This window comes from Eucalyptus grandis, chromosome 6 (assembly GCF_016545825.1).
Source record: "Eucalyptus grandis isolate ANBG69807.140 chromosome 6, ASM1654582v1, whole genome shotgun sequence".
NCBI lineage: Eukaryota > Viridiplantae > Streptophyta > Magnoliopsida > Myrtales > Myrtaceae > Eucalyptus > Eucalyptus grandis.
The window spans coordinates 17,153,052-17,219,527 of record NC_052617.1 but is presented as its reverse complement, the minus strand read 5'-3'; the positions used below and the strand labels follow the sequence as shown (position 1 = coordinate 17,219,527).

The following is a 66,476-nucleotide window of genomic DNA, read 5'->3' as shown; positions in this document are numbered from 1 at the left end:
CGTCGTCTTTAATTTGGTCATTTTCTGCATCGCAACGCTCGTCCAGTGAGGAGGATTTGCAGCGAAACGGGTCGAAGTTGGTGGTTGCCATCACCTTACGTGCCCCTGAATTCTTCCCTAGAGAAAACCCACCTTCGCCTCCACCCCCCCAGGTCAACCCGCGACGACGACTTCTTCCTTTCCTTTCCTTTTTTGGGTCTAACCCGAATAGCCCAAATCAGGCCCTTCCTTAGATCCGAAGATCTCGCTCCCGCGTAATCCCTGATTAGTCATAATCTATGTATGATTCCGAGCGTTTTCCTTGCAATAAACAAAGCCCATAACTATCCCCATCCATCTGCGTAAGCAAATAATGCAAGAAAAATTCTCATCCGTCATCGCCATTGACGATGTCAGTGCCGTTTCTCCCATCGACTAGGCCATCGACTAGGCCTCCTAGCAATAATGATTGCAAACATTATAATACAAGTGATGATGTACTAAAGCCTCCCACCTCCAGCCGTAGCCAACACTACATCGCATGTATTGAGGGAGAACATCTGGAACCCAGCAGCCTAGTCCTCTGGGAAGAGCGAGACACGCCACCGTACCTTGATTATTCTCGAGAATTCTTTGTCAACATGCGTACACAGATCATTTACTGAGCAATCAATTGGATATCGAGTTAGACAAAATAATTAAATATCTCATAACCCAACGCGAGATCATTAATCTCGGGTGGCATTAATAATTGAATTCATGTCATGTGCGTAATTCATCTGTATATAATTAAAACTTTTATTATGCTCTAGAAGCCAAGTTCAATTCTAAAAGATATTTCGACCGCATGCATTAAAAATTGGGAGAACATCTCTTTAAATTAGTCAATGACAAAGCATGTCGATTACCCAAGCAGTTAAATTTCTGTAACCAGGACAGTCTTGCGCATAACTCCATCGTAAACAAGTCAAAAAAATATCGAGTCCGAACCAAAAAAAAGAGAGAAGAAAAACGGAGGGAGGAGAGAGACAGCGGGGGTGTGCGGAGGTGGGGGGGGGACCCAGTCCAAATTTCGCCCTAATCCACAAACAAAAAAGCCATTGGAGCAAGCAAAGCAGCAAGAAAGCAGCAACACCAACGCTAAAAAACAAATATTAATGTCAAAGAATGGCTGATTCTCTTCTGCTGCTCCTGCAACTCCTCCTCCTCCTCCTCCTGTCGAGTCCGCCCCCTTTTCCAAGCTTTTTCCAACCTCCCGCTTTTGTCTCTCACGGGCATCCCCTGAACCCCGTCGACCCCCGCCACACCACCACTAGCTAGCCACAAGGGTTTCCCTCTCTCTCTCTCTCCGAGCCGAGCCGGGGGTGGGGGGAGACCGCATTGGCTTTCTCTCCACTCTAGGGTTCCGCTCGAAGGGGGAAGACCCCACCTCGGCCTCTGCTCGGGTTTCCGGCTGCGGGTGGGGGGGACTTTTGCAGTCAAAAGAATGGAGAGGAATATTTGGTTGATTCCCCGCCTGCTTTCATGACTCCCCCATCCCCCGTCTCTCGTTCTTTTTCGTCTCTTCTTTTCCGCTTTTTTTGGTTTCCCGTCCTGGATGACGTACGTGGGAAGCAATCCGTGTTGAACGCCCCCCCACTTCCTCTCCCCGAACGTGATCGAATTCATTGGTTTCATGTGACGCGGCTCCGCGGCTCCTCAGCTCAGTCCCGGCCGAAGTCGGAGCTTCGATTGCGTCGAGATGGAGGCGGCCCCCTTGGATCTTAAATAGCTGCGCTGAGCTGAGCTCGCCTCGAGCTTTCGGAGATCGGTTTCCTCCCCCTCCCTCCCTCGTACGATGCTGCGATAGTCTGGTTTGCTCCGACGTCGACCGGTGGCTGAGTGTATACTTCGTGGTGCTGGATCGGAGGGGGGTCTTTGGGTATGGAGGACATAGGGCTGTTCAAGCAGGGGTGGGAATGGGTGCTGTCGCAGAAGCACGCCTTCTCGCGTGCCAAGAACGCGATGTGGCGCGCCCGCGACGGAATCTGCGTGTTCGTGGAGAGGCATTGGCCGATGGTGTGGGGCTGGTGCTCCCAGTTTCTGAAGGCGTTGCTGCTGTCGTTGATTTACTGGAGGGACTGCTGCTTCCGGGGTTGTCAGTCGGTCGTCGGGTTCGGTTCCGCCTCGCTGCTCGTCATCATGTGGAGCTGCTTCCTCAGCCTTACTTCGATGTCTTGCTTGATTTATGTCCTTTTAAGCATGGTACGTTCGCCTCGTGTTAGCGTCTGCCGATATGGAATTTATTGTGCGTCTGTATGTATTTATTGCAATTCATTTTTTACATTCAGTGACTGCTTTCTTGGTGACGATTCTTGACTGATCGATGATACGCTTTCTTTCTTTTGTTTCCGAATCTGATCTGAATTGTTCTTTCTACACAACCACGTGATGCAGAATTAGCAATTTCCTCGTCTGATCTCGAGGCTTAGTTATTGAAATCTGGTAAAGGAATCGAGGGAACAATCTAGACTTGTCTATGCATGATGTGTATGTACCAACAGTAAAAACTATACCTAGAAGATCTTGATGGAATGTATGAGCTTTTCCTTTGTCATCTGAAGGGGAGAGATACGTGAATAGACTTAGTGTATATTCACCTGATCTTATCAAGTTACTTGAGCTACATTATCCTTTTCTGGGTATTGCAGAGAAATTCCACTGACTATCCTGTTCAATTCTTCAACTTTTCAGGGAGCTGCTGGAGCTGCGGTTAAGTACTTGGGATTTACTCCTGGGCTGTTTATTGTAGGACTCTTTGCTATTTTAATTTTATGGATGTTTGCTAACTTCTGGATAACGGGGACGTTGTTTTTAATAGGAGGTATAAGTTGGCTTCTTCCCTTATGTACTTAAAAATCAGTCTATTTGATTTTTTAACTTCCTTGATGCCATTCTTGTTGATCTTCATCTATTTAGGGATGCATTATACATTCTTAGTGGATGCTTGCTAAGACTCCATGCCATCTTAGTTAATCCTTGCAGCTGCTCTTTTCATGCAACTTTCATGTCGATAGTCCTTAGCAGTTTCTAGACATTGATTTCTTTCTGTACTTGGCCCAAATAGCAGCCTCTATTTGATGCTGCTGCTGCATTGTTCAGGAGAGAAAAATAAAAAAAAAATTAAGACAGAGGGAATCTCGAGTAAGTTGTGGATTGAGGTTAAAATAAGACGTGTGCTGTGAATGTGGCATGGATTGTACTTGCAGGAAATTATGCTAGCCTAGTACGCACGAGCTAATAGATTACCTTCTTATCTTTTTCAAGAGAGGAACTTAATCACTTAATGGGACAAATTCCTTAATGGAAGATGCTTTGTTTTTATGTTGATTAGCATCTTAGTTGTTACCTGTAGTAGCAAGAACCTTGGCTGAAAGTAGGCAGCTCATGACTTTTCTACTGTAACTTAAGTAGCTATTTCATTGATGAAGAATCTCTCATTGGAACTTCTTTTACTCGCTTTGATTGTCTCCGTCCTTCTTTTCTGTTCTGATTGTTACTGTTGTCACTATAGATGTACTGTATATGTACATTGATATCTTGTAGGTGGACTAAGCATATTCCAATTTTGAGTAGGTTATAGACATGATCTGAGTTGTAGTTATTTCCTCTCTCTCTCTCTTTCTCTCTCTTTTAAAAAAAAAATTAAATCATCACCCTATAGGCAATCTGAATTCCCTTGAAGTTTGTGTTAGGGTCTTAAGAGCGTTATGGAGATAACAGTTCATATTTCGTTGGAGCCTAATATCATGTTATATTAATGGTGAATCGTTTGTGCACATTGTGCTGCTGCTGCTGCAATTGTTACTAGTTAATGTATTTAGGGGAAGAGAATGATGTTTACCTGACTGCAAAGAGAAGTGCAGTTACCTAGAAGTAGATCATGTTATGCTATATGTTGTACCGCCATAATGGGATTGAGTAGTGGAACCTTAGCAAATAGATATTCGAGCTGTCCACTGTAATGAGTAAATCAGTTTGAAAGTTGCTTATGTTTCAACATTTAAAAGTAAAGACCAACTTTGACTATAATGCTGATTTTTGGATTCTTGAACATGCAAATGCAGGTTACTTGTTCTCCCGCAGTCATGCTCGTCTGGTAATATTGATGGCTACCATTTATGCCATCTATTGTGTCAAAGTTCGAGTTGGATGGCATGGTGTTTTCCTCTCTATCAACCTTGCGTTCTTCTCAAATGACATGCTGACATATTTGGTTCAGTGTTGTGACAATTTATCTGAGAAAAGGCACTATGAAGAGCAGAAAGAATCGGAAACGCTGACTGAAGATGATTTCTCTGAAGAATGTGAATTCTCAACTTTGAATGAAGAGCCTGAAAAGTTGCACTCGTGTAAATCATCCATCAAACAGCCTGCTTCCTCATCGTTTATTTGTAAGCAGAGAGACTTATCTGAAAATAAGGTGGTAAAAGAAGAAACTAGTTCATTAGATGAGATGAAAAGGATATTAAATAGTGCAGACCATTATGAAGCACTTGGGTTACCTCGGCACAAGAAAATTGATCCTGCAATGTTGAAAAAGGAATATCGAAAAATGGTAGGTACTCTAAATGCATGGTTGATGGAATTGTAAGTCTTTCTTTCGGCGTTATGCATGAATTGGTAATTTATTCTTTTTATCTTTGGCTGCTGCTTGGCAGTATGAGGTCCTTAAACTCTCATTCATGAGGATGTAATAGTTCTGGAGCTTCTGATATGTTGTTACTTAGTATGCACAGAAAGCAATTTTAAGGAATCTAAATAGATGTAAACTTAGGCTTTAGAAATGTTATTGGAGAAAAAATGATAGATAAGTCTTTTGGTGTTGTCCTCTGCTCTTCCATCAAGATGGTAAACAAATAAGTCAAGTGTTTCATTAAAATGATGTGGCATTAATATGCAGCTTCTGGAGATGTGTGTTGTTGATTTATTATCTAGTAGTGGTGCTGCCATACTTCTTTTTGCTTAATGTAATAATTTGTCTATATGTCATGTTTACCTGCAGGCCATGCTTGTACATCCCGATAAAAACATGGGAAGTTCACTAGCTAGCGAATCATTTAAGAAACTTCAATGTGCATACGAGGTGAGCATTTCCCTTTGGTGATGCATTTCTTGTTAATGCACTGGTCAGCTAGTTTCAATTTTATTCCCGATGTTGTGGAAAAACGAGAAAGATGAAGAACATTAGGTTTCGGATTTTCTCAAAGTGGATGTTTCTTGACAGATCCTCTCGGATTCCACAAAGAAGGGAGACTATGATGAGCAACTGAAGAAGGAAGAAAACAGAAGTAGGAGTGTCTGTCAAAGTTCCCACTCGCATCAGGTGAAACTTCTGCCATAGTGCTTCTATAAGATTTTCAGCACCTTCCATGATAGAGTTTATCCCCATGTGTTTGTTTTGCATTTAATGGGGGAAAATTCAGCAGAGATTTCCAAAATGATGTAAGTTCTACTAATTGATTGGACCTTTGTCTGGCCTATCAGTTGTGATTTAAATCCGGATGCCCTCCCTTGATTTCACATCTCCTTTAGTTCCTTATTTTACATCAATATCCGTGTCTCCACCTTTTCTCTTCCCTGTGATAGAGTGTCCAATGGAGTTTGTTTGGGGAACAAATAACAAGTGAAATTTGCTGCGATTCTAGGAGCACTATCTTGTATTGCCCATGCAAGCGCACCCTTGCCTTTTATATGCTGCTTGTTGTTAGTTCCACTGTCGTGGACTAAATATTTGTCTCTCTGATCTGATTTTGCACTTCGCTTCTGCATTTTCTGTGTCTTTCATTTTGTAAATTTCCTTACTTTGCACTATACCATCATCATTTAATAAGAAGGAGAATCAGGATTATCGTGTTGAGGAGTCAAGATGTATACAATGCACAAAGTGTGGAAATTCTCATGTGTGGGTGTGTACCAATCGGAGTAAGACCAATGCTAGATGGTGTCAGGTAGGTCTTCTTCTCATTTGCTCTACCTCCGTTGCTTCTTTTCTCTCAATTTCTCTTGAAGCAAATTCTGTCAACTTAGAAAATGCAAAGAGGAGAAAACATATGAAGTATCTCATTTCTTAATTCATGCGAATTCCTTTTCCTCTATCAGGATTGTCGCCAATATCATCCAGCCAAAGATGGGGATGGATGGGTTGAATACAAGGGCTCATTGGTCTTTAATAGGCCTCAAAAGGTAACCCACTTGCAATCAGCCTGAAATGCTTGATGTGCTATTCCTTATCCATTGGTCATTGGTGAATATATGGTGAGGCATCACTTTTGTACTGTTCTTCTGGCATTGGTTATGTGTGAAGTGTTCTACATTATAGCCCAATCTCCAAGATAGAATTCCCAATGAGCCTTTCTTCCGTCCTATCTTTGCTTTCTAGCTTCTATTCGTCATATCATAAATTGTCCCTCCTTTCTCATATATACAATTAAAATTAGAATGTATCCAATATTCTTTTTCCTGAATGTTTGAACAAAGCAATGGAACAAAATTCGTTTCATCTATGAACTGGAAATACTTATCTTTAAGCGCGTTTTTGGTTTTCTTAGCTAGTGGAAGTTTAGAGTTTGGTTGGAACAACTCACAAGGGTGACCTCTATCCCCATTATATCCCCTTTTCCCTAAAACATGCATGCTTCTTGAGTCAGACTGCATTTGGACAATGTGTATGGTCTCTGTGTGTACTATATTCATAATCATTACCACAGAAAAGTTTACTTCTTCACCTATTGATTCATCAAGCATTCTTTCTCACTGATACCAGGGGCACTGCAAGTTCATTCGATCATTGCAAAATGAAATCAGAGTCGTTGTTCCTTTCTTTTCTTTTTTAACAGATGTGCTAGCTATTTTACTTAGGCAGTTTTCTTCTGTCCGTCAGATGGAAATTCCACGGGCTTTTGTGTGTGCCGAAAGCAAGATCTTTGATGTATCAGAATGGGCCATCTGCCAGGTCAGTACTTCCTTGCTGTTTAGTTCATTCGTCCATTGGCAGACTAGTGTCAGAGAAAATTCTTAAACATTATATCCTTTAGGAGTATGAACCACTAAAGGACAAGGCTTTTCCCTGATAGGAGAAAGAACTAGGTGAAAAAGAAACATCAGTAGACATTTCTCAAATGGTTGGATATAGTGTTACTGTTCCAGTGATATGTATCCATCATAACGCTTATTAACTCAAATTTCTGTACATTTATGAACTCTTAAAGTGCGACTACTGTCATGGGTCAAGGATATGCCTATTCCATTTTTGTTCACTGCCATTTTTAACTCCAGTAACATGCTCGATACATACTTTTATGGTTTGTTCAATAGGGAAGCTATATTGGCCGTTGCTTTAGAGTCTTCATGTCATTAAACTTGCCAAGGGAGTGTTGAGAAATGCAGCTGGATGTGATATTTTTAGCTTGCTATACCTCTACTTTGAGTGGTTCTGGAGCGAGTTATGTTGACTTCTACCTCATCATCCGAGCAAACATCTCTTTACATCACAAGTTGTATTAGATGATGCAGTTTTGTTCTTAGTATGGCATTTACAGGGAAAATAATGATTTGTTAAGGATTTACTGAATTTGATAAATTGCCTGTGGAAGATCTGGACAAGTCCTGTGCTTCTTGGGTGAACTTGATTATTTGTTGGAGTTTCGGTTCTTCTACATTTTTTATCAGTCATTCTTGTAGCAAAGTAAGGGGACAAAGATCAAATTAGTTATCTTTGCACTCCCGGACACTTTCTAGTTCTAATCCTCACAATAAGCTCCTTGCCAGATCAAAACAATTGGGATTCTCCATTTTCAGCATTGCCTTCATAAAATCTATTTCTATAATTTGCCATGTAGCAAGAAACACCTCGGTTCTTCTCGGTCGAAATTTTTTCTTCTTTTTTGCTTTTGATGGGTTTCGAACGTCCTTGTGATTGGACTCGAATGTACTTTAATGTCTAACGATGTTGTATCAGTCTTTTGGAAGGGCATTTCACAGTGGTCCTCATCATGGCTGTATCCATGCAGGGCATGGCTTGTCGGCCCAACACTCATCGTCCAAGCTTCCATGTGAATATGGTTGGCTTGGAAAGGAAGACACAGAGATCTAACTCAAGTACGTACCCATGGGATCTGGATGCAGAGATGATGGATGAAGAGGATGAATTCGAGTTATGGCTTCAGCAAGCCCTAGCCTCTGGCCTCTTCTGTGAGACTTCCAAACGCAGAAAGAGCTGGAGTCCATTCAAGTTGCACCAGTTGAAGTGTAAGAAGCAATGGAGAAGAGCTTCATCATGAATGGCGGACCAAGCATAGAATTGGCCAAGTTCTTTCTATGCTCCTTGGAGCTGAGATTTCGAGGACCAGGATAACATTGGCAGAGAATATGGTGATGTGTCTGATGTACCCTAAGCATGTTACGTTTGACCAGCCAACCTGTCCAAACTCATCAAGGATGAGGTGAATGAAATTGAGGTCCTGGAGTCAAGCAATTGCTTTCTTCTGTTACTGTGTAAATAGATTTAGGTCAACTCTATGGCATTCCCTCGCTTCTCAGTGTCAGTTTTGTCGAGGCCTTTTTGGGGAAGGGAATATTTCGAAGACAAGTTAGTGGGCAAAACGGATTTGTGTCTGTTGTACATTATTCAAGCAATCTTTGCTCAGTGAAGTTGTATCACAGGGTCTCCTAAGAATATTTGTTCTCTCTGTAGATTTACCGTGGCTGCTACTTCTCTCTGAATATCCAGGTACTTATGCTAGAAGGGCAGATGTACCCAAGTGTTTGTAGAAGGTATCGGGTAGCTTTGTCACACCTACTTTAGGTTCAGTCATGGTCTTGGATGTAATAGCTTTACAATGTTGGGAAAGAGCTAGAAATTGAAACATCCATTGATTGATGTGACTGATTTGAGCCTTTAATTGGTCCAACTAGGTTTAGTTGGTGAGCTTTCCATCACCGGTTTGGTGATTTGCCCGTGATTTGCCCGGTGCAGCCATCCTGCGCTATGGGCAAGCTTGACCTGTCTATATCGGATGTTGGGTACTGCAATTTCCTCAAGCTTTCTGATGTGAACAAGTCTATGTTTACTTCTACATCCATGGTGCTGTTTTGGTTGAAGCAGCAACTGGGTGGGTGGTGGGTTTCTGGAGAAAAGTTTTGATGGAGGGATGCCGAGTTTTTCACATTTTGATAACTGGTTTCATATCGTTTGACTAGAGCTCATAAATTCTTAGGGCTGGAGAAGAGTTCATGAGGCCCGTCGATGCTTGTCACCCTCCCGATTTTTCTCCTTCTGTAAGGTGGAGATGGATTCTTGTGAAGCTTACTATGTCCGAGTCTAATCAAGGAGGCGTCGTTAGAATCTTATGATAATAATAGGTAAAATGGTGGAAAATGAGAGGAATGAAGCCAATTAATGGAAATGAATTTGCTCTCTCTCTCTCTCACCCGGCCGGCCGTTGGGTCAAGGATTACAGGAATTTCTCTTTTAGCTCATTTTGGTCATTGGGCCCCCATGGGCCCAACCCAAAATATGGCATGGGCCGATACCATGGGCTGAACGACCCAAGATAAAACGGGCCAAGGCCCATGCGCCGGTAGCCACGTGTAGTCCCAATACTGGAGAAAAGAAATAAAAATCCAACGTCTAATCAGTGGTATTATGGTAAATTAAGGAAAAGCCAAGCGTTCTTTATCAAAGTCGAATTCCTTTCCTTTTTTCCAATGTCCATCAGGCATCACGTAAGGGAGAGCAATAGTGACAATGCCCTTCTTCAGAAGCCCGTGTCTAGTCCAAAAGGCACACAGGAGGAGTGAGGGCGACAAACGTTTTTTGCCACGATGGCGAAGGAAAGCGAAAGGACAGGATTTGGGAGTGAAAATGACGAGGAGGGAGAAGGAGAAATAAAGGGTTGGAGGAGGAAGAAATGGCTGGAACGCTACTCGCCACATCATCAGATCCTGCTGGTGGGGGAAGGAGACTTCTCTTTCTCGTCAAGTTTGGCCACGGCTTTTGGCTCTGCCTCCAACATGACCGCCACTTCGCTTGATCATTATGGTAAACGTGGTGCTTTACTATAATGCTGACGATCCTGCCTTTTGTATCCACAGGGTTTATGCATGCGTGAGTGTAAACAACCCTTGGTTTTCTAGGGCATGTGTTGTGGGGGCGATCGAACTGATCAAGGCACGTTTTCTTATGCACTGCTCACTTTGTTTGAGCATAGATGGTGTGTTTAGGCGTTAGGTGGTTATGAAATGCGCGAGTCATTTTTTGTGGAGGGGATGAGAGGGGGTTCTGTCGCAGGAAAAATTCTTGCTTTCGTGACCTTCTTGTCTGGGATGAACTCGGGACTGAGACTAACAAATGCCGTGAAGTCTTATGTTATGTGAAACACTAACAATAGTATCACTCACCAACTTATTTTGAATGGAAGTAGTAGTCTGAATGATGCCATGTCAAGTGCCCTGACGATTCACAATACAAAATAGTTTCTAACCCTTTCTTATACTGGCTAGGCCTGCTTCAAGCCTTCGCAATGTCTTTTTTTTAAGAATTTTTCTTGTTTTTACTAAGTGAGTCTCGCTTCGTCATCCTAGCCTTATGTGACAGGAACATGTGATACATAAAAAGAAAAAAAAAAGAGACTAATTGGATTGGCCGTGTGGTTTTAACTTATAAGCTTGTGTCATACGCGGCAGATGCCTTGATCAGGAAGTATGAGAAAGCAAAATCAAATTTGGGGAAGTTAAAGAAGCTGGGAGCTTCCCTATTGCATGGAGTGGATGCCACCAAACTGAAATACCATCCAGATTTGAGAGTGCGGAAGTTTGATCGAATCATCTTCAACTTCCCTCATGCAGGGTTCCTTGGAAAGGAAAACAACGTGCAGTTGATTGAGTAAAGTGCCTCATGTTACTCCGTGTTTATCTATAGTCTATTAGACTATTACCATACTATATCTTTTCATCCACACTGTGGTAATGCATCATCGTATTCTTACTTTATTGCAGCACCAACTTTTCTCTTATTTTTTCGTTTTTCAAAGAACAGCAAGTAGAATATTTTTTTTTTCTGATATTAGTATCAGCAGTGCGCTCTCTACTGCAATATTATTCCAAATTTTGAAATGGTAAGTATCCCTCTAGAGCATTGTGGATGGAAGTCTAGAAGAAGAAAAGGAATTCATGTGAGTTGGATAATTTACAGAGTCCTCGTGGCAGAGTTTTTCCCTTCCATGCCTTAAAATTCGATGGTGGAGTTTTGGCTTTTATAGTAGATGGAAATCAACTTACATTTCTGAGGCTCGCATGTGCCCAATCCTGAAAATATGCTCCTCGGGAAATAAAGCGTGGACCGGTATTGATGTGTTTAATTGTGATTGTTCATATACAGCATGCATAGGATACTCATGAATGGCTTCTTTCGCAATGCAAGCCAAATGCTTCGTGCTGATGGGGAAGTACATGTAAACCACAAGACCAAAGCTCCATATTGCCATTGGAAGCTGGAGGAACTTGCATCTTGGAATTCTCTAAAATTGATTGATCAGACAGCTTTTGAAAGCAAGAATTATCCAGGATATCACCACAAGCGCGGAGATGGCCATAGAAGTGATGAGCTCTTTCATCTGGGGCCTTGCAGTACCTTCAAGTTCAGGTTCTACCCTGGAGCTAGGGAAGTGTCGAGAGAGTTGAAGACGCACAACGATGCTATTCATGGAGAATATTGGCAAATTAATGCGAGTCCTGTTCAGATGCCTGTGGAGTTTCCACTAATTTATGAGAGATCAGTTCAGTCGCATGGAGGCTCTGAGCGAATTTACGAGAACTTAATCCAGAAACAGGAGCAGTCGCTGCCACTCTCATTCGATCCCTTCCCTTCGATGACCCATGTTCCTTTGTCCAGGAATACACACATAGAGTTGGGAATGAATCCCAGGAACGAATCTGGAGGGACTTGTGCTTATCACCGAAGCATTATGCAGGAGGTACTCCAAAGGACATGTTACGATGATGTAGGGTTTCCCTCGGTCCCTCTGCCTGGTCTTGCCTCTGAACAACATTATACAGATGTGGAAAGAAGAACATATGTTGGTGACCCGCATCTTTTCCAAGGGACCCAACAGCGGGAGAACTTGAGGAGGCTCATATATTCGTTTGGAAGGCAGGGACTGGATGGCACTTTCCTTCTGAATGAAGGCTATGCAGAGGAATCTCGACGCTGGCAAGGGGTAGAATATTTTGGAATTGGTGCTGGTAAATGGTAGAATCCTTCGAAATCCGTTTTTGTGTGGGCTTGAAAGTTCTGAATTTCTTTGGTGCCTCCGAATTCGCATGTTAAGCTGAGGTCAAGGCCTGGACAGATTTCCGTGTTTAAATATTTGTCCGAGCACTTTCAAGCCCTGTTCTCCAACTAGAGCAAAGGATATCCATGGGTGTTAAAAACTGCCCCCTTTTTTAAGGTTGGGGACAAATGGGTGACTTTGGACTCCTGTATCTTAACGTTTGTACACCAATCATTATCTTACTATGATTGGCCCCTCTTTTGATTTATCTTACTTGCAAACAGGCTACTTGTGAATGTCAAAAGGTTAAGGATTCAACATTTTAATCCAGGGCGTTTGATGCCACTTCAAAGTTGTAGCAAGCCGTGTTCTCATATGCTCTCCAAAACAAGTGAAATGGGTCGTAGGGCTAAGTAAAATCATCAATTTAAAGATATTGTGCCATTTAAATAATCAAGGCACCAAGCAACCCTGTGATCTTTCATAAACATAACAAAGGCAAAAGTACACTTCAAGTGTTAAAAGTTGGTAGGGACATTTAAAGTGTCAAAATTGGAGAGAAATTGATTAGTTAAGTGCCAATTCGATCAAAATGCTACGTGCGCAATTTTTGACGAAGTAAGTGCAAAGCGGTATCAGTTTTGCATGTTGACGTGCCCAGATAATGCAAAAATGTCGTTTTGGTGCTGATGTTTTAAATAAATTTAAATTTAATTTAAATTTAATTAATTTTTATATTAATTTTTTACCGTGTCAACACCAAAACACCTTACTTTGCTGGAAAATTGACACGCCAGTGTTTTGACCGGATTAATACTTAAATGATCAATTTTGCTTCGATTTTGGCACTTAAGTATCACTTTTGTAACTTTTGACACTTTAAATATCATTTTATGCCAACTTTTGACACTCCAAGGGTCCGAGTCACATAACAAAGTACTTTACACAATTTGTAGTGCTCGTTTGTCATCCACGAATGACTAGGACATGGCAGAAGTCCATTTTCTTAAGGACAAGGAGAGCATGTTGTCGTATATCTTTTCATCATCAAATTTAATTAGCTGCAGTTGTGTTGCTCTAAAGGCACACCTCCGGTCAGTTGTTACCCAACATTTAGAAAACACAATGCCATTTGCCATCCCCCTTGTTTCCATCTTTTACCAGATAGGGTTGTTACTTTGCACAAGCACGCTGAAACAAACATCTATAGTAATTGAAGGACAGGAGCAGGACCAAGCTTTTATATGTAGTTTAAAAAGTGGCAGAAGACCCTAGCTGGATGAAGCAGCGGCACACGTAGTCTCAGAGACTGCTTTGGCAGCTGACGAATCATTTAGCTGTTGGAGGCATCTCAAGAAATTGAAACCACCATGAGAACAGCAACACATGCACGATGGATGAAGAACATGGATGAAGTTTGGTACAAAGAGGTGGGAGTAAGCATAGGTATTCTGTTGTTCTTCAGCAATGCTACACAGATCAACAGTACTGGCTTGTCACCTGAAAACCTTAATGGGAGTTTCTAATCAATGATCATGTAAACAGGTTAAAATGATTTCGAATGGCTGATTTAGTGCTGCTAATTACCCTAAATGGAGTGATCTAACACTGAAGGGCATAATTGGCAATGTTTATAACAAGCTGTCGGAGAGAATCCTACATAATGAGACAATAGGGGTCAGACACTTGAGCCCCCCCAATGCTGTGCTTCTCATGAGCAAGTAGCTTCTCGTACACGCACATGCGTGACTTCCAGAGCAAATATTAATACATGTTTTATAGCTGTAGGTATAAATTGATGATTGCCAAAATAATAAACAGTCGAATTATGCATGTTAATCCACCAAGCTAAGGAATTAATGATCAAACGAGCAAGATTGACACGCTATACTTGCAAAAGCAAATTCACACAGCGAACAAGTGTCATGAAGTGGAGCTAGGAAAACAAGAAAACAATGACCAGAGAGTAAGCAAGTTCATAGCACATACTCATGTAGTTGCTTTCTTTACTGAATGATGGATGGAAATACAGTCGGAAAATCGCTGATCATCGATTTCGGAACCCAATAACAAATCTCTGAATACCAGCAAAATCAGATACTGTATTGACATTGCAAAAGCTTCCTGGTAATTGATTTTGCATGTAATCTACAAGAAACTTGCACTGTTTTTCTCCGTTTGTCTGCACAACACGATGATTAAGTCGGATTGGATAACGAGGATAATGACAACAACATGGAGCTAATAACTGAAAATAGCAGCTCTTTTTCCTAGACCTGAACACTTATGTATTGGCTTCTCAGATATGATCAAGCCTATGGCTACATTCACATAGATTAGCCACTATAACAGCATGATAACCATGGCAACTTCTGATCTGCCCAAACGAACAGCTAGATTTAACTCGTCATGCATGTCCCCAGAGATGAAGAAGTCAGTATAACTTCAAATGTACCAGGTTTAGCGCATTAAGAGGACGGTGGAGATTCAATGAAAAGGAGTACCTCAAAAGCAAAGAAACCACCAGGTTTCAACATTGAAGCAGCCCCATTACACAGATGGAGAAGATCATCCATGCCCTCGGCGCCACCATCCAGGGCAAGCCTCGGTTAATGTCTCCCAACTTCGGCCTGTAAGCCACTTATGCCATCACTTGGGATATAAGGCGGATTGCTCACGAGACCTGCAACTTTTCCTTCAACGCCCTTCAGAGGTTCCAGCCAAGAACCTTCCCTCACCTCAATTTTATCCTGCTTTCAAATAAGTCAAACAAAATTAAAACATAACCTGTTTCATGCCATCCCCACAGCTAAATATATACATGTCAATCGCACAGACCTCCAAGCTATATATTTCTACATTAAAGGAGGCAACTTGAATAGCGACAGGGCTCAAATCCGTCGCGATAACGCTTCCATAATTACCCAAGATCTTGGCAATTCCAATAGCAATAGCGCCACTACCGGTTCCCAAATCAACCCACAAACCCTCTCTCAATCCTTCATCTTTCGAAATCGCATCACCCACCAAATCCACAATGATTGCGGTCTCCGGCCTCGGGATCAAGACACCCTCTCGAACGCACAGAATCAAGTCCCGCCAATGCTCGCACCCGACTATGTACTGAAAGGGCCTTCTCTCCTCCATCCTCTGCTTCCATAAGCTGTAAAGCTCCTGGACATCAGCTCTCGAGCTAATGATGACATCTGGGTCGTCGCGAGCGACGGCTTTGCGCATCAATGAAGGGTCGAACCCGTGGAGGACGTCTTCCATCAGCCAGTTGAGCTCCCTGCAGAGGAGACTGGAGTCCGGGCCGTTGTCGGAGTCCTCGAAGGAGGACCCGACAGAGGCGGCGAGAGATTTGGCCCAGGAGTGCCATTCTAGGAGGTCCGAGACGGTGGTCGTGTGCTTGGGTGGCCTCAGAAAGAGTGGCAGCGGCTGCGAAGGCGGAGAAGAAGCCAGTAGCGGCGGCGGCGGCGGAGGAGACAGAGAAGAGTGAATGCGACGGTCGCGAATTTGATGAGCAATGTTGCGAGCATGAGCGAGAGGAGGAGGAGGAGGAGGGAGTTGAAAGAAGAAGGTAGAGAAATTGGAGGCCATGCATGGCCAGGGTAGTAGGCTTCATCTGCTTCGGGCGAGATCGGACAGGTCGTTCCGGGGTCCGGGAATTTGGCATGTACGATGATGATCTAATAGATTTACCAACCCAAATGATCATTATCCGGTTCTCCAATTCGTGAATTTGCAATTCGCCCTAGTTTTTGTCAATTGCCATTATAAAATGTTATTCATTGTTAGTTTAGCAACGCACGCTTCAAATGAATGTGCAAAACTAAATTCACCATTCGGCTTGTATAGCTAGAGCCACGTTGAAGGGTATACGTAACATGTCTTTTTAAGGCGATCTTTTAATGTATTGTCGCAAGGGTGAAGTGTTTACCAAACCCTTGCAACTCGATCTAAAGTAATTTGGCCATAAACTTTCTTTTTTGAAATCATAAATACATACGGTTGTACTTATCAGTAATCGGGATAAAATTTAATATGGGATAAGATTTATCTTATTTTATATTTAGTACATTCAGATATGATAAGGTTTGATATAAAAATGATACAGCATGAATAAAATTCTCCAATGAGAGAAGTGGCATAAATGTAGATAAGATTTCTAACATTCATAATATAAAAATTATTTTTTCGAAAACAAACTTCTTAAATTAACAAAATTAAAATAATATTTTAATTCGATATAAAAATTCGAAATAACAAAAAATATAATTAATTTCATTTTTATTTAATCTTATTTTTATATATTCAAATTTATTGCTATCTTATAATATAAGTTTGATATATATATTATTATAGTTAACTATTTAATAAAATTTTATTATAATGATGGAGGGGGAAAAGAATTAACGAAGAGAGTAAAAATAAAAATAAAAATTGGTAAATAAAAATGATGTAGGCAAAAGTGTTATGAGAGATTCTACCATATCTCCATTTGTGCAATCCATTTATTTACACCGATATGTTGTTTATGTCAAACAATATATAAGATATGATGTTAATGTATCCGGCTTTATTACTACAATTCACCAAATAATAGATATGATATAGCAAAATCCAAGCATTTTATATCTTATCATGATTAGAAATTTAGATGACCTAATGTAACCTATATAAAATAGGGTTTATTGAGTTTGACATATACAAAAGACCTAAATTTCATCGAAGTATATTGGTCCATAAAGAAGGAACCAAACAATTGATAGAATCATTGAGGTAAGACAATTAAAAGAATCAATGAGGAAAGTACCTTCATCAGTCCATGTTCACAAATCAATTTTAATCAATCTTAATTACTAGTATTGAGTAATGTTCGTCACACACGATTGGTGATATTAAGGTTTTAATATAAATGACAACATTGCTCTTTACTCTGTCCTCATCACTTTCAAAGTGAGTGCAATCCAAATGATAACAAATGTAATTACTCAATCCCTATTAAGAAAAGGATTTATGAAGTTTCGATGTCAATGCGATTGATCATCAAAAAAAATTATTGCCGTTATAGAGAAAGTCCCGTCAATACTTTTATACTAGTACACTAATCAATTGTCACGTATGATCCAACTCAGCAATTTGATAGTAAAATTTAACAAAAACTAACAAATGATTAATTTATCACAAGTGTATCAGATTGAGGTAAACTTGTCAAAGGTATATCAGTTTATGATTTTTCTTGATATTAATCCTAAGTAGATAGCTTGGGGTCACATCGACCTAACCAAGTATTCGATTCAGTTTTTTGTCTCTCAACAATAACATGCTCAATTCATACTTTTATAGTTTGTTGAATAGAAAAGTGATATCGGCCATTGCTTTAGAGTCTTCATGTCATTAAACTGACGTATCTCCAATGCTTGGATACAATATTAGTGTTCCAGTTATATGTATCCATCGCTTGACACTTAGGCGCATTTGGTAACATTTATGTTTAAAAATTGTTCCGAAACAGAAATAGAAAAAATTGTTTCTGTTGGGAAACAATTTTGAACAAAAAAACATATTTGGTAAACTTGTTCCGGGAATAAAAAATGAACAAAAACATGTTTGGTAAATTTGTATAATTTTTTATTTCTTTTATTTTTATATTTTCTTTCTTATTTTTCTTATTTTTTTTCTTTTTTTCTTCTTTTGGCCGGCGACCGGCCGGCCATGGTCGGCGGCGGCTCGCCGAGGGTTGGCGGCGAAGCTCCGGCGAGGTCGCTGGCCGGCGACCGCCCAAAGAAAAAGAAAGAAAAAAAAAGAAAAAGAAGAAGAAAAAGAAAAGAAGAAGAAAAGATAGAAGAAAATAAAGTGTTTCTAAATTTTGTTCCGGAAACAAGAAACAATTTTTTTTTTTTTGTTTTTGTTTCTATTTCAGATGTGTTTCTGGGAACAAAATAGTAATTTTGGAACAAAAACGCACACAAACGCGTTTCTGTTCCTTTTTTGTTCCCAAGAACAAAAAAACAAAAAAGCTGTTTAAAAAAAAAAATGCAAACAAACGCAGCCTTACTAGCTCAATTTCTATGCATTTATGAACTCTAACGTGTGACTGATGTCATGGTTCAAGGATATGCCTATTCCATTTTTGTTTACTAACATTTTTAACTCTAGTGAAATGCTCAATTCATACTTTTATAGTTTGTTCAATAGAAAAGTGATATTAGCCGTTGCTTTAGAATCTTCATGTCATCAAATTTGCCAAGTGAGTATTGAGAAATGCAGCAGGATTTGCTATACTTCAACTTGAGTGGTTTTGTAGTGACTTGTGTTGACTTCTAGCTGGTCATCCGAGCAAACATCTCTTTACATTACAAATTGCATTAGATGGTGCAATTTTGTTCTGGGTATGGCATTTACAGGGAAAAGAATGATTTATTAAGGATTTTGCTGACTTTGAAAATCACTTGCCAAAGATCTTGACAAGTCTTGTGCTTGGAGTTTTGGTTCTTTTCATTTTTTTTTCAGTCATTCATGTAGCAAGTAGGGGGACAAAGATCAAATTAGTTATCTTTGCACTCCTGGACACTTGCTAGTTCTAATCCTCACAATAAGCTCCTTGCCAGATCATAACAACTAGGATTCTCCATTTTCAGCATTTACTTAGCATAAAATCTATTTCTATAATTTGCCAAGTAGCAAGAGACACCTCAGTTGTTCTCAGTTCAAATTTTTTCTTCTTCTTTTTTGCTTTTGATGGGTTTGAACATCCTTGTAATTGGACTTGAATGTACTTGAACGCCTATTGATGTTGTATTAGTCTTTTGGAAGGGCATTTCACAATAGTCCTCATCATTGTTGTATCTATGCAAGGTTTGGCTTGTCGGCCCAACACTCATCGTCCAAGCTTCCATGTGAATATGGTTGGTTTGGAAAGGAAGACATAGCGATCTACTCAAGTAGGTACCCCTGGGATCTGGATGTAGAGATGATGGATGAAGGTGAAGAATTCGAGTTATTGCTTCAGCAAGCCCTGGCCTCAGGCCTCTTCTGTGAGACTTCCAAATGCAGAAAGAGCTAGAGTCCATTTCGGTTGCACTAGTTGAAGTGTAAGAAGCAGTGGAGAAGAGCTTCATCATGAATGGCGGACCAAGCATAGAATTGCTCCAATTCTTTCTATGCTCCTTGGAGCTGAGATATCACAGGACTAGGATTACATTGGCAGAGAATATAATGATGTGTCTGATGTACCTAAAGCATGTTATGTTTGACCAGCCAACCTGTCCAAACTCGTCAAGGACTAGGTGAATGAAATTGAGGTCCTGGAGTTGAGCAACTGCTTTATTCTATTATCATGTAAATAGATTTAGGTCATATGTACGCATTCCCTTGTTTTACAGTGTCTATCTTGTCAAGGCCCTTTTGCGAAAGGGGAATATTTTGAAGTCAAGTCAGAGGGCAAAACTGATTTGCGTTTGTTGTACATTATTCAAGTAATCTTTGTTTATTGAAGTTGTAACACAGGGTCTCATAAAATTATTTGCTCTCCCTATAGATCTATTGTGGCTGCTGCTACTCTTTGAATATCCAGATACTTATGCTGGAAGGGCAGATGTACCCAAGCATTTGTAGAAAACATCATGTAGCTTTGTCATGCCTACTTCAAGTTCAATCATGGTCTTGGACGTAACGGCTTTATAATGTTTGGAAAGAGCTAGAAATTGAAACATTCATTGATTGAACATGATGAATTGAGCTTTCATTCAGTCCAATTAGATTTAGTTGGTGAGCTTTTCATCACAAGCTTGGTGATTTGCCAGGTGCAACTATCCCGTATTTTGTGCAAGCTAGACTTGTCTATACCGGATGCCGGGTACCGCAATTTCTTCAAGTTTCGAGCTTTTTGATGTGAACAAGTCAGTCTATGTTTATTTCTGTATTGAAGTAGCAACCGGTGGGTTTTTGGAGAAAAGTTTTGATTCAGGGATACCTAATTTTTCACATTTTAATCCTTGGTTTCATATCATTAAACTAGAACTCATGACTTTTTAGGGCTGGAGAAGAGTTCAAGACGCTTGTGATTGCTTGTGAGGTGGAGATGAATTCTTGTGAAGCTTGCTTGTCTTAGTCTGATCAAGGAGCAGGCATAGGGATCTTATGATAATAATATGTAGGATGGTGGAAAATGAGAGGAATGAGGCCAATTAATGGAAGTGAATCGGTTCTCCCTCTCCAGGCCGGCCGTTGGGTCAAGGATTACTAAAATCTCTCTTTGGTCAGCCCAACCCAAAAGTATGGTATGAGCCGAGTCATGGGCCTTACCGTCCCAAGATCAAGCGGGCCAAGGCCCAGGCGCGGGTAAGGACTCCGAGTTCCAATAGTAAAAAAAAAAACAAAAAGCCAACGTCCAATCAGTGGCATTGTCGTGAATTAAGGAACAAGCAAGCGTTCTCTATCAAAGTCACTTCCTTTTCTTTACAATGCTCCTCGTCGTCATCCGGCATCATTTATGTACGGAAAGGGAGAGCAAAAAGACCAAAAAAGAAACGCTTTTACGTCGGTCGTGAATATTTTCTCCCTGCGTACAGAAGAAGCCCGTGTCCAGTGGAAAAGCGCACACTGCGAGGGCGCCGGGAGTTTACACACGATGGTGGAGGAGAGCGAAAGGACACGACTTGGAAGAGAGGGTTGGAGGCAGAAATGGCTGAAACACTATTCACCGCATCATCAGATACTGCTGGTGGGTGAAGGAGACTTCTCTTTCTCGTCCAGTTTGGCCTCGGCTTTCGGCTCCGCCTCCAATGTCACCGCCACTTCCCGTGATCTTTTTGGTAACGTAGCAGTGCTTACTACAATGCTGACGATCTTGCCTTGTGTCGACACGGTTTATGCATGTGCGAACGTAATCTACTGTTGGTTTTCTAGGGCTCCTGTTATGGGAGCGATAGAACTGATCAAGCACGTTTTCTTATGCACTGCTCAAGTTATTTTGAGTATAGATAGTCTGTTTGGGCGTTAGGCGGTTATGAAATGCGCAAGTCATTCTTTTAGGGATGAGAGGTGGGTTTTGTGGCAGAAAAATTCTTGCTTCCGTGACCTTCTTGTCTGGGATAAAGTCGGGACTGAGACTATAACGAATGCTGTGATATCCACCCTGCTTGGTCTAGTTGGTAGGAGTGGCCTTTCTCTAACCAATCATATTGCCACAAGGAAGTCTTATGTTATGCGAAACACTGACATAGTATCACTGACCAATTTATTTTTTGAATGGAAGTAGTAGTCTGAATGATGCCATGTCAAGTGCACTGATGATTCAGGTTGCCGCGTGATATAAGCATTGCAAAATAGTTTTCTTTCCCTTTCTTACACTGCTAGACCCGGTTCAGGTCTCGCCATGTTTTTTATTTTTATTTTTCTTGTTTTACTGAGTGAGTCTCGCTTTGTCATCCTGGGCTAGCCTTATGTGACAGGAACATGTGATTCATTTAAAAAAAAGTAAAAACTAATTGGATTGGCCATGTGGTTTCAACTTTAAGCTTGTGTCATACGCGGCAGATGCCTTGATCAGGAAGTATAAGAAAGCAAAATCAAATCTTTGGAAGTTAGAGAAGCTGGGAGCTTCCCTGTTGTATGAGGTGGATGCCACCAAAATGAAACATGTTGCAGATTTGAGTATGCGGAAGTTTGATCGAATCATCTTCAACTTCCCTCATGCGGGGTTCCATGGAAAGGAAGACAACGTGCAGTTGATCAAGTAAAGTGCCTAATATTTGTCCATGCTTATCTATAGTCTGTTAGGCTATTACCATACTATATCTTTTCATCCACTCTGTGGGTAATGCATTATCATATTCTAACTCTGTTGCAGCATCACCTTTCCTCTTCTTCTTCTTATTCATTTCAAAGAACAACATGTATAATATGTTTTCTGATATTAGTATCAGCAGTGGGCTCTCTATTGCAATATTATTCCAAATTTTGAAATGTATGTATCCCTCTTTAGCATTGTGGATGGAAGTCTAGAATAAGAAAGGGAATTCGTGAGTTGGATAATCTACAGAGTCCTTATGGTAGAGTTTTCCCCTTCCATGTCTTTGAATTTGATGGTGGAGCTTTGGCTTTTCTAGTAGATGGAGATCAACTTACATTTCTGAGGCTTGTATGTGCCCAATCCTGAAAATTATGTTCCTGGGGAAATAATGGGTGGACCGGTATTGATGTGTTTAATTGTGATTGTTCATATACAGAATGCATAGGATGCTTATGAATGGCTTCTTTCGCAACGCGAGCCAAATGCTTCGTGCTGATGGGGAAGTACACGTAAGCCACAAGACCGATGCTCCATATTGCCATTGGAATCTGGAGGAACTTGCATCTTCGAATAATCTGGGATTGATCGATCAGACAGCTTTTGAAAGCAAGAATTATCCAGGATATCACCACAAGCGCGGAAATGGTGGGAGATGTGATGAACTCTTTCCTCTGGGGCCTTGCAGTACCTTCAAGTTCAGGCTCTACCCTGGAGCTAGGAAAGTGTTGAGAGAGTTGAGGACGCACAACAGTGTAATTCATGGAGAATATCGGCAAATTAATGTAAGTCCAGTTCAGATGCCTGTAGAGTTCCCACCAATTTATGAGAGATCAGTTCAGGTGCATGGTGGATCTGAGCGAATTTATGAGAACTTGGTCCAGACACAGGAGCTGTCGCTGCCACTCTCATCTGGTCCCTTTCTGTCAATGACCCATGTCCTTTACCCAGGAATAGACATATAGAGTTGGAAATGAATCCCAGGAACAAATATGGAGGGATTAGTGCTTATCACCGAAACATCATGGAGGAGATACCACAAAGAACATGTTATGATAATGTGGGGTTTCCCTTCGTCCCTCTGCCTGGTCTTGCCTCTGAACAACATTATGCAGATGCAGAAAGAACATCTGTTGGTGACCTGCAATGGCGGGAGAACTTGAGGAGGCTCATACATTCTTTTGGAAAGCAGTGAATGGATGGCACTTCCCTTCTGAATGCAGGCTACGCAGAAGAATCTCGACGCTGGCAAGGGGTAGAATATTTTGGAATCTGTTTTCATACGGAGGTTATGCAGATGTATCTCAGTGCTGGTAAATGGTAGAATCCTTTGAACTCTGTTTTTGTATGGGCTTGAAAGTTCCGAATTTCTTATGATGCCTCCAAGTTCGCATGTTTAAGCTGAGGTCAAGGCCTGGACAGATTTCTGTGTTTAAATAATTATCAGAGCAATTTCAAGCCCTGTTCTCCAACTAGAGCAAAGAATGTCCATGGGTGTTAAACTGCCCCCTTTTTTTTAAGGTTTGGGACAAATGGGTGACTTTGAACTCCGGTATCTTGACTTTTGCGAACCAATCTTTATTTTACTATGATTGGCCTTTCTTTTGATTTATCCTACTTCTGAACAGGCTACTTTTGTATGTCAAAAGGTTAAGGATTCAACATTTTAATCCAGGGTGTTTGATGCCACTTCAAAGTTAAGCTAACTAATTTTACGGTAGCAAGCCTTTTGGGGAAGGGGAATATTTCGAAATCAAGTCAAAGGGCAAAATCAATTTGTGTCTGTTGTACATTATTCAAGCAATCTTTGCTTATTGAAGTTGTAACAGGGTCTCCTAAAAAGATTTGCTCTCCCTATAGATCTAATGTGGCTGCTGCTACTCTTTGAATATACATGTACTTATGCTGGAAGGGCAGATGTAGCCAAGCGTTTGTAGAAGGCATTGTGTAGCTTTGTCACACCTACTTCAGGTTTAGTCATGATCTTGGACGTAACCGTTTTACAATGTTTGGAAAGAGCTAGAAATTTAAGCATTCATTGATTGGATGTGGTCGATTTGAGCTTTTATTCGGTCCAGCCAAATTTGGTTGGTGACCTTTTCATCACAAGCTTTGTGATTTGTCTAGTATAGCTATTTTGTATATTATATGGATGATCCGATCTGCAAGGCTATGTGCAAGCTAGACTTGTTCATATAAGATGTTGGGTACTACAATTTCTTCGAGTTTCAAACTTTATAATGTGGACGAGTCAGTCTATATTTACTTCTGCATCCATGGAACTGTTTTCAGTCGAAGTAGCAATTGGGTTTTTGGAGAAAAGTTTTGATTCAAGGATACCTAATTTTTCACATTTTAATCCCTGGTTTCATGTCATTAAACTAGAACTCAAGAATGCTTAGGGCTGGAGAAGAGTTCATGAGGCCCGTGATTGCTTGTGAGGTGGAGACGGATTCTTGTGAAGCTTACTATGTCTGAGTCTGATCAAGGAGGAGGCGTAGGAATCTTGTGATAATAATATGTAGGATGGTGGAAAATGAGAGGAACGAGGCCAATTAACGGAAGTGAATCTGTTCTCCCTCACCAGGCCGGCCGTTGGGTCAAGGATTACTAAAATCTCTCTTTGGTCAGCCCAACCCAAAAGTATGGTATGAGCCGAGTCATGGGCCTTGCCGTCCCGAGATCGAGCGGGCCAAGGCCCAGGCACGGGTAAGGACTCCTAGTTCCAATAGTTAAAAAAAAAAAAAAAACAGAAAGCCAACGTCCAATCAGTGGCATTGTCTCTTGTCCAAAAAAAAAAAAAAAAAAATCAGTGGCATTGTCGTGAATTAAGGAAAAAGCAAGCGTTCTTTATCAAAGTCACTTCCTTTCGTTCCCAGTGCTGGTCCGGCATCATCACGTACGGAAAGGGAGAGCAAAGACAAAATAGAAACGCGCTTTTACGTCAGTGGTGACTGTGAACAGTGTCCTGCGTACAGACGAAGAAGAAGAAGCCCGTGTCTAGTTGAAAAGCACACAGTAGGAGCGAGGGCGCCGGGAGTTTTCCCACGATGGTGGAGGAGAGCGAAAGGACACGACTTGGAAGCGAAAATGGCGAGGAGGGAGAAGGAGACATAGAGGGTCGGAGGCAGAAATGGCTGAAACACTATTCACCGCATCATCAGATTCTGCTGGTGGGCGAAGGAGACTTCTCTTTCTCGTCCAGTTTGGCCTCTGCTTTCGGCTCTGCCTCCAACGTTACCGCCACTTCCCTTGATCTTTATGGTAACGTAGTAGTGCTTACTATTATGCTGACGATCCTGCCTCGTGTCGGCACGGTTTATGCATGTGCGAGTGTAATCTACTGTTGGTTTTCTAGGGCTTGTGTTATTGGAGCGATCGAACTGATCAAGCACGTTTTCTTATGCACGGCTCAAGTTATTTTGAGTATAGATGGTCTGTTTGGGCGTTAGGTGGTCATGAAATACGCAGGTCATTCTTTTAGGGATGAGAGGTGGGTTTTGTCGTAGGAAAAATTCTTGCTTTCGTGACCTTCTTGTCTGCGATAAAGTCGGGACTGAGACTATAACGAATGCTGTGATATCCACTCTGCTCGGTCTAGTTGGTAGGAGTCGCCTTTCTCTAACCAATCATATTGCCACAAGGAAGACTTATGTCATGTGAAACACTGACATAGTATCACTCACCAGTTTATTTTGAATGGAAGTAGTAGTCTGAATGATGCCATGTCAAGTGCACTGATGATTCAGGTTGTTGCGTGATATAAGCATTGCAAAATAGTTTTCTTTCCCTTTCTTACACTGCTAGGCCTGGTTCAAGTCTTGCTATGTCTTTTTTTTATTTTTCTTGTTTTTACTGAGTGAGACTCGCTTCGTCATCCTGGGCTAGCCTTATGTGACAGGAACATGTGATTCATTAAAAAAAGAAAAAGAAAAAACTAATTGGACTGGCCATGTGGTTTTAACTTATAAGCTTGTGTCATACGCGGCAGATGCCTTGATCAGGAAGTATAAGAAAGCAAAATCAAATTTGGGGAATTTAAAGAAGCTGGGAGCTTTCCTGTTGCATGGAGTGGATGCCACCATAATGAATTATCATGTAGATTTGAGAGTGCGGAAGTTCGATCGAATCATCTTCAACTTCCCTCATGCGGGGTTCCTTGGAAGGGAAGACGACGTGCACTTGATGTGGTAAAGTGCCTCATATTTCTCCATGCTTATCTATAGTCTGTTAGGCTATTACCATACTATATCTTTTCATCCACACTGTGGGTAATGAATTATCATATTCTAACTTTGTTGCGGCACCACCTTTCCTCTTCTTCTTCTTTTTCATTTCAAAGAACATGTATAATATTTTTTCCGATATTAGTATCAGCAGTGGGCTCTCTATTGCAATATTATTCCAAATTTTGAAATGCTAAAGTATCCCTCTAGAGCATTGTGGATGGAAGTCTAGAAGAAGAAAAAGAATTCACGTGAGTTGGATAATTTACAGAGTCCTCATGGTAGAGTTTTCCCCTTCCATGTCTTAGAATTTGATGGTGGAGTTTTGGCTTTTATAGTAAATGGAGATCAACTTACATTTCTGAGGCTCGTGTGTGCCGAATCCTGAAAATGTGCTCCTGGGGAAACAAAGCATGGACTGGTATTGATGTGTTTAATTGTGATTGTTCATATACAGCATGCATAGGACACTTATGTTTGGCTTCTTTTGCAACGCGAGCCAAATGCTTCGTGCCGATGGGGAAGTACACGTAAGACACAAGACCAATGCTCCATATTGCTTTTGGAAGCTGGAGGAACTTGCATCTTGGAATTCTCTGAACTTGATCGATCGGACAGCTTTTGAAAGCAAGAATTATCCAGGATATCACCACAAGCGCGGAGATGGCTCGAGATGTGATGAACTCTTTCATTTGGGGCCTTGCAGTACCTTCAAGTTCAGGTTCTACCCTAGATCTTGGGAAGTGTTGAGAGAGTCAAAGATGCACATCAATGCAATTCATGGAGAATATTGGCCAATTTATGGGAGTCCAGTTCAGATGCCTGTAGAGTTCCCACCGATTTATGAGAGATCAGTTCAGTTGCATGGTGGATCTGAGCAAATTTATGAGAACTTAGTCCAGACACAGGAGCAGTTGCTGCCACTCTCATTTGGTCCCTTTCCTTCAATGACCCATGTTCCGTTGCCCAGGAATACACTTGTAGAGTTGGGAATGAATTCTAGGAACGAATATGGAGGGATTAGTGCTTATCACCGAAACATTATGCAGGAGATACCACAAAGGCCATGTTATGATGATGTGGGGTTTTGCTCGGTCCCGCTGCCTGGTTTTGCCTTCGAACCACATTATGCAGATGTAGAAAGAAGAACATCTATTGGTGACCTGCATCTTTTCCAAGGGCCCCAACATCAAGAGAACTTGAGGAGGCTTGCACATTCTTTTGCTCGGTCAATTTATATGAGTCCAGTTCAGATGCCTGTAGAGTTCCCGCCAATTTATGAGAGATCAGTTCAGGTGCATGGTGGATCTGAGCGAATTTATGAGAACTTGGTCCAGACACAGGAGCGGTTGCTGCCACTCTCATTTGGTCCCTTTCCTTCAATGACCCATGTTCCGTTGCCTAGGAATACACTTATAGAGTTGGGAATGAATTCTAGGAACGAATATGGAGGGATTAGTGCTTATCACCGAAACATTATGCAGGAGATACCACAAAGACCATGTTATGATGATGCGGGGTTTTGCTCGGTCCCACTGCCTGGTCTTGCCTCTGAACCACATTATGCAGATGTAGAAAGAAGAACGTCTGTTGGTGACCTGCATCTTTTCCAAGGGCCCCAACATCAGGAGAACTTGAGGAGGCTCATAGATTCTTTTGCTCAGTCAATTTATGTGAGTCCAGTTCAGATGCCTGTAGAGTTCCCACCAATTTATGAGAGATCAGTTCAGGTGCATGGTGGATCTGAGCGAATTTATGAGAACTTGGTCCAGACACAGGAGCGGTCGCTGCCACTCTCATTTGGTCCCTTTCCTTCGATGACCCATGTTTCCACGAACGAATATGGAGGGATTAGTGCTTATCATCGAAACATTATGCAGGAGATACCACAAAGACCATGTTATGATGATGCGAGGTTTTGCTCGGTCCCGCTGCCTGGTCTTGCCTCCGAACCACATTATGCAGATGTAGAAAGAAGACCGTCTGTTGGTGACCTGCATCTTTTCCAGGGCCCCAACATCAGGAGAACTTGAGGAGGCTCGAATGTTCTTTTGCTCGGTCAATTTATGTGAGTCCAGTTCAGATGCCTGTAGAGTTCCCATCAATTTATGAGAGATCAGTTCAGGTGCATTGAGGATCTGAGCGAATTCATGAGAACTTGGTCCAGACACAAGAGCGGTCGCTGCCACTCTCATTTGGTCCCTTTCCTTCAATGATCCATGTTCCATTGCCCAGGAATACACTTATAGAGTTGGAAATGAATTCCAGGAACGAATATGGAGGGATTAGTGCTTATCACCGAAACATTATGCAGGAGATATAACAAAGACCATGTTATGATGATGCAGGGTTTTGCTCGGTCCCGCTGCCTGGTCTTGCCTCCAAACCACATTGTGCAGATTAGAAAGAAGACCGTCTGTTGGTGACCTGCATCTTTTCCAGGGCCGCAACATCTGGAGAACTCGAGGGGGCTTGTATATTCTTTTGCTCGGTCAATTTATGTGAGTCCAGTTCAGATGCCTGTAGAGTTCCCACCAATATATGAAGATCAGCTCAGGTGCATGGTGGATCTGAGCGAATTTATGAGAACTTGGTCCAGACACAGGAGCAGTCGCTGCCACTCTCATTTGGTCCATTTTCTTCAATGACCCATGTTCCTTGCCCAGGAATACACTTACAGAGTTGGGAATGAATTCCAGGAACGAATATGGAGGGATCAGTGCTTATCACGGAAAGATTATGCAGGAGATACCACAAAGACCATGTTATGATGATGCGGGGTTTTGCTCAGTCCCTCTGCCTGGTCTTGCTTCCGAACCACATTATGCAGATGTAGAAAAACGTCTGTTGGTGACCTACATCTTTTCCAAGGGCCCCAACATCAGGAGAACTTGAGGAGGCTCGTATATTCTTTTGGAAGGCCACGACTGGATTGCACTCCCCTTCTGAATTCAAGCGATGCAGAGGAATCTTGACGCTGGCAAGGGGTGGAATATTTTGGAATCTGTTTTTGTACAGAGGTTATGCAGATGTATCTCAGCGCTGGTAGATGGTAGAATCCTTTGAAATCTGTTTTTGTATGGGCTTGAAAGTTCTGAATTTCTTATGATGCCTTCAAGTTCGCATGTATAAGCTGAGGTCAAGGCCTGGACAGGTTTCAGTGTTTAAATATTTATCAGAGCAATTTCGAGCCCGGTTCTCCAACTAGAGCAAAGAATATCCATGGGCGTTAAAACTCTCCCCTTTTTAAGGTTGGGGACAAATGGGTGGCTTTGGACACCCATATCTTGTCGTTCGTGAATTAATCTTTATTTTACCATGATTGGCCCTTCTTTTGATTTATGATAGCTGCGAACAGGCTACCTGTAAATGTCAAGAGGTTAAGGATTCAACATTTAAATCCAGGGCGTTTGATGCCACTTCAAAGTTGAGCTAACTAATTTTATGGTAGCAAGCCAAGCCGTGTTCTCATATGCTCTCCAAAACAAGTGAAATGGGTGGTAGGACTAGGCAAAATCATCATTTCAAAGATATTGTGCCATTTAAGTAATCAACTCACCAAGCAACCCAATGATCTTTCATAAATATAACAAGATACCTTACACAATTCGTAGTGCTACTCTGTCATCCTCGAATCACTAGGACATGGCAGAGTCCATTTTCTAAAGCTAAAAGAGAGTATGCTGTCATTCATCTCTTCATCAACAATTTTTTTTACTTCATCATCAAATTCAAATAGCTGCAATTCTGTTGCTCCAAAGATGCACCTCCTGTTGGTTATTACCCAACATTTAGAAAACACGATGCCATTTGCTGTCCTCCTTGTTTTCATCTTTTACCAGATAGGGTTGTTAGTTTCGATAATCCCGCTGCAACAAACCTCTAGTAATTGAAGGATAGGAGTAGGACCAAGCTTTTCTGTAAGGCTGTGTATGTAGTTTATTTAAGTGGCATAAGAGACAAGCTCGATGAAGCAGCAGCACACGTTGTCTCAGAGACTGCTTTGAGAGCTGATGAATCAACTGCTGGAGGCATCTCAAGAAATTGAAACCACCCTCAGAGCAGCAACACGCGCGCGATGGATGAAGAACATGGATCAGTTTTGCTTCAAAGAGGTGGTAGTAAGCATGGGCATTCTGTTGTGCACTTCAGCAATGCTACACAGATCAACAGTATCAGCTTGTCACCTGAAAATCTTAAAAGGGAGATTCTAATAAATGATCATGTAAACAAGTTAAAATGATTTTGAATGGCTGAGTTAGTGCTGCTGATGACCCTAGATGGAGTGATCTGACACTGAAGGGCACAACTGGCAATGTTTATAACAAGCTGTCGGAGAGAATCTTACTTCATGAGACACTTTTGAGCCCCCTCGATGCTGTGTTTCTAATGAGCAAGCAGCTTCTCATACACGCACGTGCGTGATTTCCAGAGTAGAAATTATGACATGGTTTATAGCTGTAGGTATAAATGTGATGATTGCTGAAATAATACACAATTGAACTAATTCCGTATGTTAAACCACAAAGCTAACTAAGGGATTAATGATCATGCGAGCAATATCGACATGCTACTCTTGCAAATGCAAATTCACAACAGCAACAAGTGTCGCAAAATGGGGGCTAGGAAAACAAGAAAACAATGACCAGAAAGTAAGCAAGTTCATAGCACATACTCATGTATTTACTTTCTTTCCAGAATGATGGATGAAATACAGTCGGGCAATCGCTGATCATCGATTTCGGAACCCAGTAACAAATCTCTGAATACCAGCAAAATCAGATAGCGTATTGACATTGCAAAAGCTTCCTGGTAATTGATTTTGCATGTAATCTACAAGAAACTCACACTGTTTTTCTCCGTTCGTCTGCACAACACGATTATTAAGTCAGATTAGATGATGAGGACAATGACAACATCATGGAGCTAACAACTGAAAATAACAGCTCTTTTTCGCTTCAATGAGGCATAAATATGTGCAATGTTACTCAGCTTTTCAGACTCCACAGACTAAGTTTAAAGTACTATCCTAGACTTGAACGCTTATGTATTGGCTACTCAAATATGATCAAGCCTATGGCTACATTCACATAGATTAGCAACTACATTTGCATGGTAATCACGGCAACTTCTGATCTGCCCAAACGAACAGCTAAATTTGACTCATCATGCGAGTCCCCAGAGATGGAGAAGTCAGTATACCTTCAAGCGTACCGAGTTTAGCGCATTAAGATGACGGTGGAGATTCAATGAAAAGGAGTACCTCAAAAGCAAAGAAACCACCAGGTTTCAACATTGAAGCAGCCCCATTACACAGATGGAGAAGATCATCCATGCCCTCAGCGCCACCATCCAGGGCAAGCCTTGGCTCATGTCTCCCAACTTCAGCTTGTAAGCCACTTATGTCATCACTCGGAATATAAGGCGGATTGCTCACGAGACCTGCAACTTTTCCTTCAACGCCCTTCAAAGGTTCCAACCAAGAACCTTCACTCACCTCAATCTTATCCTGAATTTCACAAAAACTAAACAAAATTAAAACCTAGCCCGTTTCATGCTATCCCTACAGCCAAATAGATACATGTCAATCACACAGACCTGCAAGCTATATCTTTGTACATTAAAGGAAGCAACTTGAATAGCAACAGGGCTCAAATCCGTTGCAATAACGCTTCCATAATTACCCAGGATCTTGGCAATTCCAATAGCAATAGCGCCACTACCAGTTCCCAAATCAGCCCACAAACCCTCTCTCAATTCTTCATCTTTCGAGATCACATCACCTACCAAATCCACAATGATCTCGGTCTCGGGCCTCGGGATCAAGACACCTTCTCGAACGCACAGAATCAAGTCCCTCCAATGCTCGCACCCGACTATATACTGAAAGGGCCTTCTCTCCTCGATCCTCTGCTTCCATAAGCTGTAAAGCTCCTGGACATCAGCTCTCAAGCTAATTACGATATCTGGGTCGTCGCGAGCGACGGCTCTGTGCATCAGTGAAGGGTCGAACCCGTGGAGGACGTCTTCCATCAGCCAGTTGAGCTCCCTGCAGAGGAGACTGGAGTCCGGGCCGTTGTCGGAGTCCTCGAAGGAGGACCCGACAGAGGCAGCGAGAGATTTGGCCCAAGAGTGCCATTCTAAGAGCTCCGAGACGGTGGTCGTGCGCTTGGGTGGCCTTAGAAACAGTGGCAGCGGCAGCAGCGAAGGCGGAGAAGAAGCCAGTAGCGGCGGCGGCGGAGCAGACAGAGAAGAGTGAAAGCGACGATGGCGAATTTGAGTGACGTCGCGAGCATGAGCGAGAGGAGAAGGAGGAGGAGGAGGAGGAGGAGGAGGGAGCTGGAAGGAGGAGGTAGAGAAATTGGAGGCGATGCATGGCCATGCGCGGACGAAGCTCGGCCGCAGCGTACAAGGCTTCATTTTGGTTCGGGCGAGGTCGGACAAGGCGTGCGCCAGTACGATGACGATGTTATAACGAAGACGGGCCAGGGCCCAATCATGTGTTTTTCCACCGACCCGCCCAAATGATCGTCTCCGGGTCTCCAATTCCTGAATTTGCAATTCGCTCTTTAGTAGTATTGGTCAATTGTCATCATAAAATGCCATTTGCCGTTAGGTTAGCAATGCACGCTTCAAATGAATGTGCAATAATAGATCCACCATTCGGCTCGTATAGCTATAGCCGCATTAAAGGGCGTGTGTAGCATGCCTTTTTAAGGCGATCTTCAAGGTATTGTTGGGAGGGTGAAGTATTTACTGAACCCTCTAAAGTAATTTGGTCATAAACCATTTTCTTTAGAATCATAGACATATATGGCTACATTGGTAATCGGGATAAAATTTAACATAAACTAAGATTTATCTTATTGTATATATGGTACCCATTCAAGATAGGATACTATTTGATATAAAAGGAATATAGCTTGGATAAAATTCCATAATTAGAGAAATTCTCTAAATATGATTAAAATTTCTAACATTTATAATATAAAAGTTAATTTTCTTGAATAACAACTTTCTTAAGTTAACAAAAATAAAATAATATTTGAATAGAAATAATATTATAATTATAATATAAAAAATTAACAATAAATAACAATAAATATTATAATTATAATATAACAAATTAACAAAAAATAACGATAATTTCATATTTTATATATATATTAAATTTATTTCTATCTTAGAGTATAAATTGAATTTGACAAATACAAAAGACCTAAATTTCATCTAAGTATATCGGTTCATAGAAAAGGAACCAAACAATCAATAGAATCATCGAGTAAGACAATTAAAGGAACCAATGAAGAAAGTAACTTCATCGGTCCACGTTCACAAATTTTGGACAATCTTAATTACTAGTATCTGAGTAACGTCCGTAGAACGTAATTAGTGATATTAAGGTTTTAAATATAAACGGAAACATTGCTCTTTACTCTATCGTCATCACTTTTCAAAGCGAGTGCAATCCAAATCATAACAAATGTAATTGCTCAATCCTTATTAAGAAAGGGATTTATCAAGTTTTGATGTCATTGCAATTGATCATCGGGCGGGTTCTGATTATGGAAAAAAATTATTGTTCTTAGAGAGAGAGTCACGTGAAGTTTGGCTACCTTTACACAGTTCACGTTGCATCTAATTTGTCTCTTAATAAGAAAGTGAAATATCGACTTTGGATTCGTTCTAAGAATAACGTTAAATTGCTTCGTCTAAAGTCTCGTGCAATCCTCAGCATCCTTGAGACATAATTTAAGAAGAGAGTAGAGTCGAGTAAAAGACCCGTAAAGATACCATACCAATAAGAAGAATTGATATGTGCATATTAAAATAAAGAATGCGTAGCTAGAGATGCGCTTCTTTTAAACGCCAAGGAATGGAGAAAGAGAATTCTTGAAAAGGAGCATATTTTAAACACATAAAAACGGGAGAAAATATGGAGCACGAAAAAGAGCAAAGACAAATTCTCCAAAGCCTTATCTATCAGAACGAATTTTGACAGGCAGAGAAGAAGCCACATGCGAAATTAAGACGTATTTATATCCCCACCTCGAAAATGATATGAAAAATTTCAAGCCTCTTTCATCATCGCCACTGCCATATATTTTCCTCTGGGCTCCCTCAGCCACAGAGGTTTCCCTCTCCCTCTGCCTCAGTCTCATCCTCTTCCTAACCGAAAACATCGCTCCTCAGATGATTTCTCCGACACCCATTGCCATTTCTTGATTCCTCGCAGAATCGGGTCTCAGGTAAATTATCTACTCCCGGTATCTGACTAATTCGCTCGCCTGCCCTGTACGTGGAACTGAATTTCCTTCTTGATTATTTTGTCGAGAGCTCGGAATTTGATACCCTTTGGAGTAAATCGCCCTTTCGTCATGTGGGTTATGATAAACCTTAGGAGAGGGAAGAGGGTTGTGAATTTGAGGATTTGTTAGTTCGTTTCTTTTCGGTCGTTGGGGCTCTTCTTGCGTGGGAATTACTGATGGTGATGATTCTAGTGGGAGGTATGCAAGGAGGAACGATGGTTTCTCTGGCTTCTGCAGCTTCCATCGTGAGCGCGGGGACTAGTGCCAACCGGGGTTCCTCTGAAGTGCCTTATTCGCTGGTTGGCAAGATTGCCTTCCCGAGAGGCAAACACTGGAGTAGCGTCAAAAGATGGCATTGTAAATATTCGGTCACGACGACTGATTTCATCGCCGAGCAAACCAATGCCGTCTCCCTTGATTCTAACAATGGTTATGGAGGGGATAAAGGCGACGAGAATGAGATTTTACTGAAGCCCGCGCCAAGGCCTGTTGTGAAACCATCCAATGCTAAGACCAGTTCAGTGGGGCTAGAACCTTCGAGACCTAGCAGAGATTCCTCGGTTGAGACGCTAGAAGGTTTGGAAAATAAGAATAATGTTCTTGAGTCCCTTGATGAGGTGTTGGAGAAGGCGGAAAAGCTCGAAAAGTCTAATCTGGGTCGACAAGCAAGCAAAAAGGAGGGTGGAAATGTAAATAAATCAACACCATCCAGTACAAGTGCTAATCCTAGAAACGGCAAACCTGTGAATTCTGCTGGAATTAAAAAGGCTAAGACTTTGAAGAGCGTGTGGAGGAAAGGGGACAATGTTGCCGCAGTGCAAAAGGTAAAGTTTCCAAAGGATTCTCCCGATAGCAACAAAGTAATTGATGATCCAGAATCTCAAAAGGTTGAAGAGCATGTTGAGCCTCGAGCTTCTCTAAGACCTGCTCAGCCACCTTTAAGACCGCAACCTAAGTTACAGGCCAAGCCTTCTGTGGCTCCACCACCTGCTTTAAAGAAACCTGTAATCTTGAAGGATGTTGGGGCAGCTCCAAAATCATCGACTGTGGATGATGTTGATGCTTCAGGAAAAACTAAAGAAAGGAAGCCAATCTTGATAGATAAGTTTGCTACCAGAAAACCAGTTGTTGATCCTCTCATAGCTCAAGCAGTTTTAGCCCCTACAAAACCTTCAAAGGGACCTGCCTCTGGCAAATTCAAAGATGACTATCGGAAGAAGAATGCTTCAGCTGGTGGACTGCGGAGGAGAAAGGTCAATGATGATATTGATGAGGAGGCCTCAGAACTAAACGTCTCCATTCCAGGTGCAGCTAGTGCGAGGAAGGGTAGGAAGTGGAGTAAAGCAAGTAGGAAGGCAGCTAGACTCCAGGCAGCCAAAGAAGCTGCTCCAGTGAAAGTTGAAATTCTTGAGGTTGGGGAACAGGGTATGTTGATAGAGGACTTGGCGTACAACTTGGCCACAAGTGAAGGTGAAATCCTTGGACTTTTGTATTCAAAAGGAATTAAGCCAGATGGGGTGCAAACTTTAGACAAGGAAATGGTGAAGATGGTCTGTAAAGAATATGAGGTGGAGGTCATAGAGGCTGATCCTATCAAAGTTGAAGAAATGGCAAGGAAGAAGGAAATATTTGATGAAGATGACTTGGACAAACTTGAAGATAGACCACCTGTGCTGACTATCATGGGTCATGTGGATCACGGCAAGGTAATATAAGTGAGACACTTGTTTTCTCAGATGAGTGAAAAATGGCATTGCTTCTCCATTGTTAATAACTTACGCTGATGTGTGTTGTGCATAATGTTTTGCAGACAACCCTGTTGGATTATATTCGTAAAAGCAAGGTATGAATGGAAGCTTCTATTACGATCACTTTTTAACTATTCTTGCACCGGATCTGCATTTAAGGTTTTCTAGATGGCTTCATTATACACCTTTATAAATGTGTTTCCTGAATGTACTTTTTGTTTAGTTTCACTTGTTATCAGTTGAGGAATGACATTAATGAATATCAATTTTAAAATGTAAATCATAGATCGCTGTGAAATGTCAGGTCTAGTTGCTCGTGTGCATTATGGATTGGGTGACTGGACTTGACTGATAGACTTTTGCAGGTGGCTGCATCAGAAGCGGGTGGGATCACACAAGGAATTGGGGCATATCAGGTGCTAGTGCCTGTGGATGGCAAATTGCAACCCTGTGTTTTCCTGGATACTCCTGGGCATGAGGTAATTTTGCTGCACATATTAACCAGTTCATGATGTTCTGAACTTTAGGCTTATTACTATAGTGAGGGTATAGTTTGCGGGATCAATCTCTATTATGTTAATTGCCTGGTCTAACTTCAATTACATTCTGTCTTACAGGCATTTGGAGCAATGAGGGCTCGTGGAGCGAGAGTGACAGATATTGCTATCATTGTAGTGGCTGCTGATGATGGGATCCGGCCTCAAACCAGTGAGGCTATTGCTCACGCCAAAGCAGCTGGAGTACCGATAGTGATTGCAATAAATAAGGTTCGCCAACTGAAGCAAAACTTACCTGAAGTGTTATAAGAAATAAATGCTTGAAGTAAACGTATTTGGGATAGTGATATTTGCTCATCCTGGTGTCTAATCAAGCTGCTCCATTTTTTCTTGATCAGATTGATAAAGATGGAGCCAGTCCAGAACGGGTAATGCAAGAACTTTCTTCAATTGGCTTGATGCCCGAAGATTGGGGTGGCGACATCCCTATGGTTCAGGTCCACCTTTTTCTCTGGATGGGATCTGTCTTTTCATCTTGTTGTGCTAGTTCATGGTGTCTCACAGTATTATGTGCCATTTTACAGATTAGCGCTCTCAAAGGGGAGAATGTTGATGATTTACTGGAGACTGTCATGCTTGTTGCAGAGGTATATCTAGATTGATGCATTGTACAGTTATTTGTAATGGAAGCAAAAATTTTCCTTATGGTATCTTTCCGGGGGTGGGTTAGCAAACGTTTTTACCCCAATTTATTCTCTTATTTAATGCTTGTAATGTTAAAAGTATCTTTCCAGGGTGCTTGTAACGTTTTACTTCTTGGGGTTGACTTTCTGATGGCTTTCCTGTTTCTACTTTGACTCATGTTTTTTTCCTTTTGTCGGGCAAGATACTATAACTCATGATTAAGTGAGCTTTCGGACATTATTTAGCCCCCTTACAACTACAGAGTAATTCCTTTGATATTTTATGACATTTAGACTTCTCTTAAAACTCTGGCCATGTTTTTTGTGAAACATTTTCTCCTGTGACCTACAGAGTTATTATATGTGTTGCTGTGATTTTATGCTAACCCCAAACACATTTTTCATGAAGTTGCAAGAGCTGAAGGCCAATCCTCATAGAAATGCAAAGGGCACTGTAATTGAAGCTGGTCTTCATAAATCTAAAGGACCAACAGCTACATTTATTGTGCAAAATGGCACTCTTAAAAGAGGGGATGTTGTGGTCTGCGGAGGAGCTTTTGGAAAGGTTAGTGCGTAAAATAAACTCTCAGCAGTTCTGTTAAATTTAATATATGCACAGTGCAACTTCAGAAAACAGTTTCTCAATATTTTATTTTTAGATTGCTCTGTCATTTAGTAATGCTTGAAAGGTTGTTCTGTGGTCAGGTTAGGGCACTATTTGATGAGAATGGCAAGCAAGTCCTAGAAGCTGGACCCTCCATCCCTGTACAGGTTGGTGCTTCTTTGACTATGTTGTTATTCCCTTAGGCATAATGATACTTGGGATACGATTTTACAACAACTCCTAGTGACATCAGTTGATGGGGTTTCTACCTAATTAGCCTTAATTTGGATTTATCATCCATTGATAAGTCATTGACACTGTCTTGCCACGCTTGATGAACATCTCTAAATTTTCCTTAGGCCAAATATGCTAGCAGATGTTTCCTTGGCAATGCTATATGCAGATATACTTTCTCATTTATGAGTTCGGAAGTTGTGCGATGGCATACTCAATGCCTGGGCAATGTGCAATTTCTTTTTAACCTGTATAAGGTCTTAATCCAAATATTCCTGCATTGAGAGTTTCTACTATGGCTTCATAGCTGTAACACATGAAAAGCCCTTAAGTCTTAGATATGCAAACAAGTCATGCAGTGTGAAGAATATTTACCTTCCCTACATGCAGTTGGAGTTAAAATTGGCTTAAGGCATGTTTATGTTATGATCTGTCACACATGATGCTACTATGATGTACCAGGAATCATCCCCTGACATCTTTCTCATATATTATCCATGTTTTGAGAAGTCGCTATCATTTAGAAAGAAAAAGCAGATTAGAAATGTTATGAAAGCAGTCACATGCTCTGACTATTACCATGTGTTTGTTGCATGACGAATGAGAAGCAGAGATGTTCTTATTCCCATAGATAACCTAGACTGAAATTGTGGCCATGTAGGATATTATGATTTTGTTCATTTTCCATGTCCTGTATTCCTTAAATTCTACACTGCACCACATATAATTTGCTGGTTGTGATATAATCATGGCAGGTAATTGGACTGAATAACGTTCCAATTGCTGGTGATGAGTTTGAGGTTGTTGGGTCCCTTGATACGGCACGGGAAAAGGCAGAAGCACGTGTAGAGTCTTTGCGAAATGAACATATTTCAGCCAAGGCTGGTGATGGGAAGGTCACACTTTCTTCTTTAGCTTCTGCAGTTTCATCAGGAAAGCTTTCTGGTCTGGACTTGCACCAGCTGAATATTATCATGAAGGTTGATGTTCAGGTATGCACATAACATGCTTCAAATTCATGCGTTGGAGGGTAGTTGGTTATTTTGTTTTTCATGTTATATTTTATTGCATCGAATTCTTCTTCCTAGTTTCTGTGGAACTGAAGGATCTTTTTCATGCCCAGGGATCCATCGAGGCCATAAGACAAGCCTTGCAAGTGCTTCCACAAGTTAATGTCACTTTAAAATTTCTGTTGCAAGCGCCCGGGGATATTAGTGCTAGTGACGTTGATCTTGCAGTTGCTAGTAAAGCCATAATCGTTGGATTCAATGTTAAAGCACCAGGTTCGGTAAAGAGCTACGCAGACAATAAAGGTGTTGAGATTCGTCTGTATAGAGTAATCTACGAACTCATTGACGACGTACGTAATGCAATGGAAGGACTTCTCGAGTCGGTGGAGGTTAGTTTCTAAAACAGACTTTTGAAAATTCCTCTATGTGAGGCTGCGGCATAATCTTGTATCACTTGATTTTGACTTGATTGACTCTGCATATCTGCTCCTACCCAAGAGACCACTTATCAGTGCTTTCAGAGCGATACGGTGTTTGAGATGCTTCTTAGAATAGAGTCTCTGTCTTAATTAGAGCTCAAGTCCAGCTAACCCTGCCAAAGCTACATGATTTTCTTCTTCTCTAAAAATCCTTGTGGGGATACCTAATAACGACTTCTATCATGTGCACACCTGTACAATGCTAGTTGATAGGTGCTGATGCTGAGTCTAATTGGGCTCAGTCGGAAAATATCGCTTTTACGCTTAATATTGCCGGAATATCTGTTTCGGATTATTCATTCTATGTTTTTTTATTAATATGCGTAGGAACAAGAAATGATTGGTTCTGCTGAAGTGCGAGCAATATTTAGCAGTGGCAGTGGTCGGGTTGCTGGATGCATGGTTACAGAGGGGAAGGTGGTGAAGGGCTGCGGTATACGAGTTGTTCGAAAGGGGAAAACTGCATATGTTGGTATTCTGGATTCTTTGAGACGGGTCAAGGAAATTGTGAAAGAGGTATGGCTAAAAGATGTTATTGATTGGACCTTTTTGCTAAGTCATATTTTGCTTTGTGTCGTAATAATCCGACTCTAGGCACATTTTTTTGCATGACTTTCTATATGGTCTACGTGCTCTTTCATGAGCTCTGCTGGAATTAGACTTACCTTTTAGTGGAAACAAGCTTTGTGTACATAACGCTTATCATTTCCTTGATGGAAGGCATGTGTTATTGCTTTAATGTGAGGAATAGGGGTAAGATACAATTTGAAGAATTATATTTAGTAGCGTGATGAAAAACGGTAGTGACACTAGTAGAGCTCATCAAGTATGAATTCAAGTATAGTTCAATTATTCTGATATTTTAAGGTATATGTTGTGATGTACTGGAAAAAGAATCTTGTTTATAAGGATTTATATTTAGACACTTGTACGCATCCTGCAGTATGAGGGGAGAGGAAAACTGAGCAAAGTGATGACAGTTTATTGTCTGAGCATGACAATTTTTGGTTCTTGTTGTGTAGCCTTATCCGTCCATGGATTAGTTATCTTTTAGTTTTCACTCATGGCATCCTTTTGCTTTTAATATATTTCTTGACCACCGTTGGATCATCTTCTTGCCCTTGATTTAACTGGTTCCTTTGAGAGTAAAAGTGTCCAACCCTTAATCCCCAGAAGAGTTGCTACTCTCTCAATAGCAATTCATTCACAGAAGTTAGAACTCTTTGTTTAGGGACCATCTGGTTTTGTCTCGTCTCTTAATTGCGATGCACAGAACTGAACGTTGTGTAATTTGATCACTTTCTCGTATAGGTTGGTGTGGGACTAGAATGTGGTATCGGGATGGAAGACTATGATGATTGGGAGGAGGGAGATATCGTGGAGGCCTTTAACACAGTTGAGAAGAGACGGACCCTTGAAGAAGCATCTGCTTCAATGACAGCTGCTTTGGAAGACGTTGGAATCAAATTATAGGAACGCACATGCACACTGTTGTACAAGTTGTTGCTAGGCATCATGTTACAGAATATCACCAATTGCCCTTGCCATTATGTAAGGTCAAGGCTTTCTGGCACAAGTTCCACCTGTGGAGAACAGACATTTGGTCGACTGTATTTACGTGATTCCAGGTGGAAGCATGGAAGGTCTTGGGCAGACCTAGCTTATCAGATACGATTTACAGCATTGGGCAATCCAGAGGAGGAGGTTTCAGCGGTAGGGTCCAGCCAATTGGTATGGGATCTGTTCCCTTTTAACTTTACAAATCAACATTTTTGTCAGGCCGTTAGCCTGGTTTAACTTGTAAAAATGTTACCTTATCATGAGAACTGTATCATTGTTTCTGTGTCAGCAAGCACTGTCCAAATGATGCGATGTAAAATCTCTTCTGATAGATTAAATTTGAAGGAAGGTCATTTATTTAGTCGTTTTCCCAAAACCAAATGTTCCTTCTTGTTCTTCGAGTGATCCGTTATGATTATTTCTGAAAATGCAGTCCATTCTAAAGTTTTGCTTTTCCTCTGCACTGTAATTGCTCTCTCGGAAAGTTGGCACAATGTTACGGAGTAACCTTCTGCGCTGGATTCATCAGCTGACTGTTGTTTGATCAGCTGCCCTTATACTCTTTGTATGTGATATATAAAAGGCTCTCTACGAGCCCGCGACCCTGATCTTTGTAGTTTCAACTGCATCCCGGGAGTACATAATCTTCATCAAGCATTGAGCATCCGGCTAGTCACTCCACTTGTTCATGATTGCGATGGCGGTTCAGTAGTCACTTTAGGCTTCCATAATATTGCCAGTCACCGTAATGGAAAAGGGTATACAACGTCAATCCCAGGGACATTGTTTAAGTGAGGACTGGGAGCTTGAAATCGGTCTACTAAAAGTAATTTATATTGTCCTTGCCCCCTAGTTTAATGAGTTGTTTGCTAGCATTATTGTCGAACTCTAGTTAATTTTTAGTTCTTGTCATCATAGTCTTTTTGAATCAACAAAATATCCCACTGGGTGTGCCAAAGGGATATATCACCGTAAAGTATTTTGATGAAAAATCCTTTTAGGGTAGAGCGTGAAACCTGCAAGGTTGATTCTAAGGTGGAAGTTGGAATATGAAATTGAAACCATATCGGGATTGGTTTACACATAAGCCTATGTAAATTATTTGACTATTTTTTTAATTAAAAACAAAATGTATTTATTGTAATTAAATATGTTCGATATATTATTTTCAATAAAAAAGAATTGTATAATAATTACCAAAATAATCTTAAATTTATTATAATTTTTAATTTAGTTTTAAACTTTTTATAATTGTGTCGATTCAGTTTATCTTTAATGTGTGGACATCAGCCGACCAAAAATGTAGATATTGAGTCAGCGAAATATGCTGAGAAACTTTGTATATGCCGTCCACGGAACCAAAGGAGTACGCCGATGCTACGACGTTTTGACGTAACGTTCTTATTTAATTTAAAATACTCCTCGATTCTATAGGGTCGAGTGCTGGCTCAACAGTTGCTATCATTCACCCCCTTTTTAACACTTCGAAATTGCTCTGCTTCGATTCTCAAGGGTCACAAACACACAGAGAGACTTTGAAGGCAATGGCCGATGAAGTGATCCTCCTGGACTTCTGGCCCAGCATGTTCGGGATAAGGTGCCGCGTAGCGCTGGCCGAGAAAGGGGTCGTGTACGAGTACAAGGAAGAGGACCTGTGGAACAAGGGGGAGCTCCTCCTTCAGATGAACCCGGTCCGCAAGAAAATCCCTGTCCTCATCCACAACGGCAAGCCTGTGTGCGAGTCTCTCGTCATTGTGGAGTATGTCGACCAGACCTGGAGCCACAAGGCCCCCCTCTTGCCATCCGATCCTTACGAACGAGCCCGAGCCAGATTCTGGGCTGATTTCATCGACAAGAAGGTATTAGTCCCCATGGTCTTATCGTCGTGTTCGTTTGTTAATGTTGGAAGTTGACTGATGTTGTACATATAATACTGAAGCATGAAGTGCTTTTACTAGGAGAAAGCTTGTGATGATTCTGATGACTTTCTGATCTGGGACCGATCTACGATTTTGCAGTTCTATGGTCAAGGGTGGAAGGTGCTGACGACGAAAGGGGAAGAACAGGAGGCGGCGAAGAAGGAATTCATCCACAGCCTAAAACTACTGGAAAGTGAGCTAGGAAACGAGCCTTTCTTTGGGGGCAAGAAGTTCGGGTTCTTGGACATATCATTCATCGGCTTCTACTGCCGGTTCTACTCCTACGAGATGTGCGGAAACTTCAGCATCGAAGCGGAGTGTCCCAAGCTCATTGCGTGGGGCAAAAGGTGCATGGAGAAGGAGAGCGTGTCCAAATCTCTCCCCGACCCTCAAAAGGTGCATGGCTACGTCTTGGAGCTCAAGAAAGCAATGGGCATAGAGTAGGGGACGCTGCTTCTGCTTTTGCTAGACCCTGTTTTTCTCCCTGGTCTGGCTGTCGGCATTTGCTATCCTTGTTAGTAATCCTCTTGTACTCGCAACGGGCTTCTTTGTTTTCTTAAGAATTCTGTAATCTGAGAGGACACTTCGCTGTGTCTTCTCTTCATCTCGTACTACTGGGCGATCATATGGCATAGTAAGGCATTCTACCTCATGTCATGTTCAGGTAGCAATCTCCTCGCGAAGGAAGGTTCTGATCAGGTCATGAGTACATTCTGGTTTTCAATTGTTCTTCGAAATCCTTCCTGTGTTCTTATTTTCTTTCGTTTTTTGAGAATTATGGACTGCGATTTGAATGCTCATCGGAGCTGAAAGAGCTGGGGAAGGACGAAGCCTACTCTTTGTAACTGTTCTTAGTCCTGAACTACTTTAGGTTCACCCTGGGGAGTGACTTTTCCGGATACTCTTAGACCACTTAAAATCATCATCCCTTAATCAGCCCTAACACTTGGTTGTTAGGCAATTGATGATCGTAGTTGCCATTGAAGGTGCCTAAATATTTCAGCAGTCAGGACACATTACTCACTGCTCCCTGTCACTAGCTGCATTTGAGAGGCAATGCAACATGTACTACTCTCGATAAGAAAAGAAAGATGGACCAAAGGTCCGCATGACACAACATGATTTGGTAAAGATTCCTACACATGCTTTATGGAATACATCTAAACTGCTCGAGCCCACCCGTGGCGAGAAAGACCTTGTTATTAACATCAAAATCAGAGAGAAACAAAATTGGACTACTAAAATGTGTTCGTGGTTGTTGACATTGACGAAGTATCGTATGAGCCAATACGGCTCCCACTGATGCGCAGATGGCCAATAACATGGTCTACACGATCTCCTTGCTTCCTCTTCAACAACAGTTTCTCAGTCCGTATTAATGGCATTATGAGGAGGAAGATACATCGGAAGCAGAAGAGTAGTAGTTGTTTCCAGATCATCAGTCTCTTCCTCTGCAATCGTCTCAAGCAATTGAATCAGCGGCGGACACCTTCTGGCAGAGACAAGTTTGCTCGGCGCAAATTCGACTGCAAATCTCATGGCTTGCGCCTTCTCCATTTTCTTTGAAAGGTCGAATATGAACCAAATATAGAGGGGAGGGTGTGGCGGTCGCTATCAAGAGAGTTAAAAAGTTCGAGCAGCCGTATACGCCGCCCTTACTTTTTGCAATTAAAGTCGCATTGAATTGATAGACCTTGTCTTGCATTTGGTACTGTGTCTACTGAGCTATGTAGCACCGACACGGACACGTGACACGCGACACGACACGACACGACACGCCGACACGTCATTTCTTAAAAATAGAAAATTTCGACACGTTCCGACACGTTATATATTAAATATATTTTTATATATAAATACATAAATAAATAATAAAAAATAGCCTATAATTAATTTACACGAAAAATATTAAATAATATCATTCATTATTTTAATTTGTTACAATAATACACAAAACTTAGAGGAAAAAAAATTGTTTAAAGAAAAATGCTGAAATGATCTTTTTAAATTTATTTATTTATCATATATAGCATTTTTATTTTTTCTTTCATAGTAAAAGACTTTTAAAAAAATAAAACAATTCTAAAAAAAAACTGAAAAAAAAAAATTGACTCCTTGCATGTATATTTATAGCAATTTTATTACTTCTTTTATTACTCTTTTTGTGTATATTTATATTTTGACCTCTCAAGTATTAGAAATTTTTAAAATTAACCCCATGCGTGTCGGAATCGTGTGTCGGAATTCTGGACTCGCGTGTCGGAGCGTGTCGGAGAGAGTTGACCACGTGTCGGATTCTACGACACTCATTGACCGCGTGTCGGAGCATGTCGGGACGTGTCGGAGCGTGTCGGACACGTGTCGGAGTGTCGGACACGACACGAAGGCTTCCGGAGAGTGTCCGTGCTACATAGCTACTGAGGATGCGCGACTATATGGTAGTTTTCCGCTCCACCGACTGTCACGAATCCGAGAAGAGGAATGTGGGAATTTTGTGTGGAGAGGAAAATTGTATTTGCTTCGTTGATTTCTGTATGTAATACAATGATGTATATATCGTACAAGTGGATTCAATAAAAAAGTAAATAAATTCTTCTAATCTTTCTAGTCCTAAAATAATCACATTTCCTATCAATTACAATCAATACAAATCTTCAATCATATCTTCTTTCAACACTCCCCCTCAAACTGGTGGCTTGTATATATCCAAGATGCTGTCTCTAACAAAGGGGTTTAGTGAAGATATCCGCGGGCTGTTCTATGGTCCTGATCCCTCTGGTTTCGATGATCCATTCTTTGATCTTCTCTCGAGTAAAATGACAATCAACTTCTATATGTTTTGTCCTTTCATGTAGTACAGGATTTGCCGCAAGCTTGAGTGCCGAATCATTATCATAGAAAAGTAATGTCAGACCTTTAACTTGTACCCAAGGTTCAGAAGTAAGCCTCGTAGCCATACTACCTCACAAACAGTCTTTGCCATAGATCGATATTCAACTTCTGCCGATGACAATGATACGGTGGATTGTTTCTTTGTCTTCCATGATAGATCTCCTACTCATGGGACATGTAGCATAGTCTGCATCATAATAGGCTGTCATCTCCATACTGCACTTTCTAGAGAGGAGTATCCCTAGTCTTGGACATCTTTTCAGATATTTCACCACCTTTAAGGCTGCATTCATGTGTGACTGCTTTGGATTGTGCATGAATTGACTGAGAGTCTGTACTGCATAGCAAATGTTTGGCCTAGTCATAGTGAGGTAGATAAGCTTCCCAACAAGTCTTTGGTAGCTTGTCGAGTCCTTCAATAGTGGATCATCAGAGGAGGACGTCCCAGCGTCATAATCAACACTAGTCAACTTGGCATTCTGTTCAATGGGAATAATTGCCAATTTGCACCCTGATAATCCCGCTTTTGATATAATCTCCATCACAAACTTTTGTTGAGTAAGGGAAATCCCTAGATCAGAACGAGCTATCTCTATTCCAAGAAAATACTTAGGTGACCCTAAGTCTTTGATATGAAAAGACGAAATGGTTTTTAAGCTTCTTTATAGCGGAATCATCATTTCCCATGATAAGTATGTCGTCGACATAAATCATCAAGTATATGACTAACGTACCTTTTGCCCAAGTGAACAAAGCGTAATCATGTTTGGATTGCTAGAACCCAGCTCCCGTAAGTGCAATAGTAAACTTGGCGTACTACTATCGAGAAGCCTGTTTCAATCTATAAAGAGATTTGCGGAGACGACATACCTTAGACTCCCCATGTCTCTGTAATCCTTGTGGAAGGTCCATGTAAATCTCCTCTTCCAAATCACCATGAAGAAAAGCATTGTGGACATCCATCTGATGCAATGACCAGTTGCGAGAGGCGACAACCGATAAGGAGTGAACTGTGACGTCCTTGGTTATCGAAGAAAATGTCTCATGATAGTCAAAATCTTCTCGCTATGTGAAACCCTTGGCCACCAATCGGGCCTTGTATCTTTCCACAGAGCCATCTGCTTTGTATTTGATCTTATAGACCCATCTACATCCAATGGGCTTGCGATCAGGAGGTAATGACACAATATCCCAAGTGTGATTATCAATCGGGGCCTTAACTTCCGCCTCCATTGCTTTTTGCCAGTGTTCATCATGTACAACCTCATTATAACTAGAAGGCTCCCTTTCCTTAGAAATTCGGCTAATCAACATAAATGGTCTTACGACAAGCGGTTGAAAGATATATATGAGGATAGATGATAACGGTACTTGATGATAGTGATGAGGAACATACATAATCTTTGGTCTAGGTTGGTGGGTGAGTGATTCGACCAGATCTTCATGGTGGCTCATCCGGCACCTTCAAAGATGATTCTTCAATACTTGTAGGTTTTTTGTGATTTGTCTCCTGGGATTCCTGTTCCATGAGTTGTTGCTCAACGGAATTGTCATGAGATGAATCATTAGGTGGTGAAGGCAATACTATATCTACTATCTGATGTCTTAGAGGAGATGTAATAAGGTATGATTCTCCAGAAGATAGATCTTCTGACAGGAATCGATGATTAGTTCTCATATCATCTGTAGACATAGAAGTAGTATCCAGAAAAGGGAAAATATCTTCATGAAAAACCACATCCCTACTGATAAAAAACTCTATGGTAGACTGTTCATAAAATCGATAACCCTTTTTTAAGTTGGGATACCCCATGCAGATGCACTGTCAAGCACGAGGGGACATTTTATCCCGAGGACCTACTGTAGCCACATAACATAGACAACCAAACACTCGGTGATGACTCAGATTTGGTTTCCTTCCATATAATAATTCAAACGAGTTTTGCCTTCTAGAATGCGTGATGGCATACGATTTTTTAGATATGCTGTAGTGACCACACAATCTCCCCAAAAATTTTATGGTATAGATGCCTGGAACTTAAGAGCACATGCCACTTCTAAGAGATGATGTTGCTTTTGCTCAACAACCCCATTTTGCTGTGGGGGTATAAGTGCATGTACTTTCATGCAAAATTCCATTTGAGGAAAGAAAGGAAGTACAATCACCATTGAAGAATTCTCTTCCATTATTAGTTCGGATGTGACGAACTGATTTTCCAAACTGAGTTTTGGATAAGGAAAGGAAGATTTTAAGGTGAGAAAGAACTTTACATTTTGATTGTATGAAAAAGACCCAAGTGGCACGTGAGAAATCATCCACAATTATAAGAAAAAATCTTGAACCATCATGATTTATTGTGTGATATGGTCCCCAGACATCAGCATGAATTAAAGAAAAGATGTCGTCTACTCAAGTCTTACTATTTTAAAAGGGGGCACGAGTTTGTTTTGCTAAAGGGCAAATGAGACATTGATGACAAGGGAAAGAAGCAATGTGACCCAATCTTTGATGATGAAGAAAATTTCTTTCATTAGCAACAATGTTACACAATAAAAATTGAATGCAACAGAGGATAATTTAAAATTGCTTGGAAGATTAATCCAAAAATACAGTCCTTGATATATTCTACCCAAGTCCATCGGTTTGCCAGTTGAAAGGGCCTGAAATAGACATTTATTAGAGTCAAAAGAGACATGACAAGAATTTTCTTCCCAAGCTCGAGAGACTGATATGAGATTAAAATGGAAAGTAGGAACATAAATGACATTTTTGAGAGTGATGAGTGGACTAAGATAACCTTGGGGAGTTGTACTAATATTGGAAAAGATAACCTTTTGACATTGGAAAAGAATTTTGGATTGTAGACAATATGATCACTAACTTCAGTATCAATGATCCATGCATCATTCGAAATTGAGTTCATTAGACAATAAGAAATACCCGTGAAACTTCCTGCCTTGTCAAAAGGATCCAATTTCTTTAGAGCTTCCATCAGCTCCTGATATTCCCCATAAGTGATTGACTTGTCTGCTGATTTAACTGTCACCTGAAAGACAGTTGAAAACTTTCCCTTTTCTTTTTCACTAGGTTTACCATGTAATTTCCAGCAACTTTCAATTGTGTGGTGCGGGCGTTTACAATATTCACAATACAACTTACCCTTTCCCTTGTGGTTGTTGTTTTTTGTGAATGAGGAAGGCCTGCTTACAGCATGGGCCGTTGTTCCCCCATATGGGCCTTCGGATGATGCAAAAAAATGGCTTCGTGGGCCGTCGGGCCTAGAAAAATTTGGCCGCGTGAGCCATCGAACCCATAGAAACCCCTTGCACATGAACCGTTGGATTCAGTGGCCGCACCACTCTGTGAGCCGTCGGATCCAGCGGCTCCAAGGATTGATCATGAGCGTCCGATCGATTAGGAAAATCGTGGCCATCCGTCGTCCGTATATATGCTCTAGGGTTTTCGTGGAACCCTAGATTGGGTCCTCGACCTTCTCTTCCTCCTGTGGTTCTCTGTAGCGGGCGAGAGGAAACCCTTGCCGCAGAGCCACACTCTCGCCTTCCTTTCCGAGATCCGCTGCACTTTGTTGGCTTTCCTCTTGGATAGCAAGCTGATAGATACGACCAAGGCTTGGCATCGGCTCCATGGTTAAGATCTGCGATCGAAATGAAAGGGAAGATTCGTTTAATATGAGGAGAAATCTGATTGCTTTCTCCATGTCTCACATCCTTTTGTATTGCTGTAAAATCGGCTTCGGCCAGTCGAATTTTTCTTCGGCCGCTTCCAATTCATTCCATAGACCCGAAAGTTTGTTAAAAATCATAGCAACAGTCATGTTTCCTTGCTTTAAATTCGAGATCTATTGCGTCAAAGAAAAGATTTTTACTTGATCCAATTTTCCATACATCTCCTTGATGTTTTCTCACATTTGTTTCAAGTCCTCCGTTGGGGGAAGACCAGCTGCGACTTCGAAAGCGATGCTGTTTCCGATCCACGTTCTGACTAGTTGATTACATTTTTTTCTAAAGTCATTATATTTTTTCCAAAGTCGCACTAGTCGCTCGTCGGACGGAATCGGAACCGTTATGTTAATAAAGCCCTCCTTATCCTTCGTTACTAGAGCGCATTGGAACTCGCACAACCATCTCGAGTAATTATCTGGTCCAGTTAATTGCTAAGCAACAAGCTTCAGTTCTGGTATGTTGGCATTAGTTGTGAAAAGAGGGTTGCCAGGCTCCGGCCGGCTGCTGGCAGCGTAGATCTGGTACGAGAGAAACCCTAGTGGCAGATTCGGGTAGGGATTTGCTCCCAAACCCGATCACCCAAATTTGGTTGTATGGTTTGCATTGGGAAAAAACGAACCCGAGTAGGGATTCATTCCCATACCCAGTTCAGCTGATCCGCCCGTCTGCTGTGAATTGGTGTTTGTGCTTGCCCCATTGCTGGCTGGTAGGCCTCCATTAGTCTATACACCATTTCGAAATCCTGGCAATGATGCATTTGGGCCGTCCCATAGTACCAAGGATATGGTACCCATTGGTAAGGTTGGCCCGAATAGGGTTGCCCCACATTGACCTAAGATGGAACATGTATCCATTGTGTATGCTGAGTTTGACTCTGTGGCTGGATCTACTCTTCGGACATAGTGACAATTGATGATGATTCCTGGATCTGCGAGACTTGTGGCGTTATTTCTCCTGCGGACTAATCATCGGATCTTGAGGTAAGTGCTTGTGGATTTGTCATGAGGACAATTTTTCTAAAAATTCTACAACAACTTTGTTTTGTAGATTAGTTTTTGAACAAAGAATTGAAGGCTAGATGAATAACTTCCTGCTAGATGTTGTTCTGTTCTGCGAGTGTTGTAGCAACAAGAAACAGAGAGACAAGATGCTGTTCCGTTCTGCGAGTGTTGCAGCAACAAGGAACAGAGAAGAGACAAAGGCTGATTTTAGTGCGGAAGCTATGCTAGGATCAAGACACGCTTTGATACCATGTCACGAATCCAAGAAGAGGAACATGGGAATTTTGTGTGGAGAGGAAAATTGTATTTACTTCATTGATTTCTATATGTAATACAATGATGTATATATCGTACAAGTGGGTTCAATAAAAAAAAGTAAATAAATTCTTCTAATCTTTCTAATCCTAAAATAATCACATTTTCTATCGATTATAATCAATACAAATCTTCAACCAGATCCCATATCATCAATCATATCTTCTTTCAACACCGAAGCTATCATTGTCTGCCGACCAAAACAAGTGAAGGCTGAGCAGTGTGGGCAAGCGAGCTGGGACCCCTTTTTGTGTGATATCACGTGCTCTTTCCTCTGCTCTCGAGAGTTGCATCTTTCTGCAAAAAGGTGTGCTGTCCCATCGCAATGCATTGCCGACGCGTAAATTGCGAAGGCTGATCATGAGCTGTGTGGATAATGCGGTCGCACTCTAATGACACGACGGACGGCGTGGTTTTCGTGGAAGTGAAAGTTGTCGTCCGTCCAAGGGATAATAAATCGTTAAATAAGTTGAGTGCACTCGGTATGAATCTATTGAATTTTTAAGGTCTCTCGTGTATAAAGTAGATGAATATGTACGACCCAAAAAAAAAAGTAGATGAATATGAATCTCATTAAATTTTGCGGTGTGGATGAATTTCATTGCAAGAGATGATATAAATGCAGCGATGTTGCCATGCCCGATTAAAGTGAATTTCATCAGATCTTGGCTACAATCGAAGCAAGAAAACCAAAAGCGTCAACTTAAAATAATAACTTGGAAGGCCAAGTCAAAATCATTATAAATTGCTTGATGCTTCTCACATGTAATTAAATCATTAACCATTTTTCCAGGTTAATAATTAAATGAGTAACCTAGATAAGATAATAATAATAATAATAATAATAATAATAATAATAATAATAATAATAATAATAATAATAATAATAAGGGTTAATATTACGAAAAACCCAGTATTTGATATCTTTATGACAAATATATTCAAATTAATTTTTTGACAACAAAAAATCCTAAACCGACATACCTTTAACAAATTTACGATATGTTAGTTTTCATTAAATTTAACCTTTAAATTATTGAGTTTGATAACATATAACAATTAATCGTTATATCGGTTTGGGGTTTTATTTTCCATTTATTACAAATATATCGGTTTGTAATTTTTCAATTTCAAGGTAAACGGGATAAATTTCAAGCTTCAAAAACTGGGAATTGTTTTTAACATAGTAATTCTAGATTTCGAGCTGATCACTCCCATTGAACTTGCATGGATTCTTTTGGACGCTTTTCCCTCTTATTTTTGAGTTTATTATTTAGTTACCTTTTTATTGTTTTAAAGATGTCAACCTGGGTGACTTAAAATACATGGATCCTTGTTGAATTAAGATTGAAATTCACGATGATAAAAGTAGAAGTTTCAATGACAGAAAACCATATGTATTCGTGCGTTTGCGTAAGAAAGCATCTTACATAGCCGATGCATTGCGTGTCATCAAAAAGAGAGGAAATGTATTGAAATTTCAAGCACAGCTATCTATTTTAATGAGAAACAAGAGTTTTATGATTGACTAATAACTATTCACGCAAAATGCTTCCTCCAATTCCGAAGAGATATGCTGCGAAACGTTATGTCCTATACACCGTCCGCGACTTGTGTTGTTTGTTTGGAAATATTACTCAGCTCTCTTGGGTGGACCGCTCGCTCAACAGTAACTAGTATTCACCCCTCAACACTTTGATAATCCTCTCCTCCGATTCTCAAGGGCCAAGCACACGACCTTGAAGGAAATGGCCGATGAAGAAGTGACCCTCCTGGACTTCTGCGCGAGCATGTACGGGATGAGGTGCCGAGCAGCGCTGGCCGAGAAAGGGGTCGAGCACAAGTCCAAGGAGGAGCACTCGGTGAACAAGAGCTCCTCCTCCTCCAGCTGAATCCGATTCACAAGAAAATCCCCGTCCTCATCCACAACGGCAAGCCCGTCTGCGAGTCCCTCGTCATTGTGGAGCGTACAACGATGAGACCTGGAGCCATAAGGCCCGTCTCTTGTCATCCGATCCAAACGAATGAGCCCGAGCCAGATACTGGGCCGATTTGGTCGACAAAAAGGTATTATTAGTTCCTCTGTTTTTTATAGTCGTCTAATTCGTCAATGATTCTTCGTTGACATTTACGTGCCTTGAATCTGAGCAAGTCCTTAAACTACTCCATCGAACTGGAGACGTAAACTCGAGTCGTTTTTCAAAATCAACTCTCTAACGTAAAAAGAGAGTAATGATAAACCGCCGGGGGCTTGTAACCAAACTTGGATTGGTCCCCCCGGGCTTGACTCCTGCGATGCCCTTATCCTAGTAGACTAGGCTTGGTACAGGAGAATGAAGGCATTGACATTTATGCGCCTTCATAATGGAGCGATTATATCTCATGCTAAATGCGAAGAAAGATCATCTGGCTTAAGTCGTCGTCGTCGTCATTCACTATCAATGATTCTTTGTATGGCTTTTCATTTTTTCTAAAAGTGTCATCAATTTATTGCATTTGTGCCAATTTAATCTTTAACTTTTAATTTATCTAATTTAATTCTAAATATTTTGGTAATTTACCAATTGAGTACTTCTGATTAATTTTAGCCAGAAATCACTACAGTGGATGTTAGTCTTCCTATGCGACGTAATTAGTACTGACGCAAACAATTTTTATAATTTTTATAAAAGATATTTTTTCTTTTTTTTTTCTTTGTGGTCCCCAACAACTCTTGCTGGCTACTAGATTGCAAAGGCCTTGGGCGAGGGCTTTTATAGCGCCGTCGGCTGTGGGAGAGATGGTCATAGTGAAGAAGGGCGCAAAGGCCCTCATCAGACCTATGCGAGGGCCATGGCGGCCTCTCTCGCAGCTAGCAAGGATCATTCGTGATCCTCGCTCCCACAATGCCAAAAAAAAAAAAAAGCAAAGAGAAAAGCAAACAAGAAAGAAAGAAAATATTTTAAATTACAAAAATTGTTTATGTCAATGTCAATCGTGTCATATAGGACAATCGGTGTCCATGTCAATGGTTATTGACCAAAATTGACAGGAGGAACTCAATTAGTAAATTGTCAAAAGATCTAGGATTACATCTATCAAATTAAAAGGTTTAAGATTGAATTAGCTCAAGTGTAATGAATTTATGCATTTTTTTTTTCTGGTAATCTCGCTTGACAAATGGTTGGACAGCACAATCCTGGTAATAAATTCACCACATGTTGGAAATCGATGATGTTGCACAAGTAATATTGCAGCACGAAATGCTATACTAATAATCAGCTTGTGATGATTCTAATGATTCTTTCTGATCCGGTACCATTACGAAGTAAATTATAAAAGTCAACAATTTTGCAGTTCTATGATCTCGGGAAGAAGTGTGAACGATGAAAGGGGAAGAGCAAGATGCGGCAAAGAAGAAATTCATCGAATGCCTGAAACTGGTAGAAAGTGAGCTTGGGGACGGGGCTTTCTTCGGGGGCGAGAAGTTCAGGTTCTTGGACATAGCGATCATCGGCTTCTACTGCTGGTTCTACACTTCCGGGACATGTGGGAACTTCAGCATCGAAGCCGAATGCCCCGAGCTCGCCGCGTGGGGCAAGAGATGCATGGAGAAGGAGAGCGTGTCCAAAGCTCTGGCCGACCCACGAAAGTTGTGTGCCTTCATCTTGGAAAGCAAGAACGCGAGGGGCAAAGAGTAGGGGAATGTGCTTCTGCTCTTGCTAGACCCCCGTTTCCTTCCTGCTATGTGGCTGTTGGAATTTGCTATCTTTGTTTGCGATCCTATGCACGCAAGGGACTTCTGTGTTTTCTTATAGTTCTATGTTCTGAGAGGACACTTCGTGGAGTCTTCTCCTCATCTTGCACTGCTGGGCGACCATGTCGCATATAAGAAAGGCATGCTGGCTGATGTTGTGCTGAGGTTCTGGTCAGGTCCATGAGTACATTTCAGGTTTTTGGATGTTCTTCGGAATCCTTCCCATGTTTCGTTTTTTTCCTCGAGAATTATGGACTGCGATTTGCATACATATCGAAGCTAAAAAAGCAGTCGAAGGAAGAAGCCTCCTCTTTGTTACCGTCCCTGTTCCTGAGCTACTGTATGTTCTCCATCTTGTGAAGTGACTATTTCAGGTACTCTTAGACCGGTTATAACTGTCAATCTCATTACTTAATCAGTCCTATGCCTTAATTGTTGTGGGATGCGCGGACCCCTGGAGTGTCTTAACTTTGACCAAATGGACACTTAAGTGCCATAACTTACGAAAGGTACACTTAAGTGTCAAAATTGAGTAAAATGGATCACTTGAGTGCCAATTCGGCGAAAATCCGGTCAAAATGTCGACGTGGCACTTTTCCAGCGAACGGAGGTCAAAATAACGCCGTTTTCACGTTGACGTGGCCAAAACGGCGTTGTTTTGTTGACGTGGCAAAAAAATAAAATAAAATAATTAAATTAAATTTATTTAAAATATTTAAAAATAATAATTTTAAAATTAAATTTAGTTAAAATATTTTAAATTAATAATTTTGAAATTAAATTTAGTTGAAATATTAAAAAATTAATAATTAAAAATTAATAATTAAAAAATTAAAAAAATTGGGGAGGCAGGCGAGGGCTAATCCTCGCCGCCGCCGTCGGAAGGGCCGGCGACGGCGGGCGAGGGTCATTTGGGGTCACTTGGGCCCCGGCCAGGGCCGGCGACCCCGACCGACCGGCGGCGAGGGTCGTGGCCCTTGCCCAAATTCGCCGAGGGTCGGTGGCCTCGCTCGGCTAGGCCAAGGGTCGCCCGCCCGGGTCGCCCGGCGGGTGGCGGCCCTTGGCTCGGGCAGTAGGCGAGGGTCGTCGACCCTCGCCGACTCTGTGGCGAGGGCTCGGGAGCCCTCACCGCCGGTCGGCCGTGGTCGCCGACCCCGGCCGTGGCCCGGCAACCTCGGCCAACCCTCCCCCACCGTCGCCGGCCCTTCCCGACGGCGGCGGGGCGGTGGTGGGCGGTGGGCGAGGGCTAATCCCTCACCCGCCTCCCCACTTTTTTTTTAATTATTAATTTTTTAATATTTCAACTAAATTTAATTTTAAAATTATTATTTTTTAAAAATATTTTAACTAAATTTAATTTTAAAATTATTATTTTTAAATATTTTAACTAAATTTAATTTTAAAATTAATTTAATTAATTTTTTTAATTTTTTACCACGTTAGCCCAAAATAACGCCGTTTTGGTCACATCAACGCAAAAAGACGTCGTTTTGGGTGCGCTTGGCCGGAAAAATGCAACGTTGGCATTTTGGCCGGATTTTTTGAGTGGCACTCAAGTGATCCGTTTTTTTTCGAATGTGGCACTTAAGTGTACCTTTCGTAAGTTATGGCACTTAAGTGTCCTTTTGGCTAAAGTGATGACACTTGAAGCGTTCTTTGCCTGTGTTCCTGCCTTGCGCAATTTCCCTCTTCGGCTTCACGGGCATCCTTGGAGGTTTATGGTTGAAGTTGGTGGATGGGTAGTTCTTCGTGTCCTACCTTGCGCTCTCCCCCTCAACTTCCCTGGTGTCCTTGGAGGTTACGTGGCCAAAGTTGTTGGCTGGGCAGTGTTTGTTATAGGTTGTGCTTTCGCCTTTTATGGCTTTTACGCGGCTCCCTCCTACTCTTGTGCTCTTGCATCTAGAGTGTAAGCTTTTGGTGCCCTTTTTTGTACATTTTTCCAAAGCTATCAATATATTCTTACCTTTACCAAAAAAAAAAAAAAGGTTTAGAATAAATGTACCACAATTGACAAAATTTGGAATTTTTGTGATTTTTTTCCTTAAAAGAAATTAAAAGAATGACTTTGATTGTTGAGCAAAAGTAGAGAGACCATTTATCAATGCCTTGATCTTTTAAATTATTGTGGAATCTAACTGATTGAACAATAAAATAGACAAAATAAGAAAATAAATTAGACACCAAATTTAAATGATTCTGTCGATGTGACATATGTCCATAGGGAGAGCAGTAAAAAATTCAACTCTAGATCAAACAATCCAATGAAAATTACAACCATACTCAAGTTACTCAAGCACTCTCATGCTTTCCAAATTCCAATTATACTCAATAATTCATGGAGCATTTAGTCTTACAATTCCTCACAAAATAATTCCTCAATTTCAAAAAATGAATTAAATAAATCCTCACAAGATTTAATTGAATCCAACACATAAGCTATTAATGTTATTCCATGAAGAACCCACTACCAAACCTCCGGTGCCAATTGGCCGTCACTAACAAATATAGAACTTCCCTTGACATTCACTAAAAACTAAACTTTTAATATTTCTTCATAACCAACAAGTAATCCACAATTGTATATTTATATTTAGGGTAATTTCATAATAAATTATGAACCGGTACACTTATAATAAATTTATCTAAAACTTTGATATACTTATAACAAACTTACCATCTATTAATTTCCTTCAAATTTTGTCATCAAATTATTGAATTGAATGACATTTGTCAATTAATGTTGTATCAGTTTGAGATTTTACCTCTATGTGTGACGAATGCTAGTTTGAGATTATTTCTTTTTAAAAAATTTCTTTAAGTTGAATTTATCATAGGTGTACAAATTTGGATTTTTTATGCTAAAAAAATTTAGATATTGGTAAATTTGTTATAAATATGTCAATTTTGGATTTTTCAAGGTGTTATTCCGTAATATAATATAGCCAAGTTGACTAATTGAAGAAGGAAACCCAGTCCAACTCCGATCTTTCTTGTTCAGCGTTTTTCAAGGTGTTATTCCGTATTATTGTCCAGAACTGCAACGCAGGCCCGGCCAAGGATTTTTTCTTTTCTTAAAACATAAAAGCCCAAACCGATTTGGCCCGTTTTCATTAAAAAAAAAAAAAAGGCTACAGCCTAAAGGTAAAGGCTACTCGGCCCACGCGTACAAACTAGAGGTATCAAAAAACCCGAACCGACCCGATCCGATCCGACCCGACCCGAACACGACCCGAACACGAAACATGTATTATACATGTTTCGTGTACATGTTTCGTGTTCGGGTAACAAATATAAAACAAGCAAAAAAATGTGTTTCGGGTAGGGTCAAGGTTCGAACATTGTTTGACCCGAAACAAGTTATTCCAAAGTCCAAACACGCCAAAAACACAAACGCTCTAGCCCCAAACACAAACAGTCGAACACGAACTGAAGCACATACCTCGTTGGCTCCGCCTTCTTGTCTGACGAGTGCGCCTTCTCGTGGAGTCCGCTGCCGCCCTCCGATCGACGCGCCTCCGCCTCGCCGTCGCCGTCGCCACCCCTCGCCTCCGCCTCGCCAATACCGGAACCCTTGCCGCCGCGTGCGGCCGACCATCGTCGACAGCTCGGGGACTGGGTTCGCTCGGCGATCATGGCGCTCGCTTCTCGCCTCGTTTCCAAGTCCCGGCAGGTGAGGAGCCCCCCCTCCAGATCCACGCGCCTTCCCCCCTCTCGCCGCTCGTCAAATGCTGTCCCGAATTTCTGCTCGATGGCGCTCAACATTGGCCGTGGAGATCGGGAATTTTGCGTTTCGCAAAGTCGCCGCTTTCCGCTCGGGCGATTGTTGATGATTGTCTGTTGCTCTTTGTTGCGGGGCGATTTGATTCGGCGATTGTATTGGGTCGAATTGTTTTTTTATGGTTCAATTTTGATGTTGGATTGGGGCTAAGTTGTCGGCATGACTTTGAGTTCTCTAGCTGGGCTGCTTCTGTTTCTTCGAAATCTATTTCTCTTTCTGGGTTTCTTTCTTTTAAAATTTCTTTAGCCAGTTTATTTATTGTTTCATACCCTGCTGCCCAAAATTTATTCTACTTGTTTGCTGGAGACATGTTCTTTACCCGATTTTTAGTTCAGTTTAATATCAAGTGAAAAATATATGTTGTGTTTCGCATGGGACTTCTTTGTAAATGAACGAGGCCTCATAGATGGTATAGGCTCTGTTTATAGATAAAAGCTGAAGCATTAAATGGAGATAGATTTAGCTGTTCAGCAAGGTTTTACTTAGATATGTTCACTCTTGTGTACTTATCAGTTGATATTGGAAACAAAGATAGTCTTTGTGTGGTCTTTGAATCATTGGCAATTCTGGGTTTGCATTGATTACTTATGATAAAATTGCATGTGCTGTGTCTTTGCTTTCTGGAACACACGAGCGGCGAGCCTGTTTTTTAGTGGTAGGCTAGGCTTCATTACGGTGGATTTTGGTGAGGCTAAGCAGGCTGAACCAGGAAATTTGGAGGAGACAGGTGAAAAGCAAACATCTGAACAGGGTAATTCCTGATGTACCATACAAACTCCTATCATTCCAGCAGCTTCTAAGTTTGCTTATAAGAATGTTAGTATACTGATTCAGTGTTTCTTTATTGTCAGTGTGTAGCTTTTCCAGGAAGCCATCAAGAAATAAGAATATCAGGAAGCGGGATGGTTGAAGAAGACGATGATGAAGATTCCAAGACGGAGAGTTCAGTGTTACATAATCAGAAGAAACCTCAAAGGAAAGGCAATAAGCTGTATTTTTCAACTGGATCCTCCAAGAGCTCTGTGTCTGCAGAATCAACCTTTGATTCTGATAAGTAGATTCTGAAGAAAGGAGAAGATTGCATATTTTACTCTAGAAAGTAAAACCCTTTTCAGCATATTTACCGAGCTCACCATACCTTATGAATTCGTGGGCAAAAAGTCCAGCTTTTCTTATTTCCGATTCTCTAGCATCTTCTTTTCCAATTGTATGAATGTATTTCTTAAACATTTACTTCTCTCCGACCCCATTTTAACTTCTTTCTTTTCCCCACATGCATATGCTTGTGCTCATTTGTAGAAGATACATTCATTTGAGGTCAGCCAAAAAAAAATGAGACAAAAATCAATCCAATGCTAAAAAATAAAGAGCCAAGCTGAGGCTTGGAATGTTTCGTTATAACCTATAACAGTTGCGAGGAGTCACGAACAACAATGAAGATGAATGCCCCCGTTCGACTCTCAAAAAAAGAAAAGAAAGGGAAACCCGACCCGACCCGAATTTCCTATGCGAGTTTAATGTGTTTCGGGTCGGGTAACATCAAGACCCGACCCGATCCGACCCGCTTACACCCCTAGTACAAACCCAACCCAGGCGGAACCCTACCCGAACAAAGACCCGGGTCCGACCCGACTCATTAGCCGCGACCTGAATCCAAAAAACCTACACGATCAATGACCCGAATCTGCCCATCTTCTCCCTCGCCGCTGGAGCCCTTGAGATCTGACGATCTGCGGCGGAGGCGGCCGAGCTCGTCTCGGTCCGAGCTCGGACTTCGCCGGCACCGCCTTGACCTTCGTTCGGCCGGCCGTTGCAGCTGATCCCGTCGCCACCCGTTACCGCCGGTCACTGCAGGTACGACGCTCGCTTGGGATTTCCATCGAACAACTGGCGGGCACCGGTTGAGGAGGACAAGGCAGAGCCCTTTGGACTCGGGATCGCAACAAGGCTTTGAACAGGCGAACAGCGGGGACAGGCGGGGAGGCAGACTACGGACGGTCGGGGCCCGGAACTCGCGTGAAGCCGGCAGCTGCGAGTCCCGGCCCGACGACCCCAGCACACACAAACAAACAAACAAAAAAAGGCGGACAACCCTAGCTCACCGCAACAGGGGATGCAGCGTCGGGTGGGTGGCCCGGTGGGCCGTCGACAGCGTCCGAGCCATTTTTTCTCCCTGCAACTCGCGGATCTGGGTGCCTTCTCCTCCTCCCTCGCTCGCACTCTCTCCCTCTCGGGCTCGTGGAGATGACAGTTTTCGATGCGAACTACCAATGTCACCTGGGATCTCAAAAAGCAGACAACAGATCACTATATAGAATGAAGGGTCTTTACAACTGGTCTGGCCGCGCACTTATTCCAAGCTTGCTTGTGTCTATGTGCAACATAAATAGCTAGGGGAGAAAGCCCCAAGAAAGCCAATCCCCAAATGCTGAGATTCGCTCTTGACTACAGAAAAAGCAGAGGAGCATATGCACTATATAACTGAAGCACTTCTTGTACTAAGCATTTATCTTATCATCCTCAAGACTCAGACTTCATCGAAGATGAACTATTTGGGTTCTGCAAGGAAGCAGTTGAGGTATTACTCCTCGTCTGGGAATTCTGGTTCGATGATGACGACTCAGTGAAGAAAACTACATGCTCCTGATTATCAAGAAGCAGTTGAAGGGCTCTCGGTATCCTGGGCAGGTTCACATCCAACAACCCCTCGAGTACTTGAACAACCAGCCCCATCGTTGGCCTGTGAGTTTCCTCATCTTGGAGACACCAGCAAGCAACTCTGCATATCCTATTTAGCTCTTCAGTATCAGCGTTTTTCTCCAAGTCTGGGTCCAAAAGATCAAGCAGGTCACCTCCTTCAGCTATCTTGCTAGCAGCCCATGTTGGGAAGAACTCGATGGCCCCATTTTCCGATAGCTCTAAGTTCCTCCTTCCCGACACAAACTCAAAAAGCATCATCCCATAGCTATAAACATCAGCTTTTACTGTTATGGCCACTCCAGAGATCCACTCCGGCGCAAGATACCCTCTTGTGCCTCTCATGGTTGTCAACACCCTGCTAAAATCTCGGCCAACAAGCTTTGCCAGGCCAAAATCTGCCACTTTTGGACAGAATTCAGCATCTAGAAGGATGTTCTCTGGCTTGATGTCACAATGTATGATGCAATCTCTGCACTTCTCATGGAGATAAGCCAGACCTCGAGCTATTCCCAAAGCAATTTGGTACCTCGTTTTCCAATCCAAGGTCTTTGAGTCCTTTCTATGAAAGAGATGATAGCCTAAGGAACCATTTGGCATGAAATCGTAGACCAACAGCCTCTTGTCACCTTCAGAGCAGAATCCACGAAGCCTGACAAGATTCACATGCTGGATAGTGCCGATTGTGCTTACTTCCGTTCGGAATTGCTTCTCACCTTGGCTTATGCTTTCAAGCTTCTTGACCGCTATGTGACTTGAATCAGGTAATGTTTCTTTGAAAACTGAACCGAACCCACCCCCACCCAATTTCTCTGAGAAATTCTTTGTTGCTACTTGCAACTCCCGGTATGCAAAGGCTATCAGTGAACCCTCCACTATTTTTGTTGTTACAGTTGCCCCACTCCTCCATCTCCAAACGGCGAATGAGACAGTGGCTAATATCGCTACCGCGGCACCAACAGACCCTGCCACTGTTGCGGTTACATTACTCTTCTTGCTGGGATCCTTAATTTCGGAGGCAGCAAGCCGGACATAGAAACTCCTTCCAGGGGTAGTGCCTTGTTTGAGCTGTTCCACATTGAAGAGATCCCCAATCCAGATTGAGCAGGCATTATCCTCAAAAGCATAAGCCGTGCAAGAGCAATTGCTTAAACAAGCAGTTTGGCATTCCAGATCGCTCCCTGCAACTAAGGATTGGGGAGCATCATGCAATTCCATGTTAGACATAGGCCAGAAACAGTCTTTCTCCGCATTCGCTGCACAATTTAAGTTCGAATTCCTCTTGCAACCACCAGACCAATCACTCCGATTCCAATCTATTGGAGAGCTTATGCTAAATCCCTGCAAGCAGCTGCACGAATCTTCGCTCTGCTCGCTGCAAACACTGAAAGGCCCACAAAGTCTATACACCTTGCATTGTTGCGGGGGCTGAGACCAGAACAAGGTCCACACCTGGGAAGGCAACCAGGACACCATCTTGAGCTGCCCAGAAATGTCCATCACACACCTTGATATGGTGTTGAAGGAGCTTTTGATTGAATAGGCGAAGTAGCTCTCGTTCTCGTTGTCCACATACATGAAATCATAAATATAGTTCAATCTCATTTCAGGGACCCAAGAGAAACTTTTCGTCTGATTGTCCCACGCCCCACTGCTCCAGTAATGCTCAGACTTATTCCACCTTACGTAGTACTCACTGAATGGCTGGAGACCCAAAGAGAACAAACCTGTCGAAGGGTCCTCAGCGTTCTTCCATGATGTCAAGAGCTGACTCCTGTTTTTGCGCTTGTCGATCCCTAATTTGGCACCGGGAAGCCACGTGTGCGTTGGGTAATCGAAGCTCTGCCACAGAATCACGGAAGAAGTCGGAGCCGCTTTGAGAGCGAAGTTGCCGTCGTCCTCAAGAACCGCCACCATGGAGCTCGATCCAGATGAAGAAGCAGTCAGATTCGTGGACCAAACGGGGACTTCGGAGTTGTTAACAATCACAAGATTGCCACCCGAGACCTTCAGCTCAGTGGATTGCCTGTCAGTGATAGGGTTGTCTCGGTTGGCGACCCAGACGACGGTTTGCACGCTGATTTTGTTGTACCAGATGCCTATGTAGGAGTACGTGGAGTTACCCGGCGAGAAGAAGCCAAGTGTAAAGTGGCCACCCGAGGAGGTTAAGGTTTGATTACCAGATATAGATCGATTCGCATCGAGCTTGTTTGTGCCAAGACAGAGGTGGGTGTACGGAGATGAGCAAAGCAAGAAAATTGGGAGTATGAACGACCACGGACTACTGTTTTTGCTATCCATGGCTGTACCATATAGGGTTCGAGCGGACATGTGTAGAAACAAGATTCACAGGGAAAAGTATATATACTCGTTTGTGCTCGGAGCAAGGGTGAGGAAAGAGATCTCAAAGAAGAACGGGTCAAGAAACGCGCAAAGTGCCGTGGGGAAACTTCAACTGAGACTAGCGCATTGTCATGGAGTACCTAGATAGAAGCATTTAAGCAGGCATCATACCAGTGGACAAGGAGAAGCATATCCCAGAGTGAAGAAGACGCTAGTACTGCAACTTGGACATGTCCTCATCATACACCGGAATAACATGCAATGAGAACACTCAAACTCGACATCAGACATTTGAGTGATCAAGCTGGACTTTAAACATAGTTTTACCAGCATCAGTCAACAACAAAGGAACAAATCCAAGTGTCAAGGTCATTCATATATTTGAAAAGCTGGATCGACATGGTTTGATTTTCATGTAGCATTGTCCAATATTCTTATGGTCCCTACTCGTCTAAGGTAGACTTGAGGCCAATATCTTCAACAAAATGTTCTTGTTCACACATGCTGAGCTGACCTGTTCGTCGAGATACAAAACTCTAGAGCGACGTGTTGATTTTTTTCCCCAATTCATATATATGTAACATCATGGTTGTGTGCCTTTACTAGAAAAACCTTATAGACTTTGTCGTGGCCATACATGTTGGCGTGAAGAGGCCTCTCTGGTTGGACGTGGAGCAATGGTACTTGGTGCTGTGTCCATTATAATCTTTTACTGTTTTATCAATTCCTATACATATGCCACTTTCTTTATGGGATTAGATTCACCGGTGGCCCTTATATTTTTGCCTGAAAATCAAAATCCCCCTCTACATTTTTTAAAGCCTCTCTACTATTTAGAAATATGGTAAAAGTCACCAAAACCTTAAACTATGACCATTGTGAAATATTTACCCCAATTTTTTTTTTTTTGTAATATTAAAAATCCCAAACTTTTACTTATGTGACACATTTATCTCAAAATATTGCAGTGTCACACATTTACTCTACACTTTTTTTTGTGACATAAAAAACCTCGAACTTTTCTTTTGTGACATCAAATATCTCAAACTTTTTTTCTATGACACCAAATTTTTGGGATAGATGTGTGACTTGACCATAAGTCCGGGGTTTTTGGTATTACAAAACATAAGTTTAGGGTTTTGGTGTCACAAAAGTATAAGTTTGGGTTTTTTGGTGTCCAATTTTTTTTTTTTTTTTTGGTAAATGTATTGCTACACATGTATGAGTTTGAGATTTTTTATGTCACAAAAAAAATTAGAATAAATGTGTCACAGTTGATAAAGTTTGAGATTTTTTTGTGGCTTTTTTTCCCTTAGAAGTATCACAACTAATCATTCCGTTATACTTTGCCATTCAATTTCTATGAACAAGATGCCAGCATACCTATTGTGTGGTACTCCGCTCATATAATTATTTTAGGAAAAACAGGTGCTAAATTAGGCAACATAAAAAAAAAAATGGGCACAATTACAAGAGAGCTCCATTATGACCCACCATTACCATGAGTTCCAACTCTAAGTTAGCATTGGCCATGGCTATTCAAGCTCAAGCTCGCAGATGGCCATGGCCACGATGTCTATTTGAGCCACAAAGCTTGAGCCATGGCTACTTAATCTTTGAGCTCGTGGTGTTGCCGCATGAGCTTTGATCTTGTAGCAGTCATATCTGCTCAAGTCATGAGCCACAGAGCTCACGGTCCATAGCTACTCAATTGCTTATCGTGAGTTGATACAAATAATAGTGTTTTTGCATTAGTATAGGCAATATATTTTGTGGGTTTTTGTTTTCGTAAAATGTAGAACCTAAAAAGGAGAGAGACAACCTACATTTGGAGAAAGAAAGCAAAATCCTCAACAAATAAAATAAAAATTCACATAAAAAAATAGCTATTAGTGTTCCAACACGGGGACGGCCAATGGCACTTAAGTGTAAGAACGGTTTCAAATCAAAAGAAATGTAAAATCACCGAAAACTCTAAATTATATTTAGAGTGATATATTATCCCTAACTTATTTTATGACACCAAAAACTCCAAATTCATACTTATATTGCATATTTACTCTAAACTTATATAATGTGCCACCTAAAACTTCAAAGTTGTATGATGTGACATATTAACCCCAAAAAAATGGTGTTATAGAAAAAATTTAGTGTAAATGTGTCACATTTGTATAAATTTGGAGTTTTTGGTGTCGCCAAAAATAATTTAGTGTAAATATATCACAATCGACAAAATTTAAAGTTTTTGTGATTTTTTTCCTTAAAAGAAATTAAAAGAATGACTTTGATTGTTGAGCAAAAGTAGAGAGACCGTTTATCAATGCCTTGATCTTTTAAATTATTGTGGAATCTAACCGATCGAACAATAAAATAGACAAAATGAGAAAATAAATTGGACACCAAATTTAAATGATTACATCGATGTGACATATGTCCATGAAGAGAGCAGCAAAGAATTCCACTCTAGATCAAGTAATTCAATGAAAATTACAACCAGACTCAAGTTACTCAAATACTCTTAATTATCTAAAACTTTGATATACTTGTAACAAATTTACCCTCAATTAATTTCTTTCAAATTTTATCATTAAATTGTTGAATTGAATGACATTTAG

The 66,476-nt window shown here is 41.4% G+C and overlaps 9 protein-coding genes, 1 long non-coding RNA gene and 1 pseudogene across 19 annotated transcripts; 8 read left to right on the top strand and 3 right to left on the bottom strand.

The window, feature by feature from the left end:
• Window positions 1–1,095: 1,095 nt before the first annotated feature.
• LOC104448659 lies at window positions 1,096–8,916 on the top strand. Of its 3 annotated transcripts, none has more exons than XM_010062523.3 (9): window positions 1,096–2,223; window positions 2,713–2,842; window positions 4,086–4,576; window positions 5,024–5,104; window positions 5,246–5,344; window positions 5,856–5,969; window positions 6,121–6,204; window positions 6,902–6,973; window positions 8,031–8,916. In XM_010062523.3, the coding sequence occupies exons 1-9, from the start codon at window positions 1,903–1,905 to the stop codon at window positions 8,298–8,300; spliced, it is 1,662 nt and encodes a 553-aa protein (XP_010060825.1). In that variant the 5' UTR covers window positions 1,096–1,902; the 3' UTR covers window positions 8,301–8,916. The 3 variants fall into 3 exon arrangements, with proteins under 3 accessions (XP_010060825.1, XP_010060824.1, XP_010060826.1); XM_010062522.3 differs by having other exon boundaries at window positions 5,853–5,969; XM_010062524.3 differs by having other exon boundaries at window positions 1,097–2,223; window positions 5,865–5,969.
• Window positions 8,917–9,744: 828 nt separating this feature from the next.
• LOC120294624 (heavy metal-associated isoprenylated plant protein 41-like) lies at window positions 9,745–10,907 on the top strand. Its single transcript, XM_039314927.1, has 2 exons — window positions 9,745–10,060; window positions 10,705–10,907. The coding sequence occupies exons 1-2, from the start codon at window positions 9,844–9,846 to the stop codon at window positions 10,905–10,907; spliced, it is 420 nt and encodes a 139-aa protein (XP_039170861.1). The 5' UTR covers window positions 9,745–9,843.
• Window positions 10,908–14,265: 3,358 nt separating this feature from the next.
• Window positions 14,266–15,917, bottom strand: LOC104451618 (release factor glutamine methyltransferase). The gene is made up of 3 exons (XM_010066233.3): window positions 15,129–15,917; window positions 14,795–15,040; window positions 14,266–14,472 (listed from the first exon to the last, which is right to left on the bottom strand). The coding sequence occupies exons 1-2, from the start codon at window positions 15,888–15,890 to the stop codon at window positions 14,900–14,902; spliced, it is 903 nt and encodes a 300-aa protein (XP_010064535.2). The 5' UTR covers window positions 15,891–15,917; the 3' UTR covers window positions 14,266–14,472; window positions 14,795–14,899.
• Window positions 15,918–20,798: 4,881 nt separating this feature from the next.
• LOC104448656 (uncharacterized protein At4g26485) lies at window positions 20,799–23,806 on the top strand. The gene is made up of 3 exons (XM_039315237.1): window positions 20,799–21,109; window positions 21,834–22,032; window positions 22,526–23,806. Exons 1-3 carry the CDS (start codon window positions 20,926–20,928, stop codon window positions 23,049–23,051), a joined length of 909 nt encoding a protein of 302 aa, XP_039171171.1. The 5' UTR covers window positions 20,799–20,925; the 3' UTR covers window positions 23,052–23,806.
• A 1,182-nt stretch (window positions 23,807–24,988) lies between these two features.
• Window positions 24,989–29,631, top strand: LOC120285878. Its single transcript, XM_010062519.3, has 3 exons — window positions 24,989–25,350; window positions 26,078–26,276; window positions 26,770–29,631. The coding sequence occupies exons 1-3, from the start codon at window positions 25,137–25,139 to the stop codon at window positions 28,343–28,345; spliced, it is 1,989 nt and encodes a 662-aa protein (XP_010060821.2). The 5' UTR covers window positions 24,989–25,136; the 3' UTR covers window positions 28,346–29,631.
• A 222-nt stretch (window positions 29,632–29,853) lies between these two features.
• Window positions 29,854–32,738, bottom strand: LOC104448658 (release factor glutamine methyltransferase). Of its 7 annotated transcripts, none has more exons than XR_001988331.2 (4): window positions 31,911–32,738; window positions 31,576–31,821; window positions 30,661–31,179; window positions 29,854–30,507 (listed from the first exon to the last, which is right to left on the bottom strand). XR_001988331.2 is itself a non-coding variant. In XM_010062521.3 (3 exons), the coding sequence occupies exons 1-3, from the start codon at window positions 32,730–32,732 to the stop codon at window positions 31,045–31,047; spliced, it is 1,203 nt and encodes a 400-aa protein (XP_010060823.2). In that variant the 5' UTR covers window positions 32,733–32,738; the 3' UTR covers window positions 29,854–31,044. The 7 variants fall into 7 exon arrangements, 1 of the variants encoding a protein (XP_010060823.2); XR_005552166.1 differs by having other exon boundaries at window positions 29,854–30,499; XR_001988333.2 differs by having other exon boundaries at window positions 29,854–30,469.
• A 1,639-nt stretch (window positions 32,739–34,377) lies between these two features.
• LOC104448652 (translation initiation factor IF-2, chloroplastic) lies at window positions 34,378–41,800 on the top strand. 2 transcript variants are annotated; one of them, XM_010062513.3, is made up of 13 exons: window positions 34,378–34,561; window positions 34,814–36,327; window positions 36,432–36,464; window positions 36,735–36,848; window positions 36,987–37,136; window positions 37,265–37,363; window positions 37,451–37,513; window positions 37,959–38,114; window positions 38,255–38,320; window positions 39,143–39,379; window positions 39,511–39,786; window positions 40,204–40,392; window positions 41,188–41,800. In XM_010062513.3, the coding sequence occupies exons 2-13, from the start codon at window positions 34,822–34,824 to the stop codon at window positions 41,347–41,349; spliced, it is 3,051 nt and encodes a 1,016-aa protein (XP_010060815.2). In that variant the 5' UTR covers window positions 34,378–34,561; window positions 34,814–34,821; the 3' UTR covers window positions 41,350–41,800. The 2 variants fall into 2 exon arrangements, with proteins under 2 accessions (XP_010060815.2, XP_039171015.1); XM_039315081.1 differs by having other exon boundaries at window positions 34,650–36,327.
• Window positions 41,801–42,874: 1,074 nt separating this feature from the next.
• On the top strand, window positions 42,875–44,092 carry LOC104448653 (glutathione S-transferase U25). The gene is made up of 2 exons (XM_010062514.2): window positions 42,875–43,295; window positions 43,455–44,092. The coding sequence occupies exons 1-2, from the start codon at window positions 42,981–42,983 to the stop codon at window positions 43,797–43,799; spliced, it is 660 nt and encodes a 219-aa protein (XP_010060816.1). The 5' UTR covers window positions 42,875–42,980; the 3' UTR covers window positions 43,800–44,092.
• Window positions 44,093–53,055: 8,963 nt separating this feature from the next.
• Window positions 53,056–57,873, top strand: LOC104451616 (annotated as a pseudogene).
• Window positions 57,874–58,435: 562 nt separating this feature from the next.
• On the top strand, window positions 58,436–60,065 carry LOC104429404. The gene is made up of 2 exons (XR_722334.3): window positions 58,436–59,572; window positions 59,673–60,065. It is a non-coding gene; the product is annotated as an uncharacterized LOC104429404 (long non-coding RNA).
• Window positions 60,066–60,249: 184 nt separating this feature from the next.
• On the bottom strand, window positions 60,250–64,089 carry LOC120294619 (G-type lectin S-receptor-like serine/threonine-protein kinase At2g19130). The gene has a single exon (XM_039314910.1). It carries the CDS (start codon window positions 63,847–63,849, stop codon window positions 61,342–61,344), a length of 2,508 nt encoding a protein of 835 aa, XP_039170844.1. The 5' UTR covers window positions 63,850–64,089; the 3' UTR covers window positions 60,250–61,341.
• Between the last annotated feature and the right edge of the window lie 2,387 nt (window positions 64,090–66,476).

What these genes read in the sequence shown, in the direction of transcription:
- LOC104448653 (XM_010062514.2), top strand. Translation starts at nt 42,981, where the DNA reads ATGGCCGATGAAGTGATCCTCCTGGACTTCTGGCCCAGCATGTTCGGG. An exon ending in CTGATTTCATCGACAAGAAG is followed by an intron (nt 43,296 to 43,454) that starts GTATTAGTCCCC and finishes ACGATTTTGCAG; the next exon opens with TTCTATGGTCAAGGGTGGAA.
- LOC104448658 (XM_010062521.3), bottom strand. Translation starts at nt 32,732, where the DNA reads ATGAAGCCTTGTACGCTGCGGCCGAGCTTCGTCCGCGCATGGCCATGC. An exon ending in TACAAAGATATAGCTTGCAG is followed by an intron (nt 31,822 to 31,910) that starts GTCTGTGTGATT and finishes TGTGAAATTCAG; the next exon opens with GATAAGATTGAGGTGAGTGA. An exon ending in GTGGTTTCTTTGCTTTTGAG is followed by an intron (nt 31,180 to 31,575) that starts GTACTCCTTTTC and finishes CGTGTTGTGCAG; the next exon opens with ACGAACGGAGAAAAACAGTG.
- LOC104448652 (XM_039315081.1), top strand. Translation starts at nt 34,798, where the DNA reads ATGGTGATGATTCTAGTGGGAGGTATGCAAGGAGGAACGATGGTTTCT. An exon ending in GCGGAGGAGCTTTTGGAAAG is followed by an intron (nt 38,115 to 38,254) that starts GTTAGTGCGTAA and finishes TTCTGTGGTCAG; the next exon opens with GTTAGGGCACTATTTGATGA. An exon ending in TCAAGGAAATTGTGAAAGAG is followed by an intron (nt 40,393 to 41,187) that starts GTATGGCTAAAA and finishes TTTCTCGTATAG; the next exon opens with GTTGGTGTGGGACTAGAATG.
- LOC120294624 (XM_039314927.1), top strand. Translation starts at nt 9,844, where the DNA reads ATGGCGAAGGAAAGCGAAAGGACAGGATTTGGGAGTGAAAATGACGAG. An exon ending in CACTTCGCTTGATCATTATG is followed by an intron (nt 10,061 to 10,704) that starts GTAAACGTGGTG and finishes CATACGCGGCAG; the next exon opens with ATGCCTTGATCAGGAAGTAT.
- LOC104451618 (XM_010066233.3), bottom strand. Translation starts at nt 15,890, where the DNA reads ATGGCCTCCAATTTCTCTACCTTCTTCTTTCAACTCCCTCCTCCTCCT. An exon ending in TAGAAATATATAGCTTGGAG is followed by an intron (nt 15,041 to 15,128) that starts GTCTGTGCGATT and finishes ATTTGAAAGCAG; the next exon opens with GATAAAATTGAGGTGAGGGA.
- LOC104448659 (XM_010062522.3), top strand. Translation starts at nt 1,903, where the DNA reads ATGGAGGACATAGGGCTGTTCAAGCAGGGGTGGGAATGGGTGCTGTCG. An exon ending in GACGTTGTTTTTAATAGGAG is followed by an intron (nt 2,843 to 4,085) that starts GTATAAGTTGGC and finishes ATGCAAATGCAG; the next exon opens with GTTACTTGTTCTCCCGCAGT. An exon ending in CCAATGCTAGATGGTGTCAG is followed by an intron (nt 5,970 to 6,120) that starts GTAGGTCTTCTT and finishes TTCCTCTATCAG; the next exon opens with GATTGTCGCCAATATCATCC.
- LOC104448656 (XM_039315237.1), top strand. Translation starts at nt 20,926, where the DNA reads ATGGTGGAGGAGAGCGAAAGGACACGACTTGGAAGAGAGGGTTGGAGG. An exon ending in CACTTCCCGTGATCTTTTTG is followed by an intron (nt 21,110 to 21,833) that starts GTAACGTAGCAG and finishes CATACGCGGCAG; the next exon opens with ATGCCTTGATCAGGAAGTAT. An exon ending in GACAACGTGCAGTTGATCAA is followed by an intron (nt 22,033 to 22,525) that starts GTAAAGTGCCTA and finishes GTTCATATACAG; the next exon opens with AATGCATAGGATGCTTATGA.
- LOC120285878 (XM_010062519.3), top strand. Translation starts at nt 25,137, where the DNA reads ATGGTGGAGGAGAGCGAAAGGACACGACTTGGAAGCGAAAATGGCGAG. An exon ending in CACTTCCCTTGATCTTTATG is followed by an intron (nt 25,351 to 26,077) that starts GTAACGTAGTAG and finishes CATACGCGGCAG; the next exon opens with ATGCCTTGATCAGGAAGTAT. An exon ending in GACGACGTGCACTTGATGTG is followed by an intron (nt 26,277 to 26,769) that starts GTAAAGTGCCTC and finishes GTTCATATACAG; the next exon opens with CATGCATAGGACACTTATGT.
- LOC120294619 (XM_039314910.1), bottom strand. Translation starts at nt 63,849, where the DNA reads ATGTCCGCTCGAACCCTATATGGTACAGCCATGGATAGCAAAAACAGT.